The sequence below is a fragment of the Gossypium arboreum genome, chromosome 2 (assembly GCF_025698485.1).
Source record: "Gossypium arboreum isolate Shixiya-1 chromosome 2, ASM2569848v2, whole genome shotgun sequence".
Classification (NCBI taxonomy): domain Eukaryota; kingdom Viridiplantae; phylum Streptophyta; class Magnoliopsida; order Malvales; family Malvaceae; genus Gossypium; species Gossypium arboreum.
This window is the reverse complement of record NC_069071.1, coordinates 5,045,410-5,117,498: the sequence shown is the minus strand read 5'-3', so window position 1 is coordinate 5,117,498 and position 72,089 is coordinate 5,045,410. Positions and strand designations below refer to the sequence as shown.

The following is a 72,089-nucleotide window of genomic DNA, read 5'->3' as shown; positions in this document are numbered from 1 at the left end:
CCTCTATCTTTTTCGAATCAACTCTAATTCCATCTGTTAAGATAACGTGATCCACAAATACAACCTCTGATAACCAGAATTCACACTTACTAAGCTTTCTATATAACTGTTTCTCTCATAACACTTGCAAAATAATTTTGAGGTGATGTTCATGCTCGTATTCGGATTTTGAATAAGCCAAAATATCATCAATAAAAACTACCACAAATGATCCAAATACGGTTGGAAAATACGGTTCATGAGATCCATACATGCTGCCGGAGCATTCGTCAATCCAAAAGGCATCACTAAAAAATTCATAATGACCATATCATGTACAAAATGCCGTCTTCGGTACATTACTTTTTTTCACTTTCAACTGATAGTAACTCAACCTCAAATCGATCTTTGAAAAGACAGAAGCTTCCTTTAGTTGATCAAATAAGTCACCAATACGGGGTAGAGGATATCGATTCTTAATCGTCAACTTATTCAATTGCCGATAGTCAATACAAACCAGGATTGAACCATCTTTTTTTTTTAACAAAAAAGTACTGGAGCTACCCAAGGCAATATACTAGGACGTATAAAACTACGATCCAATAAGACTTGCAACTGTACTTTTAATTCTTTTAACCTCTATAGGTGACATACGATAGGGGGCATTGACATCGAAGCCGTACCAAGAAACACTTCAATTGCAAACTTAACCTCTCGATCTGGTAGTAATCCTGTTAATTCATCGAGAAACACATCAGGGAATTCACAAACAGTTCAAATTTTACTGCATTGGATATTAACAAAATTCGAATTGATAATATAGGTTAAAAAATCTTCACAACCTTGATTAAGAAGTTTATTAGCTTGAATTGCTGAAATGATACAAGTTGAACCACTTGTTCAAATACCATTCACCTTAATCATATCATCACTTTCACTCTGAACAATAAACCATTTTTTACAGTAATCCAGAATGAGCTCATACTCCGTAAGCCAATCTATTCCCAAAATCATATCAAAATCACCAAACGACATTATCAACAAATCAACAGGGAAGGTTATATTCTGTATCACTAAAGAACATCTCCTACACACTTGATCTACTAACACAAATTGTCCCAACGGACTAGACACCACTATCGATACTCTAGACGTCTCAGATTTTAAACTTCCTGACTCAACCAATTTAGTATTAACATATGAATACGAAAACCTCAGATCTATCAAAGCATAAACAAGTTCTGAATGTAATAAAAATATACTTGTCACAACATCATTAGCATCACCATCCTCATGAGTCCGCACAACATAAGCTTGAGCTCTTGTTTTGGCTTTCGACTGTTGAGTGACAGGATCATTTCCCTTTCTAACACCACATCTCGAAAATGAACCACTTCGATTCGACTCGCGACCCCTAGAAGTAGGCATAGATCTCTAAGAAGTAATAAGTATAGCATTTTCATTTTTTGGACACTCTCTAACAAAATGTTCTGTAGATCCACAGCGAAAACAACATTGAGTTAACTTCCACCATTTATCAAGGTGTTTTTTCCCACAATACTCACAATTCAGAATATCAGTATCCCTGGATGGACCTCGCACACTACCGTAGACACAGTCGATTGTCTATCACGATTTCTATTAGTTGTATCTGTCTTAAAATTTGATCTCCAACTACCAAAAAATTCTTTTGATCTATTCGGTTGTAGATTTGAACTTGTAGCTCTAGGACATTTTTTGACAGTACGAGTATTCTCAGTCTTTTTATCAAAACCCAAGACTTGCTTTACCATTCTTGCTCGTTCAACTAAATCTGTAAACTCAATAATTCTGTGTGATACCAATTGTACTCGCAACTCATCGCGTAAACCACGTAGAAATTGCTTGCAACTGTCAATTTCAGTCGGCAAAATTCAACAGCATACTTACTATGTCGCAAAAAATCTCGTTCATAATCAACGACAAACATTTCACCTTGTTTCAGCATAAAAAACTCTTATTATTTTGTCTTCAATATACAATTCACCCACATATTTCTTTTCAAATTCCTTTTGGAAGAATTCCCAATTTACCTGATTTACGGATGCATGACGCATCACTGATTGCCACTACGTATATGCTTCTCATTACAGTAAAGAAACATCACATATTACACTTTTCATGCAGGTTGCATTCAAGTTGTTGCAAGATTCTCTTAATGGATTCAATCCAAATTTCAGCTGCAGAAGGATCAACTCTTTTCAATCCTAGGAATTCAGTCGCACCGTATTTACGCAATTCTTTGATCAAAGCTTGACGAACAATAGGTGCAGATGTCGTAGCGGATATGGTTCCCTCCACTCACTGAAGAGCATTAGCGACAACTCTGAGTAACTGTGAATCATCTCTTTCCTCAATATTACCTCGTTCAATGTTAGATTGTTGAGTACTAATTGGATTAACACTTGGTGTTGCCGATTGGTTCCATCTAACTCATTAGAGACATCATCTCCAGTATACATCTCTTGATCAACATCATCATTATAATTATCCGACATTTTCAACTATAAAACAAAAATAAATATATATCAACATCCTAATCCCGACTCAATTCTACTCAATTATGGCATGACCTCTAAACTCAATTCTGAGCTTGATTTAGTTTGAGAATCAGCTAAACTTGCAAAGCTCTGATACTACTAAATGTAACACCCTCAAATCATATTCGTTGCCAAAATAGGGTTTTAAAACATTACCGAAGTTTATCGATAAAACATGTAGAATTCTTAAACATTTCATATCATCAAAACAAGTCATCAAAGCATCATTTTAATCCAAATTATAAACATACCAAATCCAAACCAATTTGCCTAGTTCATGAGCACTTAAACATAGAATTAAATTCATATGCTTCTATCTAGATTTAGTTCAATTTACCATGCCATAATATGGCTTCAAAAACAAACACATATTTATATGTATAAAACAAACCAATATTAAACTTATAATCTCATTTACATTCAATCCACAAAATAACTATTATTTAGACACCTTAGGTAAATGCCAACACAAAAGAGTAATCATCACCACGTTTGAGTTTGAGAGCGTTGTTGGATGCTGAATCGGCGATCAAAATTGAAGTACCTAATCTGCATACGGAAAACAAAACCATACACTGAGTAAAACTCAGTGGTATTTCTATAATCCGAATATTTAAAGACAAGTTAATATAATATGCATATTTTAATTATAAGCACATTTGAATATTTAAGACCACATTTATTCATACAATGGCATTAGCCATTCAATATTCAATTTATAAATACATAATTTTATGCCATTCTCAAATCTCATCTATTGCTATATAATAGCTTTTCACAATTTAATATATATATATATATATATATATATATATATATATATATGACATTTAAACAATAATATTATTCAATCTATATCCAATTCATGAATATGTAATTCATGTGTCTTATTTTCATGTTTCGATTCACTATCCCGTTTTCATTCACATACAATATCATCCAATATCAATTATAGTACTATTTTATTTAATTACCCCTATTGATAAACGCCAAATTATACATATCTATACCCCAAATACTTAGCATATTTATGGATGTTTATTACTAGATCTATGGAATTTGGTGCTCTTAATCCGGTTATTTCATGTTTTGTACTCAGGAGAGCACCAAGAGTCGAAAGGAGCCACAAACGAGCTAAAAAGGGACACAACGGACCAAATCGAGAAGATGACACAGCCTAAGCCTTGCCACACGGGCATCTTACACGCCCATGTCCTTTGGGGGTGTCGACCAAGGTTTTCACGATTCACACGGCCTGGCCAGTGAGCCCACACGGTCGTGTCTAATTCAACGGATTGAACACGGCCTGGTAATTACGTCACATGGCCATGGCACACAGGCGTGTCATTTTTTTCAAAGAGTTGTATTTTACACCGAAAAGAGAAAGCCAATCCAAAGCCTATATAAACACCCTAAGTGTGACCTAGAAGGGGGCCACTCTTTCCAGACTTTTCTAGAATACAGTCGTCTTTATCAATTACTTTTCTTCAAGTCTTTTTCCAAATTTTCTCTTTGCTTTAATTAAATCAGTTAATTAGTTTAAACAATTAGTTAATTAAAACAAACCCTTTTATTCTTAGGCTAGATAATAAAAAGATAGTTATTACTAGTACTTTTGGTTCCCTTGGGTACGATATCTCAGTCTTGCCATTTCTATACTATTGTTCGATAGGTGCGCTTGCCTTTTCGTCGTGATAATAGTTAGTCTAGGTTTGATCTTCATTATAAATATTTATTACTTGTTACGAATCATGCGATCACCTATTAACATGACTCAGACTCGAACGAATACACGGATTTAACCAACATACTAGTTTGGCACCCAGTGCTTCATCGGATAAATCCAAAGTAATAACTATGCCCAGTGCTATATAAATTTGACACCCAGTGCCTCATCGACTCGTAGTTGAGGAAATCCCTGAACTCTTCCAATCCTATGGCATGCCATCTATATCTGACTCAACTCGATACAGTTAATAGGGTTTAATTTCACTTTCCAAATACAACGAATATTCAATTATCATATTTGCACATATATATTCATTTCAGTTCAAATAATCAATATATTTGTAATATATATATCAATTCAATCCATTCAATCAACTTTTAATTCAATTCAATGTCGAAGTGCCAAATACTCATCTCAACACTTACCATATGTATTAAATAAGATTATATAAATACAAACTAGGAATTCGGAGCTATTCCACATTAACTTTATCTTTCCCATTTTTAGTTGAGGATTCTGGTACGACGTTAGCTACGGAATTAAAACAATTAAAATTCATTAATACAACACAATTCAATTTCATATTGAATATTTTAATTTTTATTCAATATTTGCTTAAATTTTAATTTAGTCCCTAAACCGAGACTAATTTTTATTCTTCACAATTAATTCTATATTTTCATACAATTTCCACTTTAAACTAAATTTAACTCCTTATTTTCACTTAAATCCTAAATTTTGAATTTTTCACAATTTAGTCCCTATTACTCAAAATTTACAATTCATTCTACAATTTAATCCTTTTTCATTTCTAACTTAAAATCTATCAATTTAATCCCTAATATTAAAATTATTCAAAATTAACAACACTTAAAAACTCAATAATTGCTAAAATTTCGACATGGGTCGGGTAATACTTAACATCAGGATTCCAAAAATATAAAGATTACAAGAAAATGAGACGAAATTGACTAACCAATTGAACTTGGAACTTTGAAACCCTTAAGCCGTGAGTTCTTTCTTTCTGTTTCTTTTTGCTTTTGTCTTTCTTTTATTACTATAATATATATTTACTTAAATATTAAGTAAAACATATTATAATATATATTTTAACTTTAATTTATTAATAATATATATAATAAATTTACACCTTATGCCGTCTTATTAAAGAACAATGGCATAATTGCTTCTTTGTCCCTTTAATTTTTTAATCTATAATTCAACTTTCACACTATATGCAATTTAGTTCTTATACTTAATTACTCTTAATTCATACAATTTCACTTAATCAAAACCTAATTAACTACACAACTAGCTTGGTAAATATAACGAGTCCCAAAAATACACTTTCGACACCCTTGACTATCTGGTCGTTACATTTCTATAAAAGAATTTAATTTTTTATTTATCTCTTTATTAACAAATATTAACTTAATTAAAGAAAAATAATAATGATAGATGATGAATCTTGGTGGTATAAAATTTTCTCCTTATACATTTTGGTATAATCAATTAGGCGATTCCATTGTTAGAAAAATTGTAATTTTTTAAAAATTTTGAGGCATATTCTTGATTGGTAAAGGTGGAGAGTTCAATTATAAAATTATGGTTTTATATTCTACTCCGTAAGACCTTTACAACGATATATCATATGCTCAAAATGGTTGAGTGATGAATGAGAAATTGATGCTCAAAGTAAGCTACTTGTGAATATTTGTTGAGGAAAAAAAAAGTTTAGATCCTATATTGGTTAAATACAAAGTGTGAGATGTATATATATATATGAGAACCCACTTAAAAAACAATTAAATGACTAAGTTTGAAACATTGCCTCGTGCATAGGAGGTGCAAATGCAAACCTATCAAGGTTGGAGGGCGCACCTACACGATGTGGGTGATGCAAAATGTTAAGCCTAAAATGGGTCTACGGATATTTTAGCCCAACATGAAATTTTTTTTCTCTCTCATCAAATATACAAAATTCGATTTAAAAGGATATATATCCTGATTTTATTTGATTTCAATCCATGTGATTTGATTTTAATCAAATTGATTTAATTGTTCCTTAATGCAGATTTTGTATCCTTATTCTTGAATATTTCCAAAATCCCTCTATATTGAATGCCTATAAAAGCCTAAGAATTCTTCAGAATTTTTTGGACAATCCCACTCTCTCACACCGAGTTTATTTTGCTCTCCAAAATTTTTCTATTTTCCTCTCTGTATTTTCCAATTTTTCGGTGATAGAAAAAAGCAATGTTTGTTCATTGATACACTGCAGAGGTGCTACTGCTTTGATCATCGTGTTGTTATATCCTGAGAGACAGTTGACCAATGTTTCTCCAAGTACCGTAGGAGCGGCAATCAGTCTTAAAGAAATTGTGTAAAACATGTCTCAACATCTAGTAAAACTCGATTCTTCTTTTCGATTTCTGGTTTTCGTTATGTTATTTATTAGTTTTTCGTATCTGATAATTTAAATATAAATGATTTAATTTAATTTAATTTATATATAAATATTTGTTTATTTATATTAAATATTTGTTCGCTAACGTGTTTTGTCTAACATCCATCAACTTAGTTGTCAATTTTGTGAGTTAAATGGTAGTTTAGATATGACAAGTTGCATATTTAAAACATATAGATCAAATCGTAAATATGTGTGTACATACTGCAGATATAATTTAAATTTGACATTTTTAAAAAAAGACAATGTGGAGGGTTAATTTTATTAACACGTTAGATTCAAACGGTCTAGTCAATAGGTGCACAAGTATTTACAATTCGATCCATATGTTTTGAATATACTATTTGAGCTTGTAATTAACAACCGAGCTGTAAATTCAAACCAGGAAAAGCCTCAGGGTTCTTCAACTACAAGATTGTTTAAATTCAATTACATCCCTTCAAAACTGTATATACATTTGTTTTGTACGGTCAACGAAGCTCCTATCACTAGAATAATGGCATACACATTACACTGCCAACTAAGTGTCCTCTCAAGAGAAAGAAATGGGCGACATTGTTATCACTTCCACTATCAATTAGAACATTAAAAAAATAATAATTAAAATATAAAAAATACAAGAAAATAACCAAAAAAAATAAAATAAAACATGATAAAGAAAACAGGACCAGACATTCAATTTTTGGGCATGCATGTTCCTCCAGAGTTTCAGTTTGTATTATTGACCAAGGATACAGGAGATAATTTTTAATTGGGTAAATGTGCTACAGAATATGATGAAGATCTATTTAAAATTTTTAAAGAGGAGAGACCAGTAGTTGAAATGGTTGACTTTAACTACCATGATCTGCATACATAAATTATTCTCATATTGGAAAATTAATTGAAAAAATAAACAAGTTGTAGGCTCGAGACAAATGCCAATCTCTAAGAAAAGAAAAAGGACCAAATATTGACAATTTTGTGAGGATACTGGGACATGAATAGGGTCCCATATAAGAAAATTGTGTCTAGTGCCATTTGCCTATCATAAAATACCAATATGGTTCTTGGGTCACCCAAAAAATAGGTGAAGGGAAGGACTAATACTTAAGTTTGATATTTTTTAGGGTAAAATATTAGAATAGTCACTTTTATTTACTTTATATTAAATTTTAGGCACTTATGTTTAAAATGTTATGTTTTAGTCACTTATGTTAACGTGTTGTAACATTTTAGCCACTGAGCTGTTGATTGCCGTTAATAGTGTAACGTTAAGCTAACGTGGCATGTTAAATCATCATTTCAAACAAAAATTTTAGATTAATTTATACAATTGGTCTCCATATTTTTTTTTCGTTTTGAGCAATTTAAATTTTTTTCTTTTATGTTCTTTTAATTTTTTTCTTTATTTTCCATTCTATTCTGCTTCTCCTTTTGTTTTCCTTCCTTCTTCATCTCTTTTAACGTAATTTTTCTATGTTTTCCATTTGTTAAAACTAGTCCCTATACTTTTATTTTTTTGAACAATTTAAGTTTTTCTTTTTATTTCTTTATTTTCCTTTTCTTCTTCTCCTTTAGTTTTAACAAATGGAAAACATAGAAAACTACATTAAAATAGATAGAGAAAGGAGGAATTAAGAGGAAAAAGCACAAGAGAATGAAAAATAGAAGTAGAAAAGTTAAAAGAACATAAAAGGAAAAAAATTAAAGTGCTCAAAACGAAAAAATATGGAGACAAATTGTATAATTTAACCTAAATTTTTTTTTTGAAATAATAATTTAACATGCCACGTCAGCTTACCGTTAACGGCTCAATGACTAAAATGTTACAACACGCTAACGTAAGTAACTAAAACGTAACATTTCAAACATAAGTAGCTAAAATACAACGTGAGGTAAACAAAAGTGACTATTTTGGTAGTTTACCCTTTTCTTTAATATGGTATATATATTTGATAAAAGTTATACATTTTAATAGTTAAAGGTAATATTATTAATTTTTAGTTTTTAATTGAATTTTAGAGTTAATTTGATGAAAATTCATAATTGGTTAATAACATTAGTGTTAACTCTCATTGAATCAACCCTAAAACCTAAATGAAATCAAATTAATTAGGCTGCATTTGACAAATTAAACACGGAAATAAATAATTTCACAATTAACACTAAATTTATTCTATTAACAATATAATGAAAAATTCTAACATGATAATATTAACAATAAATTTTCATCAAATCAACTCTAAAACTTCAATTAAACACTAAAAAGTTAACATTGTTACCTTTAACTAGACTTGTCCATGGGTAGGGTCGAGAGCCCGCCTGAAAAGTAGGAGGGTTTGAATAAAAATATAGGTTTGAAAAATGGGTTTGGATAAAAAATAAGGCTCGTTTAGAAAATGGGTCGGGCCTCAAGCAATGCTTTTGTGGCTTGAGCCAAACCCAGCCCAAATATGCAAAAAAAAATGCAGTTTTTTTTTATTATTTTGTTGTTATTTTCTTGTTGTTATTTCACTATTTTATTATCATTTCACAATTATGTTGCTACTAATTTGCTGTTATTATTTGAAAATTGTATAACTCTTGTTTTATGGTTAATTTTGTTACTATTTTAGAGGTATTTGCTTGTTAAGTTGCACATATCTTAGTGTTATTTAAGTATACATATTTTTTAAAAATTTATTTTCAATTTATTGGAAAATATTTATTCTAATGTTTTAGTATTTTGATGTATTATATATATTTAAAAATAATATGGGTCGGCCGGGTTTTAGCATCTTTATCCAAAATTTGGGCTTGTGCAAAATTTTAGGTCATTTTTCAGGGAGGGCCTAGCAAACGGGCCTAAAATTTTGGTTGGGCTTGGTTCAACCTATGGACAGCTCTACTTTTAACTATCAAAATATATAATTTTTGTTAAATATATGTATCAAATTAGACAAAAAATTACACAAGTATCATATTGGAAAGAAATATCAAACTTAGATACCAAAAGATATATTAAATCGAAGGAAAAAACCGTTTTGATTATTAAAGATAAAACATTTTTTTATCTTTAAGAGTTTAGTTAATTTGTTTTAAAAATTAGAATGAAAATTTTAGGAATCTAATTAAAATTTTAAAACTATGTTTGTTTTTCTGTATATCTTATAAAGGAAAGGGTAAATTCCTTTTTCCTCAAAATCTAGAGGTGACATGTCTCTGTCATATGAACAAAGGTGGAATTTTCAAACTTTATATAATCATTTGAGGATATGACATGGACATTAAGCTAGCTGTTAGTCACTATAAAATTTTCAGTCCAATGGAACTGTCTCATGGAGAAGTGTCGAGAGGTTATAACTTAGATATGAAAGGTAGAAAAACAAGATTAATGGAGATAGATAGATCAAACAACATGCAAAATTTATATTGTCCATCGTTCCTAATAATATTATAAATACTTAAAATATTTATGATTGTTGAGTATTTATTTTTGTCTCACTTGAATGTTGGTGTTTGTCTATTTATATTATATGGGTAGTAAATTTTATGCATATTAACATGTATCTTATCCTAAACTTAATACATGTTTATGCAATCTCAAGTACGATCTCATGTGTGATTCCGTAGGAGAACATAGGTAACATAGGTACCCATCCTACGAGCTCAATTTATGAGATCGATGTGTGAGCTCGATGAAAACTGACCTATCCAACCCAAACCCATTCAAGTCTTGGATCGGTGATAACAAGCATCAAAAAAATGATTATTATTTTTCTTAAAAAAATAATTTTATGAATGAATGGAATTGATGTAATTTTGGTTTACAAATAATAATGGATCACATGAAAGAAGCAAATGTGAATGGAGATTGAGAATTGTATGCGAAGTCCATGAAAGGGCAAAAAGAAAACTACTACTTTTTTGCTTGTCTTTATTAAAGTTATGTATTTGCTTCTTCATATCTCCACATGCTGTTGGATCCAATGTCTTTTGGTCCCATCAATCACCATGGGTTTACACTCCTTTGCTTTTAAATATTATATATATGATGTATTGGTGGTGGGATTTTTAAATATCAAAGCAAATAAAAATTAAAAAATTAAATATCAAGAAAGCAGTATGAATATGTAAATAAAAATTAGATCATATGGAGAAAAATGTTTAACTTAAGCCCATCGTTTCGAGGAAAGCGAGTCACTATGAACTTCAAAAAACTCGAAACCCTATTAATTCGACAGGATTTATTATTTCGAAACCACTCTTTTTTTTAAAAAAAAAGTTAATTAATACATCATTTATCATAATTAACAGTCGATGATAAATTTAAGGTAAAAAATTATTTTTAAGAAAGAATGAGTAAGCACTTATTAACAAAATTTGATATGAATACTTGTTTTTTAAGCTTACTCAACATTTTGATTAAATGATAATTAATACATAAACCCTTAATTAATTCATTGAAAGAAAATAATAAATTAAATCAGTGGTTAAAACATCGATAAAAGTAATTATGGACCGTCCTTAATAAGAAAAATGCTTGGCAGTTAATGGTCATTAATTACAACATCTTAATTAGTGTTTTCTTAATTAAGATAGAGAAACTAGAATTAGATGCATTCAATGAAGCAAAAGAAGTGGGGTTGAATTGATAAGAGTAGTAAATGTGGAGGGGTCAAAATCAATTATGGAAAATGATGATAATTCCAATTAAGCAAATAATGACAACCTATTTATTTATTTATTTTTCACATTACACTTCTCATTGGAAGTTAAAGAAAAAAACATAAAAACGTAGAAGGTCAGGCAAACATTAAATCAGGGAACAAAGTACTGGACAACCGTCAAAGATTATTTTGCTTATAAATCACCGCCAAGACGCCAACCGACATTGATTTTTTAGTTTTTCTCTTTTTTCCCTTTCTTTTTTTTTTGGTAAGAACTACCCTTATGGCTAAACTATTAAATAGTTTATGCTTATGGTTTGATTATTTAATTTTAAAAAGTTACAAAATAATTATTAATTATTAAGTTATTAAATTTATATTTTAAAGTTTAGTTAGTAAATTTTAAATTATGATTTGATAATTGGTATAGTGGATTTGTACCCGTCGACAAGTTAAAAAAATTAACTTAGATCTAAGTTGATCTGACGGTTAGTGTCTAAGATCAAAAAACAAAACTGTTTGAATTTTGATTCGCAAATTCTTAATTGTAGAAGAGAAGGAGAATGAGAGCTTCTGATTAGTATATGAGGTGGGAACAGTGAAGGCCATACAACAACGATTTCAACAACCTAGTGACTTAAATGAAAATTTTTGAATAGTTCAATTATCATTTTATAATTTTTTGAAATTGAGTGAGCAAAATGTAAACTTATTAATAGTTTAGTAACATTAGGTGTACTTTATCTTTTATAAGTGTTTAAAGTTTGAAAATGTTAAATATTTATGGAGTGAAAGAGGTTTCAGACTAGACATCAATGTAGATAGACTTGTTTATGTTTTATGCGTTAGGTTATTCACCCAAACACAAGTATTTGTTTAAAATTTAGAAGTATTTGGAAAAAAAATATTAAGTTCAATAAGAGAGCAAATAAAAAATAATGTTCATTTAAAATATGGGTTAGGCTCAACACAAGCATTCAAAGCATAAAACTTGGCTTGGCTCAGTATGTTTTTAAGTTTGTAATATATTATATTATGTTATTTTAATATTTTATGTGATTTATAACAAATAAAATGAAATCTATAGTAATATATAATACTATATTGTAAACATTAAAAAATGTTAAGTTATTTACCCATAAAATTTTAATAAATGAGAAATATATAATTTTAAATATTTAATTGAAAATAATATGAGTGGAATTAATATATGCTTGAATTAGCTCATATTTTAGGCGGAATTAAACTTTAACAAAAATAAAAGTGTATTCATATCATGTTTAAACCCAAGTCAACTCATGAACACTTCTAAATATAAATAAGTGATTCATAGTTTATTAGATTGAGTGGTAAAATTTTATTTAGAAGTAAATCCCCTCAATAAAAACAGTTTTGTCCTGCTAAAATGTTATAATTGATTTACACTCTTTTAATATAATTTTTTTTTTACTTTGACCTCTCAACAATGAACTATTTTGTCTCAATCCTTTAATAATAAATTTCTACTTCATCTTGAATTTAATGTCTCTTAAACAATGACTCGAATTTAAATTTTATGAATAAAACAATATTTGAAAAAAATTGCTCCTGTTAACTTCAAATTAATATAAATTCTTGGACCCTAAATAAGTAGTTAAACAACATTTTAGTGAAACTAAAGGGTTGTAAGAAATATTAGGTAGTTTTGCATGCATGTTCTGGAGTTGGGGTAATGCCACACAATTTGCTCTGCATCTGAATATGTCAGGTCTCTACATTCTTTTATTTCTTGATAAAATTGGTTTAGGATCAGAGGTGTTATCTTATCTCTAAGCTCAGAGCATGCTACAGGCTTATTATTGGGATTTTCAGACCCTTCGAGTGGTAAATTTAAAGGGTTTATCGATTTGTTTTCTATCAACAAAGGATGGTCATCAACAAGATTCGAGTTTAAGTGGTGTGCACACAACGCATTAATCATTTATGTAGGGGTCGGTAATAATAAGGGAATAATTTTTTAAAGATTAAATTAATTTTTTATTTTTTTAAGGTTAAAGTGTAATTTTATTATTATTAATTTAAAATTTTATAAATTATAAACAGTTTAAATAATAAAAAATTATTTTAAAAGGGATCAAGACTCTTACCAACTCTTATCTCCACACTTGCACTTATGCTAAACTCTATTGGCTAAAAAAATTTATATATGCAAGAATTGAATTTCATTCTTGACAAGGTAATGTCAACTTTAAAGGTGAATACCGATATTTCTATGTTGTTTTTATTTTTTTATGTAATTACAATCTAATTTTTAACTAGGATTTAGTAATAGGAGTGTTCAAAATTCGGCTAAAATTGAATTAACCGATCGAATAGATTTAATTTGGTTAACCAATACTGATCTAATTCGGTCGGAGATCAATTAATAATCTTTTATGTAGGGGTTGGTAAAAAGGGTGTAATTTTTAAAAGATTAAATTAAATTTTCATCTTTTTTACGGTCAAAGTGTAATTTTATCATTATTAATTATAAAGAGTTTAAATGAAAAAAAATATTTTAAAAGGGATCGAGACTCCTGCCCACCCTTGTCTCCGCACTTATAGTTATGCTAAACCCTGTTGGCTAAAAAAAATTATATATGCAAGAATTGAATTGCATTCTTGACGAGGAAATGTCAACTTTAAAGGTGAATACCGATATTTCTATGTTGTTGTTGTTGTTGTTTTTTTTTCTTTTTTTTTTTTATGTAAATACAATCCAATTTTTAACTAGGAGTTAGTAATAGGGGTGTTCAAAATTCGGTTAAAATTGAATTAACCGACCAAATAGATTTAATTTGGTTAACTGGTACCAATCTAATTCGGTCGGAGATCAATCAATAATCTTTTAGAAGTTCAGTTATCGGTTAATTCGGTTTGGAATCAGGTATTTAACGAATTAATTGAATTTAATAATTAATAATACAAATTATATGGAGTTTTAATTTAGTTAATTCAAATAATTAGGTCAAATGAAAATTATCAATTTTTTATATGTTTTATATATATAAATTTCGGTTCGATTAAATTTTTTGAAAAAATTTCTGTTCGATTAACTGTTAAAGGATTAAAAATTTGATTAATTCAATTATTACTAGTTCAGTTAATTAACTGTTTGGAGATCCCTAATTAGTAATGATCTTGATTGTCTTTGATAAAAGTGTGTAATTTTAAAAATAAATTCAATTAGACCATTTCACATAAAGTTTTTTATATTTTTATCTTCACAATATCATTCATGAAGAAAAAAAAAAAGACTTTGATTCCTAATCATTTATATTTTTATCTCAAAATTTTTTAATAAAAAATTTCTTATATTCGTGGCTGCCTCAACTGGAACAACTTTTGCATTGATCAGGAAAAAGAAGTTTTAATTAACCAGAGTATAGAAGGAAAAGTTGTTGGGCGGAGAATTAGGCCCAGCGAACCAATAAAAGAAGGCCAGGCAAACCCATAAACATAAAGCCCAGAGAAAAAAATTATGTCATTTAACATGAAATTATTTAGGGTAAACTCAAGAATAGTCATTAAATTATTTAGTTGGTTCTATTTTGGTTATTTAACCTTTTTTAAATTATTTAATTTTTGAAATTAAATATATTAGTCTCCCTTTTGTTAGTTCCCTAATGGATGTCCAACATGAGCTTTGTATTATTGGTCTAATAATAAATTTAGCCCTCTATTGTTTACAAATTCTATCAATTTGATCTTAAATCTAAAAACTAAAAAGAAAATTTACAGTGTTTACAAGATTTTCATTTTATCCTAATTATAAAATATATTTTAATAAATATATAGTCAATAATTTTAACTTTTACATAAAAATTTAATCAATTTTTAAAAAATAATCAATAATTTTCCAAGTACAAAATAATTTGTAACACCTCATACCCAATTCGGTCACTGAACACGAGCTATGGAACGCCACATGAACCACACAAGTGACTCTCCATTTAAATCCAACCTATCCTCCATCACACCATAAGTTAAAACATAAAATATGTATAGATTTAAGGAAAAACAAGCTTGAGAACTCACTTCGCTTGCTTTATAATATGTAGCGGAAATAACATGCAAGCCTACTTCGCTTGCAAGAACTTCACTTACTCTTTACCTGAAGTCATAAATACTTGAAGAAAGAAAGAAATAAAGAACATACGAACTTTAAGTTTTGCAAAACAATGTACCTTGCATAACACAACTACTCATTTATCTGCTATAGGGGTTCACACCACTACATAGCTCGCGCAATCTAAGACTTTCATGGGTAAGTTTATTTAAATAGGGTAAGTCTCACGAACTACCTTTATGTGTTTAGATACTGCGAACATAGTTTGCAGGGTTTCTGTTATAGCACATATCAAAATCCATTAAAGGTTCGCGGATAGCAATTCGCCAATCGTTGGGATTCGCACTTAGTACAGTTCGCAACCCTATTACTTCGCAACAATTTTGGCGAATTCTATAAAGTTTTGTCAGTTTTGAATACTTCATGTCCTTGCTGGTGACTAACACTATGTTATAAATTACTTACTTAAGAGTAGAGGTGAGGTGAGCATGGGTCGGGCCACCCGGCCTGGCCCAAAGGCCCGCCCGAGATGTAGGAGGGTTTGGGCAAAAATATAGGCCTGAAAAATGGGCTTGGACAAAAAAAAAGGCCCATTTAGAAAACAGCCTAGGCCTCGGGTAAAGCATTTTTGGCCCGGGCCCAGTCCGGCCCTGCCCGAATGCACTAAAGGACAAAAAAATCTAATTTTTTAATATTATTTTCTTGTTATTTTCTCCCTATTTTGCTACCGTTTTACTATTATATTGCTACTATTTTGTTGTTATTGTTTGAATATTGTAAAAACTTATTTTATTGTTAATTTTGTTATTATTTTAAAGACATTTGTTAATTTTGTTATTATTTTAGAGACATTTGCTTGTTAAGTTGCATTTATCTTAGTGTTATTTAAGTATACATATTTTTAAAATTTATTTTCAATTGGTTGAGAAATATTTATTTGATGTTTTTAGCATTTTGATGTATTATATATATTTTAAAATTATATAAAAATAACATAAAATTAATATGGTAGTAAAGTCAGGGCTAGGTTTTAGCATTTTTATCTGGTTCGAGTTTGGCAAAATTTTAGGCCCATTTTTCAGGCTAGGCCTACCCCGGGCCTAGCAAAGGGCCTGAATTTTTAGTCAAGCCTAGCCCGACCATGCTCACCTCTATTTAAGAGTGAACTTGTAAAATTAAGAGAACATCAATCAAATTTGGTATATATTTATATACTTAAAATTCAGATGTGTTTATAAAACATTACCGGATCGCAATTACAGACATAAAGGAAAACATAAGAAAGTATAAATTTTCAATTAGAATCTAGTGCAGTTTTCACACGGTCAAGCACATGCCCTTCAGCTATTGCTGTGTGCTTCACACGACTGAGACACACACCTGTGTCTGTACCCGTGTGATAAAACTTGGGTATTCTGTTTTACAAAATTTAGGTGCAGGGGACATACGACTTAACAACATGCCTGTGTACAAGCCGTGTGTCTCACACGGTCTGATCACACGCCCGTGTGAAAGGCCGTGTGACACAAAATGAACCTTATAGTTCAAGTTTACCAACCCTGCAAGCCTTGGATAACAAGCAATTTAAAATTCAATCTTTCAACCAATCCAGAACATGATAAAATACATCTAATACACATTAAAACCACCAGTACAACAATCTAACATAGGTATTCAATAACCATTAAACAAAGCAACTTCAAAATTTGTACTTAAGTACTATTCAAATTAATTCAAAATGGATTATATTATAACATACACTTTACATTATTTAACTATCCATTAACATTCTTCACTAACATCGCTTATAAACAAAATAACATCAAAGGCAACCTAGGTACATGCCATTCCTCAAGATAAGATACATCACCAAGTATTTGAATTCGGGAGTTGGCTTGGATGTTGAGACTTTAGTCACTATTGTACCTAACCTACGCACCGAAATAAACTGTACGCTGAGTATATACTCAGTGGTATTTCTATAAACCACTACTTAACATGCATTTAAAACATAACCATAAATACTAACAATAAGAACTTTATAAATTTTCATTCAATTATCTTTTTATCATAATAACATTTATCAATATAATCATATTCAGTAAGAAAATACAGTTTCAGTCAGTATCTTTCAGTGTTTAGTATAGTAGTTTACCCCTATTAACATAACTCGGACCTGGACAGATACGCGGATCCAACCCACACACTAGTAAAGCACATAGTGCTTCATCGGCTGAAGCCGGGAAATAACAATAACAGTAATTGTACGGTACAGAGTACCTCATCGAAATTTAATCCGGAACAGTAACAATAACAGCATGACACTTATAGTGCCTCATTGACTCAAGGTCGAAGTATCCCTGAACGTTTCCAATCCTATGGCATGCCAATTATATCCGACTAGCCTGACACTGTTAATAGGGTTTTTCAATTATTTATCAATTTAATATTCACATTTCAAACCAGTACAGTAGGATAACAATACTTACCTCATTTTCATTTTATATGCATCTTAATAATAAATACAGTAAATAATTATTAAGCTCAATTTATAGAAATACAAACCGTAATTCTGAAGTTACTCTTCGTCCACTTTCTCTTTTCCTTTCTTTATCGATGTTTCTGGTACTACGTTAGCTATGAAAAATTAAACAATTTAAAAATTATCAATATGCTATTTAACATTATACATTTCAATATCCACACAACTTTTACCTAAATTCCAATTTAGTCCTTAAAACATAGCTATTTCTTTTCTTCAAAACCAATCTCATATTTTCATTCTAATTCATCTTTTACAAGTCTTAACACTTAACTTCCTCTATAAAACATAAATTCTACAATCTTTTCAATTTAGTTCATGTTATAACAAAACTTATATCTCTTTTTACAATTCAATCATTCTCTCACTTCTAACTTGAATTTTTATCACTTTATCTCATAATTTACTCAATTGTTCAACTTAATCAACATATAAAAATTTACTAACTTTCTACATTTCAACATAATTCAAGTACAGCTTTGTTCTAATATTCCAAAAATATCAAAATTGCAAGAAAATGGACTAAATTGACTTACCAAATAAGTTTCAAACTTCAAAACCCTAATTTTTCCTTTTTTTTTTCTTTCCCTTCTATTTCGTTTTCACTCTCTGTTCTTTCGTTAAATTTTGTCTCTTTTATTTTCTTTGTTTACTTAATATATTATAATATTAATATAATATAATATAATATAATATTATTTACTTATTATTTAAGTAAATACTAATAATTATCAATATATGTTTTATATATACTCCACATGTATTTCACTATTACCACACACTTGTCACTCATGGTTTAATTTCTAATTTAGTCCTTTGACTTTTCTTTATTCTACGATTTAACTTTTACCCTATATTCAATCTAGTCCTTTCACTAACTTAGCCTTAATTCAAGCTAATTCACTTAGCCAAAATCTAATTAATCATACTACTAACTTCGTAAATATTTCTAATAAATATTTACGAAGTCATCTTACGAAAATGGTAACTCGAAAATATACTTTTTCGATACTCATAAACTTTGGGTCATTATAAGGACAACACAGTACACTCGATGGTGACAACTGATTTGCAGCAACCCTAGCACCTAGCTGACTTGCACAACCATGTAGGACAAAGTATTGTCACGTGGCATTACAAGATAAGGGGTAACCCCCTATATAAATTGAATGCACAAGGAACCAAGGATCGACTCTTTTCCTTAGCAACCCTAGAGCATCCTTCTCTTTCTCCTTCACCTACTTCTTCTTATTCTTGATACTGTAACGCCTTAAATTTTCGTAAATTACGGCTTTTGTAAATCAGTAGCACAAAAATATCTGTATATGTTTTTGGTAAATTATGACACAACTATATATCTATTTCAGTGGTTAAGTGTTAAGTTTGTAATAGAATGGGCCTGTTAGTCTAGTGGATAAGTGGAGTGTTGGTGTGAATGAGATCCTGTGTTCAAGTCTATACTTAGGTAAGGGATTTATTTTGCTGCCGGCGGGTGGTAGGAATCTAAATTAACCGGGTTTCTGAGTAGTTTGGTGATAGTGGGATTAATAGAGTGATTTGGGGGACTGGGCAGTATCTGAATATTTTCTTTTTGGAAAAAAACTCAATCTTTCTCTCTTCCCTAAACTCTCTGATGCCGTTTCTTTCTCTTTTCTACATTCTCCACTTTTATTTTCCCTATTGTTGTTGAAATCATTATTATTTCTCCCTTAATCCATCATTTTCTCGTGAATCTACATCTTTGTTGACACTTGTGTAAGTTCAGTAAGTTTTCTCTTTTCTTTTCTGTCGCGGAGTTCATAACAATTGATTAGTGATCTGGTTCTTTTATTAATAATGGCATAGGAGGAGGCCTTGATCAGTGATTTTCGTATCCCTTGTGTTAGCGACTCTAACTAAAGATTTTCGTCAGCAGTAAGTTGAGTCTCTGTTAGTCCCTAAATATCGAATTCGTATATTAATCGGCTAAATCAATGTTGGATTCATTGATTATAGGTACTGGAGTGCTCGGGAGTGTTTAGGCATAAAAAATGATATAGGTGTGTACCCGAAACATTTAAAATGAGTCTCAGTGAAAAGCCAAATAAGCCTACTGTCGGCGCCACACGGGTGTGTGGTAGCCTGTGTGGCAGGCCGTATGACTGAACACGGGCATGTGAGTGACAAGCTAGGCCGTGCGTGCATAACACAGGCACATAACAAGGCTGTGTGATGGCTGCCGAGGCCGTGTGCAAGACACGGGCTCGACCATTTGGGTCGTGTAGGCTACACTGACGTGTGGGCCCACACGGGCATGTGGGATTTTTGGGCCAGGCCGTGTGATCCTACTTTTCTAAAATAATCTGTAAGGTTTGCACGAGTCGCCCAAGTCGACTGTGGACCTACTGTAGGGTCGGTAAGAGTTACTTAGACCCCTATTTATATGATTTAATTAAATGGCGTCTGACTGAGCATGATATGTGTACTGAAGTGAATGTATGATCAGTTATTTGCATGTTGCATGTCATATTTGGTATGTTGCATTGCATCGGGGAGAGTTGATGATATTTCGAAGGAAGTCTCTGAAAGGTTTTAAGCCTGTTATCTGGTAGCTCAGCTGCTGTAATATCCTGATTTTGGGCCTAGTCGGAATAGTAGTTTCGTGACCACAAAATTCGAGATAAAAATAATTATTTTATGATTATTTTATGGTCTATGATATGATTGAATGATTGTGTGAAAATTTAGTGAAGAAATTTTATGCATAAAGTGCTTAAATTGAAATTAGGGACTAAATCGAATAATTTGTAAAACTTGCATTTTAGAAGTTTCTAGTATGAAATTGTTTTGAAATATTAATTAGGAGGTCTTAAATAGCAATTTTACCAATTTCTAAGTCTATGGACAAAAATTGGACATGGATGGAATTTTTGGAAAGTTTAGTAGTAAGGGCATTTTGGTCATTTAGGGGTAAAATGAATTAAAATACAAAATTAAAAGCCAATTTTGCTCATCTTCAACCCCATGGCTGAATGTAGCAAGGAGAAACCATGGCTAGGGTTTTTCAAGCTTCCAAGCTCGATTAGCAAGGAAAACTGAAATTCGAGCTAAAATGGGGAAAATACCAAGTTGTGGACGAAATGGTAAAATTAGCCATTTTCGCATACGAGGTAAGTTCATATGTAAATGTTGGTGACATAGTTATTATTTTAAATGTTTTAATGTTATTTAAATGATATGGTAATTATTATAAAATATTATACTGTGATAATTGTTTGTTAATATGTCAAATTATGTGATATACTTGGAAAATGTGAAATACTACCGAGTATCGGTAACGGCATTCCGTAGAAGATGGTTGAGACACATGATTGGGAAAAAGGTCCCGTTGAACCTTAGGAATGGATTAGGATACAAGTGACATATCACCGGGATATTTGGGCATCCGAACTCGTTGAGTTGAGTCCGAGTTCACTTATGGATGTGAATGTTCGAACTCGTTGAGTTGAGTCCGAGTTCGAGAGATGTAACTAGGCATCCGAGCTCGTTGAGTTGAGTCCGAGTTCACTTATGGATGCGAACGCCCGAGCTCGTTGAGTTGAGTCCGAGTTCACTTATGGGCGGGTTACATGGTAGCTTGGCTACATATGTGGCACTTATGTGCAAACTTTCCATGTATCCGAATTATATTCGATGTGTTCAACGGGTAAAGTTCTCTGAAATGGAGGAATACTCAAGATGAAAGGGACGTATTGGTAAGTGTTGTGAAATGGGTACTTTGAACAGGTATGTACTTAACCCTCGGGTTGAAAAATCGATATAACAACAATATGGTAAGATGATAAATGAAAATGTGATATGAATGTCTTGGTGATGATTATGCAAATGATGTTTTATGTTTGGTTATATGGTTATGTTACTTGCTATTTGCATGTGAACTTATTAAGCATTTATGCTTACTCCCTCCTTTTCATTCCTTGTAGTTTTGACAAGCTAGCTCGGAAATCGGGAACGGTCGGAGGCTCGCTCACACTATCCGTATACCATCTTGGCATAATGGCTTGTATATTTTGAGTATGGCATGTATAGCATTATAATCATTTTGTATATATGGTCTTATGATATGGTTATTGAGTGGTATGGAAATGCTTGGTAATGATTAGCCATTGGAATGGCTAATCATGATCATATTTGGTGTTATGTATGTCAAATTACTAGCTAATCCATGGAAAACCATGAAATAGATAAATTTACCATAAAATATATTCAGACAGCCGTAGTGATGTGAATTTGAAAAATCACTAAAAATAGTAGAAATGGAATTAAATAATGAATAAGTTATGGAATCGAAGCTTGATGAGTGTATTTTCATATGGAAGAAGCAAAACAGATATATGAGCTATATTTTATGAGATGTTTAAATTTTTGTGAAACAGGGCCAGAGCGATTTCTGGATCCCCTGTTCAAACTTTGGAAATTCACCATAAATTTTACAAAGATAATTAGAAGTCATGCTTTATATGTACAGATTCATTATTGAGTCTAGTTTTATTAGAGACAAACTGTATAGTTATTGAAGCTCTGTACAGGGAGATATCTGATTCGTAATACACAGAGGTCAGAGTAGTCGAACCCTGAAACAGGGGAGAATTTAACTAATAAACTGTACTAATTCGCCCAACCAAAAATTCTAGAAAAAAATTACTAGATAGATATATGAGTCTAGTTTCAGGAAAAATTTACGGAATTGGATTTCGAGTTTCGGAACTCGAGATATGATTTTTAAAGCGACTATGATGCAGTTAGTCAGCTTGTCTAGAAATTTTAAAATGAATTGTATGAGCTGTTTAAGTAATGAATTAAGTCCGTTAACATCTCATGTTCGACTCCGGCAATGGTCTCAAGTACGGGGCGTTACATTTAGTGGTATCAAAGTAGGTTTAGTCGGTTCTCGGACTAACCTAGCATGTGTAAAAGTTTAGCTATACATGCCACTGATCTGTGATAGTGTAATGTCTTCCGACGCGTATGAGTACCGTCTTATTTAGACAGGTACTCTCCAACCGAAATGCTACCGACCATGTTCAATGTTATGTGAAGGTATTTGAGTAAAATTATGATTATAATAAGTCTCGGTTCAGAAAAGTATGAATAAAAGTTTATGATACATATGTGATAAATATTCATATTTGCTTAATGCTCATATGATGTAGTGTATGTGGCTTACTTGATAAGATGAACGGAATAAATAGAAAGTAGTAGAGGTATGAATAAAGGTCATAATATTATGATACGAGTGAAAATGTCCTTGTCTTGATTTGGACGTCGAATGTTGATAAATGTTAATGATATATAATTTTTATGAGATAAAGGATTATAATGAAATGAACTCATCTATGTTAATTAAATTGTTGGATTGAATTATATGATTGTAATGATATGTACATGATGATGCATGAAATGAAAGTTGTGATTGTGATGCAAATATCTATGTTTGTTTGGCCTTATATAATGTCATGAGCATGAATTAATTTAATTAAATGAATGGATAAGTAAAGCTGTCTAGAAAACATAAAATGTATGCATAAGTATATTGTCTAAATGGGACAATAGGAAAATTGGTGTAAGCCAACATGAATGAATGACATGATTTTGATGATGTTACTATGATGATGGAAGTTGTGTCATATGTGTATGTATAAGAAAGTCGAGTCAGAGGTCCTACAACCCCTCCCCCTTACCGAAGTGGTACTTATAATGGAATTTCATGAGATTTGTATTGAATAAGTTTCCGGTTGAGAACCCAAAGAGTACAGTGATAGAATAATTATAAGTATGATTAGAGATTGAAAATGAGCTGATAAGTAAAGTCAGAGCCAGTAAAGTATCGGATTGACATAAAAATTATTGGAGTTATGCACTGTCCAAGTTAGAAAAGGAATTCTCCTTGGTAAACCGAATTACTCAGGTGCAAGGTCGAGAAAAGTGTAAATCGAAATTTATTCAGAACTGGCCTTCTTTAGTGAATGGTTTAATATGAAATTTGTGACGGCAGAACTAGTTGGGGAAATGATAATTGAAATGTGAACTATCCGAGTGTGATAGTTATGATCGACAGATTTAGCGATCTCTTTTGAGATGTTCTACGTGTTTACCCGTTCTCAAAAATATTTCTATGGCTATTGATCTTCGAAGAAATTCTTGTTATATGGGAATGTCTTCTAATTCGTGTTGGATGAAAGCATTGGTAGTCCTGATTGGTTTATAATTTATATTGCTCTATTTCATCGGGTATTCTATTTCATTTCGTCGATAAGAATTGATGAGGAATACGTGATATATTATGATTCTGCTTTCTTCTACTTGATGCTTCATCGATATATATGTATGGGAAGATATATTGATCTTGTTATATTTGATTTCATGGGATTAAATGATGTTTTCTTCTGGACTTTCTTTCTTTGAAGAAATATCGGGGTATTCCGTATTTTCTCTATGAGTTTGGTTTTCAATTCTCCGGCATAGTATTGTATCTTGGGTTTTTTTATCCTGGATCTCTTTATTCGGATTTCTTTATTCCGGTTTCTCTATCTTGGATTTCTTTATTCGGTTTTCTTATTATCTTTGTTCCATAATTTGTCAATTCGACTCATGTTCAAGTGGGTTCTTCAGCTCGTGATAATCATGTCAAATATGACTATACTTCTAATTTGATCTTGGTAATGTGGTGATTTTAGTATTGGGATTTTTTCTAATTTCTGTGTAAGGATTTGACATCAAGAAAGGCATAGGTGATAAAAGCGCGAGTTTCAATCGGTATGGTAAATTATTTATTTGAAAGATTTCATGTGACAATTATGTCGGATTATTTTCCCAAGTCGATAATAGAATTTCATTTTGTACGTATAAAAGAGTAAATAGTTTGAACGAGAAGTGTATATTTATTAGAAATAGTTGAATATTAGTTTAAGTCACTACGAATGATAAGGTTTCCATATTGTGAAAGCTGAAAAGTTTATTACATGTTGACAGAGTTCGGATAGATAAGAATATTGGTAACAAAGCGTCTGAACTAGACTAGTCTACATTGAGCAAAGACTTCGACTTTCAAGAATGTCTTGTTGTATGAATTGTGATGTGTTTCAAGACGGTGAGGTAATGTGATAGTTTACAGATTCGATGTTACATAAAATCGGAGTTGTTAAAGGGGTTAAAGCGAGCATTGGGATCTATCAAAATTATCCTTGTCGGTGTTGATATTGGGATGGAAATGAGAAGGATTATTCTTGAGGCCATATCAGAATTATTTCCATAGCGGAAAGAGGAAAATGTGATGTATCCTATTGTTAAATGTTTGGCGAGATCTATAAATCATATCTATATTGAATGAATTCCTACTTATCAGATTCATGGAATTTCAGGTCTCTTTGATTGTTGGATTTCTTGGAATTCCGGTCTCCATTAAATCAAGTTGAGATCCGGGTTTTATGTCATGATATCATGGGAAACTGAGAAGGGTTGAAAATTTAAGAACAGTTGAGAGTTGAGACTGTAAGCTTTTAGATCATATGAGAAATTGAAGAGATGTATTGGAGGTACAGTCTAAGTGCAAGTTCTTCGGCACTGAATATGAGATTAAAAGTGACGACCACTTTTCTGGTAAGATTTTTGGGGACGAAAATCCCTGAAGGGGGGGAGAGTTGTAATATCCTCATTTTGGGCCTAGTCGGAAGAGTAGTTTCGTGACCACAAAATTCGAGATAGAAATAATTATTTTATGATTATTTTAAGGTCTATGATATGATTGCATGATTGTGTGAAAATTCAGTGAAGAAATTTTATGCATAAAGTGCTTAAATTGAAATTAGGGACTAAATCGAATAATTTGTAAAACTTGCATTTTAGAAGTTTCTAGTATGAAATTTTTTTGAAATATTAATTAGGAGGTCTTAAATAGCAATTTTACCAATTTCTAAGTCTATGGACAAAAATTGGACATGGATGGAATTTTTGGAAAGTTTAGTAGTAAGGGCATTTTGGTCATTTAGGGGTAAAATGAATTAAAATACAAAATTAAAAGCCAATTTTGCTCATCTTCAACCCCATGGCCCAATGTAGCAAGGAGAAACCATGGCTAGGGTTTTTCAAGCTTCCAAGCTCGATTAGCAAGGAAAACTGAAATTCGAGCTAAAATGGAGAAAATACCAAGTTGTGGACGAAATGGTAAAAGTAGCCATTTTCGCATACGAGGTAAGTTCATATGTAAATGTTGGTGACATAGTTATTATTTTAAATGTTTTAATGTTATTTAAATGATATGATAATTATTATAAAATATTATACTGTGATAATTGTTTGTTAATATGTCAAATTATGTGATATACTTGGAAAATGTGAAATACTACCGAGTATCGGTAACGGCATTCCGTAGAAGATGGTTGAGACACATGATTGGGAAAAGGTCCGTTGAACCTTAGGAATGGATTAGGATACAAGTGACATATCACGGGATATTTGGGCATCCGAACTCGTTGAGTTGAGTCCGAGTTCACTTATGGATGCGAATGTTCGAACTCGTTGAGTTGAGTCCGAGTTCGAGAGATGTAACTAGGCATCCGAGCTCGTTGAGTTGAGTCCGAGTTCACTTATGGATGCGAACGCCCGAGCTCGTTGAGTTGAGTCCGAGTTCGCTTATGGGCGGGTTACATGGTAGCTTGGCTACATATGTGGCACTTATGTGCAAACTTTTCATGTATCCGAATTATATTCCGATGTGTTCAACGGGTAAAGTTCTACTGAAATAGAGGAATACTCAAGATGAAAGGGACGTATTGGTAAGTGTTGTGAAATGGGTACTTTGAACAGGTATGTACTTAACCCTCGGGTTGAAAAATCGATATAACAACAATATGGTAAGATGATAAATGAAAATGTGATATGAATGTCTTGGTAATGATTATGCAAATGATGTTTTATGTTTGCTTATATGGTTATGTTACTTGCTATTTGCATGTGAACTTATTAAGCATTTATGCTTACTCCCTCCTTTTCATTCCTTGTAGTTTTGACAAGCCATCTCAGAAATCGGGAACGGTCGGAGGCTCGCTCACACTATCCGTATACCATCTTGGCATAATGGCTTGTATATTTTGAGTATGGCATGTATAGCATTATAATCATTTTGTATATATGGTCTTATGATATGGTTATTGAGTGGTATGGAAATGCTTGGTAATGATTAGCCATTGGAATGGCTAATCATGATCATATTTGGTGTTATGTATGTCAAATTACTAGCTAATCCATGGAAAACCATGAAATAGGTAAAATTTACCATAAAATAGATTCAGACAGCAGTAGTGACGTAAATTTGAAAAATCACTAAAAATAGTAGAAATGGAATTAAATAATGAATAAGTTATGGAATCGAAGCTTGATGAGTGTATTTTCATATGGAAGAAGCAAAACAGGTATATGAGCTATATTTTATGAGATGTTTAAATTTTTGTGAAATATGGCCAGAGCGATTTCTGGATCCCCTGTTCAAACTTTGGAAATTCACCATAAATTTTACAAAGATAATTAGAAGTCATGCTTTATATGTACAGATTCATTATTGAGTATAGTTTTATTAGAGACAAAATGTATAGTTATTGAAGCTCTGTACAGGGAGATATCTGATTCGTAATACATAAAGGTCAGAGTAGTCAAACCCTGAAATAGGGGAGACTTTAACTAATAAACTGTACTAATTGGCCCAACCAAAAATTCTAGAAAAAAATTACTAGATAGATATATGAGTCTAGTTTCAGGAAAAATTTACAGAATTGGATTTCGAGTTTCGAAACTCGAGATATGATTTTTAAAGCGACTATGATGTAGTTAGTCAGCTTGTCTGGAAATTTTAAAATGAATTGTATGAGCTGTTTAAGTAATGAATTAAGTCCGTTAACACCTCGTGTTCGACTCCGACAACAGTCTCGGGTACGGGGCGTTACAACTGCATTATTCTGTTTATGTGCCGCATTTTGGTACAGTATGATGTGTAGGGATGGGTGGGTTAATTATATCCCCACATGGTTTGTAGGGCGGAACGGAGATGGTGTATAGAGGCTGGTGGGTAGGATTCTGATATTTTGATCTACATTCTGTATCTGATTGGGCTGAGGCCCTAATTTATATCTGATTCTGTATCTGAGTGGGCTAAGGCCGGTACTGATTCTGTAATGGGCTCAGGCCCAAACTGTATATACATGATTGATTTATGATATTATGCTCACGTATTCTGTGGGGATTACACACTGAGTTGTGAAACTCACCCCTTTTCTATTTAAATCTGTTTAGGTAATCCCCAGCATTAGACGGATCGGAGCAGTAGAAGATTTGGCGGTGACCACCACTGTTTTGTAATACATTTAATTTATTTCCTCGCTAATAATTTGGGTATTCATTTTTTTTGTAATTATGGCCATTACGAATTTTTACTTAAATATAGGGTTTTACATTGTTATGACTTATACCTGTTAGAAGTACGAAAATACGAGTTTTAAAATAAGGGAATGTTTTAACGAAATACTCACGGCTACGCAACTGTTTTGAAAGCTTCGGCATAAAATGACATTTTAAACTAGAAAACTTAAAGTTGACACGATTTGAAAACCAACTACAAGTTAGTTAAAGGTTTTAACGGGAAATGAGGTTTAGCGACGATTCATATTCAAAAGGCCCTATCATGTGACATCGCCAGATTCGGCCATAACGTCTAGAGCGAGTTTGGGGTGTTACAAATACCAACTCTCCATTTGACATAGGTGAACCGATACTCCCCTTTAGCATCCTTTCCTTATTGTTAGTAACTCGTATCAACAAACTTATAGTTCAAAATTTGTTCAAATACCACAGTTCAAGTTTATTTTCGATTTTTTGTTTTTTTTTTAGGCTTAAGTACAAACGTAATGGTAATATTTTTAGAAACTGGTCTCATTAGCAACAAGGAAATGGCTAATTTCATTGTACTTATTCAATTGTAATATAGATTTTAAGTTGGGTCTCAAACTTTAATATATTTGAATTGAATCATCAAAATATCCCTATTATATCAATTTAATTGTTTTGTTAGCCTTGTCGTTAGTTTGAGCATTGAATTATAGTTTGGATATGACATAAATCACGTTTAAAACAATTGGATCAAGTTTTAATTATGTTAACACTTACTACACAATCAATTTGTATCTAATGTCTGTTGAAAAAAGGGGTTTGGAATGTAACAAAAAATAAATTTAGGAAAAAACCAGAGTTTTAATTTTTTTTTCCAAAATAAGATCTTGGTTGTGATATCTAAAGAAATAAAAACTTAATCAAAATTGCACATTTTTATTCGTCTAGTATGAGTGTTTTGATCAACTAGTCTTTTCTGTTATTCTCAAGCTCACGTCTGTTAAGTGTGGGTAGAGCTGATCATGGGTGGGGCCACCCAGCCCAGCTCAAAGGCTCGCCCGAAAAATGGGAGGGTTCGAGTAAAAATATAAGCCCAAAAAATGGGCATAGACAAAAAATGTGGCCCGTTTAGAAAACGGGCCAGGGCTTGGGTAAGATTTTTTTGGCCTGGACCCGCTTTGGCCTGACCCAAATTATTTACTAAATATTTTATTTTGTTTATAATCATTTTTAATTTTTAACTTTACTTTTTTTTTTTAGTTGCACTTTCATTTCGTGCCTTCCTCCCCTTTATTCCCATTTCTAAAATCAAAATCCCTAACTCACCACCACATCCACTGATCCAACAGCGTTGTCTGTCAGCACTGCTCACCAGTCATCACATTCATCTCCACCTCCGACCTGTAGAGAAAACCTCTCCACGCTTCTTCATTTGCGGTCTCAGAGCTCCCCACAACACAATAAGCTTCTTTTTCTTTTTAAAATATTTTTAACCGTAGCTATTGGTTTTTTGCATTTCTATTATTTTGGTTAGTAATGCTGGTTGTTGGAATTACTAGAGCCTGGAGCTTAAGAATTTAAATTTTTTTATATATATGACAGAGCTTTTTTTTTCTATTCTTTTCGAATAATTTTTCTTTTTTTTTTTTCTGTTAACTTTATGAAAGTTTGGTTTTGTGTTTTATTTTAGTAATTAAGATTTATTCAAATTTCAAGGCCATTACATTATTCTTATGAAGCTTTAGTTCTTCTTGAGCAATTATAGTGGAGTCTTGGAGATTTGGACTTTTGGTCTTTCTTTATTATTATTTACTTACTTAAGCTGGGAATTCGGCCAGAGATTGAAGAATTTTTATTTTTATTTTTTAAGGAATAACATAAATGCTCAAATGTATCAAATTGCTATTTAAGTTTTAAAATCCTCTATTTGGCTTACTTAGAGAATACCGTAAAAAACAAAATCCAATTTCTTTTTTTAAACCACACGTTGAAAGAAAGTGAACTTTTAAATAGTACATCAATTTCTAATTTAGAGTTATAAGGTGATTCAATCTTAGTAATACTGTTAGTGTTGAATGTAACAGTTCGTTTTTCAGTAGTGTTAGAAACAGTGGTTTCGAGGCCACCAAATCCGACAAGTGAGTTTGTAAATATTATATTTAGTATTTACGAGTTAATTGTGATTAACAAGGTTTTTGATATTGTGATTTTTGTTGTATAAATGATTTATTAAGTTTAAGTGGTTTTAAAAAATGAAGTATCAGGACCTCGTTTCTATAAATTGAGCCGTAAATATTTTTATAAATATTTACGGAGTGTAATTAAGGTGGCATTAAAGTTTTGTTGGAAAATTTTATCATTTCGATAGTTAATTAAGCAAAAAAGACTAAATCGCGTAAAGTGAAAAAGTTGTGTTCTATAAGCTAAAGGTATTAAATAGCTATAGAAATTCAAAGTGGAAGTCCTTAGATGGTAAATATACCATTAAAGGTGATAGTGGATGTGCATGGCTTAGCATTAGTGTAATTTTTAAAGTTAGGTAGGGTAATTTGATAATTAAGTAATAAATGATAAATTAAATAAAACAAACAAAGTTGTCATCTTTCATTCTCTTTTTCAACCAAAAATTACAGAAAAAAGAAAGCTTTGGGAGCTTGAAATTTTCAGCCATGTTTATTCCTCGCATGTAAGCCCTTAAGCTATTAATTTCTTGTAATTTTTATGTTTTTAAGATTGTTACAACTAGGTCCAGCTAGCATGTACCTTTGATTTTGAAATTGTTAAAGATTTTGAATGTTTCCATTGATGAATCTTGTGATTTTTTATGTTAGATTATGAATTTGGAATGTTGATTTATATTTAAAAGTGTTTTGTTAAGTAATTTTGATGAATTTTTCAATTAAGGACTAATTTATTAAATTAATAAAATTACAAGGATTTAATATGAAATTTTTGCATAAATTGGATTTTTTGGATACCATGAACATTCAGTGAAGCTCAATTTTGGTTAAAAATGGTTAATTTGCATGTTTTAGGCGTAAGGACTAAATTGAATAAAAGTAAAAATTTAAGGGCAATTTTGTAAAATGTACAAATGACCAAATTGTATGAAATGAATTATTTTATTGTCTAAATTAATATAATGAATGAAATTATTGATTTAGAGCAAGATCATCGAGGAAAATGAAAAATTACCAAAATGCCCCTAAACTTTGGTATTTCTGCAATTTAGCTAGGTAAGTTCGTATGAACTATACTATGTATATTGTTGATTAAATTGAATGTTATTTTATGAATTTTATTGAAAACGAGTATATATATATATATATATATATATATGATATTATACAATTTAGCTTTTAATGAAACGAGGAAAATTCAACGATGTACGACGACTATCGAGTCCCGTTTGGACCTTAGGAATATTTATGATACAAATGACATGTCATTAGGGGTTACAGTGTTATGGGTGCTGATCTCGTACGTCCTACCGGTGGTTGAGTTTCCTGCATATGTTGTGGTTATTTGACAGCTTGTCTAAGCAGCACCGTGTAGCTACGTCTTGACTGACAGCTTGTGTGACCAGACCCAGTTATGGCTCGAGTGGGAGCATATGAGATAGTAGTGGCTTCGACCATGTGCTGGCACATAGTGTGCGAGACTCCCGCATATCCGATATTTTCTAAGTGGTTCAACGGGAAATGTGCTGTTACAAAATGATATGAGTTCGATACGAACTAATACAAGTATATACATGAAATACATGGAAATGGTACATGATATATTGATATATTTAAATGGATGATATATGTATATGATGAAACCGTAAGATAATGATATGTATCATGACATGTACATATATGAATATATTTGATATGTTGATACATGGTAATTATGTAAGTTGAGACGAGTAATGAACTCAAGTGTGACATATTGAGAAAATAAAGTTATCAACGTTGAATTTATATGAAATATGTTCAAGTATGCTAACATGTGTTGCTATTTGATGCTTAGGCAAGTGCCAAGATGTTGGTTGAATGGTATTATGTTTACTTATAAGTCGTATTGAAATGGTAAGTGCTCAAAGGAGAATATACTTGTACTCCTAAAAAAGTGGTAAGGTTTAAATTATGCAAATTCGTATGAAATGGTTTATCATGTGATTAACTCTAAAAGAGCTATGTTTAAATGCACTAGCTTATGGCTATGGTTGATGATATGCTTGTGTCTTGTGTCTTGTGTATTATGCATATGGAGTGAAATGATGAGTTAAATTAATGATGTTATTTAAGCTAAAGAAAGTAAATGTAATGGAAAGTAATGACATGTAAACGAAAGGAAGAAAATTGAAAGAGATTTAAAGTTTTATAAAATCCTACTTTGTTAGGGATGAGAGATACAAGTGATGCTGTGAAATTATTCAATTTGTAAGTTGTTGAATTTGGTTTCATGAATCGTGTGGTAGCGGTATATAGTTATTCTTCATATGTATAAATTTCATATTTGAAATGGATAGATATGATTAAAGTTTATATGAGCTTACTAAGCATTCATTGCTTACGTAGTTATTTTTCTTTACTTACAGGCTATCGGAAGCTTGATCAGGTTGGAAGCTCGTTGGAGATTTATCACACTATCCAGCGATTATATCGCGTAGATTTGATGTCTTGGTTAATGTTATAATGGCATGTATAGGTATTTTGGCTAATGTTAGCCTATGTGCTTTGGTTGTGGATTTGACCATTTAATTAGTTTGCAATTTGGCCTTATGTTGGTAAAATGATATATATTATAATGTGTATATAAGTAGCCTTGTAATGGTTGATATATGACTTGTTATGGTTGAATGATAGTAGATAGAAAAGTAATTGAATGTGCATATTAGACATGACATATAACTTTTTGTGAATTGGTGTTTTACCATAGTAAGCATATATGTATTTTGATGCTAATAATTATGTGGTACAGTTGGTACCAAATGGTATGTTTTGGTAAGTGATTTACATGTTGTATAATGATGCAAACTTAGTTAGAAGTTAATAAATTATTTTGGCCAAATTGAGTACATGGTTATACATGTTTTAATGTTGTCAATTGAGATGCCTTTGGGCATATTGGATGGATGTTATTATACCTTATGTGTTTAGCTTGATTATGCATGATTTTGGTGCCTTTTGAGGGCTTATGCATATGTGCAAAATGGATTATAGGTACATGTGGAAAAGGGTGAGAAAAGTGGCTCGTCAAATAACCTATTTTTATCCACACGGGCATGTGTCTCAGCCGTGTGTGACACATGGCCAGGTAGCACGACCGTGTGTCCCTTGTAGTTTTCAAAGGGTTGCAAGTCAGGTTTTACACGGCCTAGCACATGGCTTGGCACACGGGCGTGTGAGTTTATTTCAAAGGGTATACGACCTAACACACGGGTGTGTGTTTTGGCCGTGTGACCCAAGTCAGTGAATTACACGGGCACGGACACGGGCTGGGATAGGTCGTATGTTCTTATTCCGAATGCCTACGTGGCCTAAGACACGGGCGTGTCTGTTGGCCGCGTGAGTCACACAGCCTGGCCACACGGCCGCGTGTAAATTTTCATCTTTTCCCTAAAATTTATATATGTTTCTGATTTAGTCCCGATTTGTTTCTAATGTGTTTTTAGGGCCTCGAGGGCTTGTATAAGAGACAATATGTATGCTATTGATTGATTTTACTGTGATTGATGATATGAATTAAATGTACTAAATTTTTTTATAGTTCTAAAATGTAAACTCTGGTAATGCTTCGTACCCTATTCTGACGACGGATACGGGTTACGGGTGTTACACTGAAGCATCGCGGAGATGTTATAACTTAAAAATCCCGTGCCAAATTTCCCAAATACCCATTTCCACTGTTGGAACTTGAGAATTGAGTCTTTGGTTTTGGACTCTGAATGTCTCAGATTCCAATATTTGAAAATGGAAAAGTTGATCTTTAATTTATTTTTATACTATTCTTTTCTATGCAAACCAAATCTTAGGTACAGTTTCAATCATGCAAAATCTCAATGCCCAATATAAGTATTTAAATCTTTTACACACAAAAAAAAAATTAAATGAGAGAGAACAAGTTGAAAAGATTCTTGGAGCTTCTGTCAAAAGATAATCAAACTTTACTTGAAGCTTTATTGACATTATATAATCATTATTACAGTACTAGAAGAAGCTATCTTTATCTTTAACTCAAAGTGACTTGGGTTCATTAGTTTTACTTTTATCTTTTCTAACTTGTGTTTAATAGTTTCACTTCTCATTAATCTTTCTGGTTTTTCTCTTCTTTTAATTGCTGGAGACTACAACCAGCACTGTAAAAAAATCATGTTATACCATTATTTTACATTGAAAGTACAAATGTTTGTGCCATTTTTCCTGCTATGAAACTTAAATTTTGTATCTTCATTTTTTCCAAGAATAATTTGGGCTAATTTGGGCTAACATTTTATGATAGTAAATAATAATATGGAATAATTCATATATTATATACAATTGTTGAACAATTATATAAACTTTTGGTTTATTTGGATTTCAGGACTTGAGTTTTTATGACCATGGCTAGTTCAAACACTCCTATACCTATGGACGATAGGTTTATTGAGTATGAAAGTGCTCTCAAACATCAAAAGTCTACCACTTCAAAGGTGTGGGATGAAATGACAAAGCTTGAATGCGAGAACAAAAATGAATTGAAGGCACAATGTAATCACTGTAAGAGTATCTTCTCTGCTAAATCTTCTAGTGGAACCTCTCATTTAAGACGTCATCTAAATCACTGTTTGAAAAAAATTAATAATGATATCACTCAATACACCATAGCCACTCAACCATCATTAAGAGGTGGTCCATCTATAAAAAACTACAAGGTTAATGCTGATGAGTGTTGTCGAGCTATTTCTACTTTTCTTATGTGTGGCAAGCATTTATTTAGGATAGTTGAAGAATCGGGATTTAGATACATGATGAGAATTGCTAGTCCTAATTTTAAGAATATAAGTAGATTTATAGCTGCTATGGATGTTCTAATGCATTATGCAAAAGAGAGAGATCATGTTAAAGAAGAGTTGGCTAAAGCACCTTGTAATACCCCTACCCGTATTCATTGCCGGAATAGGGTACGAGGCATTACAGGAGTTTACGAATTAAATTTTTTTTTATATTCAATATAGCCCCTTTATAAATATCTAACCTTCCCTGCAATATTAAATCGAGACCAATCCACATCAACCAAATCAATTCAACATATTTTCAAGATAAATTCATGCATATTTATAAGATAACGTCATCACATATCTAAAACCAGGTTTGTTAACCATACTAATGGCTAACTTTACATTCATTTCACGTTAACATTTACTTTGTTAGCTTATACATGCCATTGATTTCCAAAATAAAGTTTCTTTATATACCGAAATCCTGAGGTTGACAGTGTGATGTGTCTCCGACCAAATCCAACCTCTGAGCTCTTAACACTACAAAACAGGGAAAAAGGAAACGGGGTAAGCACTTTGTGCTTAGTAAGCTCATGTAACAAGAATTATACATACCTAATATTTTCAATACAATATAATAAACATTCATATATCCATTCAATGCATTATTACCCTAACATGCACAAACTCAACATTCAAGTTAGTACAATAATTTTCATGTATCAATAATATATACCATGATTGATGAGCTCGTCAATACCATGATTTCCATTTCCTTGTTATTTTTCCATATTTATCCCGTTGAATTTATCGGAATTTCGATGGGTTTTCAGAGGTACACATTTATTGTACAATTCCGGGTCCGTCAATTCATATTCATGTGCGCACATATCCATTTCAGAGAGCACACTCATGAACCTCAACCTTGCGGCGGGATTACCATCGAGCTAAATCCTCAATATAAACTCATAGAGTATTGTCGGGATTACTAGTCCAGGCTAAATCCCCTGCAACGACAATTACTCTAATGAGCTTGGATCTGAATTACCAGTCCAGGCTAAATTCAGACCCTAATTCAGATTACCCATCCGGCTAAATCCATTTTACACATATTCTTCGGAGGGCTATATCAGTTAGGATCACCCGTCCGGCTAGATCCTTTTACCGTCAATTCCTTTTCAGAGATCCATCAATTTTCCTTTCATTCAAACGGGATTTCTTCCCATTTTATCAAATATATCAATGTTTCATAAATTTCCATATAATGAACATTCAAATCATATTCATATAAATAACATATAATCTCAAGCATTTAAGAATATAATTCAAGTTACATGAACTTACCTTGATACTTGTTTGTAAACAATAAAAATCTACCAATCCCGAACTTTTTCCTTTCCTCGATCTAGCTTTGTATTTGAATCTTTCGGATCTAAATAAATAAATTTAATTATCAATTTAATACATTTCATGTTCATATGCAACATTCTCTATAATTCAACTATTATTTATAGTTCATTCAAAGCTGTCTACTTGAGTCATAGTCACTAAATTATTTATAACTTGAGCTACGGAACTCCAAATTAAGATCTATTAATTTTTCCTGAAACTAGACTCATATATATTTTTATCATAAAATTTTAAGAATTTTTGGTTTAGCCAATAAGTACAGTTTATTCTTTAAAGTCACCCATGTTCTGCTGTCGACAGTTCTGATCCTTCTTCACTAAAAATTAATTATCTCTTCATACATAATTCAAATAATGTTCTCATTTGTTTTTCTTAAAAATAGACTCATTAAGGATTCTAGACATATAAATTTAAGCCCATAATTATTTTTATTAAATTTTTTATGATTTTTCAAAGTCAGAACAGGGGAACCCGAATTCATTCTGACCTTGTCTCGCAAAATTCATTATATCTCAAAATTTACAAATCCATTGCTTACATTATTTCTCTATGAGAAACTAGACTCAATAAGATTTAATTCCACGTTTTTTTCATCTTCTAATTCGATTTCTAAAATTTATGGTGATTTTTCAAAGTTAGTCTACTGCTGCTGTCCAAACTGTTTTTGTGCAAGCTGTTTATTACCATTTTTCCCCTAAGCTTTTAATAAATGATAATTTCATCCCTACTCAATTAGCCTCTAAATTGAGCTGATTTTTCTCAATTAACATTTTATTCTATCACCTTAAACTAGTTTACAACCTTTAGGAATCAGAATTTCAGCAATAGACTTTAATTCCAAGCATTTTCACAATTAGGTCCTAAAAATCAGTTTCTATTGAAATTACCTAATAAAATCATCTCATAAACAAATTAAAGCTGTAATTTAATTATATTTCATCATAAACTTACAGCCCTCAACCATGGTGACTTTCAATTTCATCCATGAAATCAAAAACTAATGAATTTAATAGTAGGACCTAGTTGTAAAAGTCTTAGAAACACAAAAATTACAAGAAAAAGGCAAGGATTAACTCACTTGGTGCAAACAATTATGAAATATCAGCTTATAGAACCTCCTATGGCGTTTTTAGCTGCTGGAATTGAAGAGAAATGAAGAGAAATCTAGATATTTCCTATTTAGTCCTAGCTTTATTTAGTTAATTTTGCAATATTCCAATTTTACCCTTAATTTATCAATTTTTCTGCTGATTTCATACCCTTGCCGTCCAGCCCAAATAAATTTTGGGTCTAATTCCTTTTAAATCCTTTCTCATTAGACTCTTAAGCTATTTAATCAATCTAGAAACTTTTACGCCTATTACAATTTAGTCCTTTTCATTTAATTGACTACCCAAACATTAAAATTTCCTAACGAAATTTTAATAACACATTAATAACATTTCATAAATATTTATAAAATTATTTTTGACTCGGTTTTACGAGATAGAGGTCTCAATACCTTGTTTTTACCCAATTTCTTCAATAATTTCTTTTTTTATCTAATCACTAAATTGGTAAAATTTTTCTATCAATATTTTCATACAATTTTCCTATCATATCAATTTTCAAGCAAAAATATTGAAATAAATTTCTCTTTAAATCGGATCTATGGTTACGAAACCATTATTCCGATAACCTTGAATTTAGGCCATTACACACCTGGTTTAAATTGTCTAACTTCCGATAATTGGAACTTGGAGCATACTAATGATGAATATATTTGCATTACTGCTCATTGGATTGACAAGGATTGGAAGCTACAAAAGAGAAGCATAAGGTTTAGAGCTTTATTTCCTCTGTATGATGGTTTGAACATAGTTGATGAACTTGTTTTATGTTTATATCAATGGAGTATAGACAAGAAAATTTCTAGTATCACTTTGGATAATGCTTCTTATAATGATGTTATGGTTTCTTGTCTTAAAAATCATCAAGTTAGATGTTGTGCACATATATTGAATCTTATAGTTAAAGCTGGTTTGGAACTTCTTGATGGTGTTGTTGGTAAGATTCAAAATGGAATTACGTACATAAAAAGTCGGAATTGTAGGAAAAGATTTTATGATGTGGCCGACAAAAGTTTTCATTTGAAGGTGACCAAAAGTTACGTCAAATGTGTGTGTGAGATGGAATTATACTTATTTGATGCTTGAATCTTTTCTTTACTATAAAGATGTGCTAGATTATTGGGGCCAACGGGATAAAGATTATCAAATATTTGCACTTTCTAACGAGGAGTGGAGAAATGTTGCTATTCTTTGCAAATTTTTGAAAGTCTTTTATGATATGACTTGTGTTTTTTCTGGTTCTAATTATCCAACGGCTAATCTTTATTTTAGAGGGGTTTAGAAAGTTCACAAGGCCTTGCTCGATACAATTAAAGGTCCTTATTCTTTTTTAACTCCAATGGGTTAAGCGAATGCAAGAGAAATTTAATAAATATTGGGCTGAGTATTCGTTGATATTGTCATGTGCTGCAATTTTAAATCCTCGTTACAAGTTGAATTATGTGCAGTACTACTTTACTTCAATCTATGGTATTCATGCTTCAGATTTTGTTGAAACCATTCTTAGCAATCTTAGACTCTTCTTTGACGAGTATGTTAAGAAATCCAAATCCAAATCCACGTCTTCCTCTTTGGCTGAGGGTTCTAATGTTTCATATAAAGATCCTGTTGATTCTAGTTTGCATCAACACAATGTTAATAGTGTTGATTTTGGGGGAGATTTTGATGAGAGTGATGATTATAAACGGTATTTAAATGAATCTAGCACTAAGAGTGAAAAGTCATAGTTGGACATTTATTTGGAAGAACTGGAGCTTGAGTTAAATAGTCAAATAGATATTTTGGATTATTGGAGCAAAAGTTCAGTTCAATATAATGAGTTTTCATTATTGGCTCGTGATATTTTGGCAATTCCACTATCAACTGCAGCTTCCGAATCAGCTTTCAGCATGGGTAAGAAAGTTATCACACATTTGAGGAGTTAACTTAAGCCAAAAATAGTTCAAGCCGTTGTTTGCTTTGATGATTGGTTGCGAGCTAAGGGATTTTCAACGAGTAATTTTTATTCTCGTTCTATTGTTGTAATTTTATATTATTTTTTATCAATGTGATTATCTAATTATTTATTCTTATTTCATGTTAGAAATTGGTTGCAAGAATGATGATGACGATGAGGACGATGTTTCTTCGATTACTTTTTAAGTTATCTTCCTTTCTAATTGTTGACAATTTAATTTAGCTTACAATTTATAGTTTGTTATAAAATTAAATATGTTGATTAGTTAATATATAGATATTCTGGTTGGTTGATTATATTTTGCAGTTTTTGGTCCTGTCTTAGTATTGTTGGTGATGCTGTTTTTTGTGCTGTACTACTGTTTGACGCTATTTTTTGTGCTGTTTTTATGTTGTTTGGCACTGTTTTGATGCTGTTTTGGTGCTACTTTTTGTGGTGTTTTATTGTTCTTTTGCAGCTATTTATTATGTTGTCTGTTGTAGTTTTTAATATTATTTCGATATTGTAGAACTTTTGTTTTATTATTAATTTGGTTATTATTTTAGTTCTAACTTGTTTCAATTTTAATATAACCACTTTTTATTATACTTTCAATTTGTGTATTGTTTTAAAAATTGTTTTAGTATCATTTTTTATTTGTTTCTTATTTTGATATTTGTTTTTATGTTTTTAAATGTATTCGATTTATTATATTTTAAAATTTTTATTTAACAAAATAAGCTAAAAAATTTTAATAAGGGATGGGCCGGGTCTAGCTCAGGCTTAGCAATTTTATTTTTGGTTGGGCTTGGACAATTTTTTAGGCCCATATTTTGGGTCGAGCCCAGGCCTAGAATTTTGCTTGGGCCCGACTCGAACTTAGCATGGCCAGGCCTATGACCAACTCTAAGTGTAGGCTCGTTTCGAATTAAAAAAAATCACAAAAATTACTAGTAGGGTAATTTCACAATATCTCTAAACTTTTGAGACAAGTTGTAAATCAGAAAAATATCTCTTAAAATTTTCTGAAATAATCTCTTCTGATAATTTTCTCTCTACAATTTTCTCTCTTGAATTCAAATATGTGTAAAATAATGACCCATTGTTTTTTTTATATATGGAGAGTTTAGAGAGTTCAACTATGATTAAACTGAATCACTTTAATATTAAATTTAATCTAATATTTATCAAGAGAAAATAATAAAATGTTTATCTACAAGATAAACATTAAATTAAATTTAATATTAAACTATTAAAATAATATTATTTTTAGAATAATTAATCTAAAATTAAATTCTTTGGTAGAGTCTTAGTAGGAGTGTAACTCTTTCACTGCGTAACCATCGAAGACCAACCATCGCCGGTTACCGAAACGTCAACATTGTAGCTGCCTGCACCGCCGTAGGTACGATACATTTACAACATCCCGAGCCGGTTTGGTTACTGTAACACCCCTAACTCTCCTCTGTAGTCGGATTAGGGTCACAGGTATTACTAACACTTCATACAATTAATCAATCATAATGACACATATATATACTAGCTATTAACAATATAATAACAGGGTCAGGTCACAAGCAATCAAATCAATCATAATAAAATATTATACAATCGAATAATGATTCATGTTATTGTCTACACTCTTGTCACTGTTTATACATTGCTAAACTTAGTATTCCACTGTCTACAATCTTATCACTATTTATCCCTTCTAGAATGTTAGAATTTGGATACATACAAGATTATTCCAATTATTAGCATCAGAATATTGGTCTATACTTCATTTACGATTATCTTTTTAATTTATCTTCGATAATGTTAGTAGAATGCACCTAATATAAGTTTGCTAATCCATTCTAATTTAAAGTAAAAGTTACTCTTACAACCCTTATTATGAGTCTACGGGACCTTAAAAGTAGTTTAAAAGTAGGGGGGACTAATTTGAAACAAATCTAGTAGTTTAGGAAATAATTACAAAATTTTTGAGTTCAAGGGTCACACGTCCTGTGGCCGTGCCGTAACTCTCGACTTGGGTCACACATCCATGTGTGTTGCCCGTGTGTGACACGTCACGCCTGTGTGGCCAAGCTATATGCACCCAAAAGTACCTTAAAACTCAAGTTTACCATTTCCTATTTACTTGGACACTAAGCAACTCAATTACCGATCGTTTAACCTATTCAAAACACAATTAAACCTGTCCAAAATACACCAAATTCATCACCTAATATGCCTAACCAATGTACCTTCATTGGTACCACATTTTATATGTTCAAATACATCAACAACACATCAAACATTCAAGACTTTCATTCATATCACACTCACCATATTTGAACTAACTTTCAAACTTCTAAAGTTACCAAATATGAAGCTAAGCACATACCAAGAATTATGCTAAGCTACCAAACTTTAAACTATCACATACTAAAATATAAACTAGGCTAGCATACTAACATAGCCTCAACCACAACCATATACACATTTAAACATCATTTCACTAGTAATTAAGTTAACATCATCTTATAAACGATATTAACAAAAGACTTCCTAGGTACATGCTATTACAAAATGAAATATCACCGCACTTGAGCTCGAGATTTGTGATTTGATGCTGAGTCGACAATAATTTGAATAGTACCTAGCCTGCGTACGGAAAACAAAACAGCATGCTGAGTAAAACTCAGTGGTATTTCTATAAGCATAATAACATAAACTTAATATAAGTATTTAAAATGTAAAATGCAACAAGTAAGCTATGTTTATCTTTTTCAATTCAATAGTATAGTTTTTGCTCATTCCTTATTTACATCTACTAATATTTTCACATGTTCAAATATATAAGTATATATCAATGGCATTTCATTCAACATTTGATTACATCATCTCATGCAATGGCATGATTTATATCTTTGTTCAATACTTGAATTCATTCAAGTTTTACATCTCAATTCATCATTTCATATTTCATTTCTCATTTCATAATCATTTCTCATATTTGCTATTTGAATATTTTCTCATCTCATATTCATTTCTCATCTTTGCCATTTCAATATCAATCACATAAATTATTATTTTACTTTCCCCTATTAACACGACATGGGCTCGGACGGATACACGAATCTAACCAACACACCAGTTTGGCACCCAATGCCTCATTGGATAAATCTGAAGTAATAACTAGGCCCAACGCTATCTAAATTGACACCCAGTGTCTCATCGGTTAAACCAAGTAAATTGGCATCCAAAGGCCTCATCGACTCGAGGTCAAGTAATCTCTAAACTCTTCCTATCCTATAGTATGCCATCTATATCCGACTCAACCCGATACTGCTTAGTAGGGTTTCATCTCACTTTTCAAATACAACCAATATCCAATTTCATGAATATATATCATCACATATAAGCATATATTCAATTTGGTAATAATCATATTTTCTCAATACACATATATTCATAACCAATATATTTCATAATATACAAAATCAATCCATTTCATTTCAATTATGAATTTAGTTCAATTCTCAAGTACCAAAATACTCACCTTAAATCATTTCCATATGCAAATAATAATATATGCAATAATCTACTATTTAGTTTGGATTATAGAAACACAAACCATGATTTTCGAGCTATTCGATGTCGATTTTATGCTCCCTTTTTACTTATGGATTCGGTATGACGTTAGCTACGAGATAAAATAATTAAATTACATTAATATTACGTATTTCAATTTCACATTAAATTTTAATTTTCACACTATATTTTGCTTATTCTTCAATTTAGTCCTTAAACCAAGACTAATTTTAATCATCACATTTAACTTCATATTTTAATACTAATTTCACTCTATACCACATTTAGTTTCCTTTTTTCCAATTTGACCCCTTAATTTTAAATTTTTCACAATTTAGTCCCTATTGCTCAAAATCAACAATTAATTCCACAATTTAGTCCTTTTCCATTTCTAACTTAAAAATCTATCTATTTAATCCCTAATACTTAAACTATTCAACAATGTCAACATCTAAAATCTTGAACAATACTAAAATTACAATATGGGTCAGGTAGCCATAAGTATCAAGATTCCAAAAACGTAAAAATTACAAGTGTAGGGACTAAACTACACTAACTAATTTGAGATTGAACTTCCAAACCCCTAGTGTCATGCGTTCTCTTCTCCTCTTTCTTCAATAATTTCTTTTTTTTTATCTTATCACTAAATTGGTAAAATTTTTCTATCAATATTTTCATACAATTTTCCTATCATATCAATTTTCAAGCAAAAATATTGAAATAAATTTCTCTTTAAATCGGATCTATGGTTACGAAACCATTATTCCGATAACCTTGAATTTAGGCCGTTACACACCTGGTTTAAATTGTCTAACTTCTGATAATTGGAACTTGGAGCATACTAATGATGAATATATTTGCATTACTGCTCATTGGATTGACAAGGATTGGAAGCTACAAAAGAGAAGCATAAGGTTTAGAGCTTTATTTCCTCTGTATGATGGTTTGAACATAGTTGATGAACTTGTTTTATGTTTATATCAATGGAGTATAGACAAGAAAATTTCTAGTATCACTTTGGATAATGCTTCTTATAATGATGTTATGGTTTCTTGTCTTAAAAATCATCAAGTTAGATGTTGTGCACATATATTGAATCTTATAGTTAAAGCTGGTTTGGAACTTACTGATGGTGTTGTTGGTAAGATTCAAAATGGAATTACGTACATAAAAAGTCGGGAATTCGTAGGAAAAGATTTTATGATGTGGCCGACAAAAGTTTTCATTTGAAGGTGACCAAAAAGTTGCGTCAAATGTGTGTGTGAGATGGAATTATACTTATTTGATGCTTGAATCTTTTCTTTACTATAAAGATGTGCTAGATTATTGGGGCCAACGGGATAAAGATTATCAAATATTTGCACTTTCTAACGAGGAGTGGAGAAATGTTGCTATTCTTTGCAAATTTTTGAAAGTCTTTTATGATATGACTTGTGTTTTTTCTGGTTCTAATTATCCAACGGCTAATCTTTATTTTAGAGGGGTTTAGAAAGTTCACAAGGCCTTGCTCGATACAATTAAAGGTCCTTATTCTTTTTTAACTCCAATGGGTTAAGCGAATGCAAGAGAAATTTAATAAATATTGGGCTGAGTATTCGTTGATATTGTCATGTGCTGCAATTTTAAATCCTCGTTACAAGTTGAATTATGTGCAGTACTACTTTACTTCAATCTATGGTATTCATGCTTCAGATTTTGTTGAAACCATTCTTAGCAATCTTAGACTCTTCTTTGACGAGTATGTTAAGAAATCCAAATCCAAATCCACGTCTTCCTCTTTGGCTGAGGGTTCTAATGTTTCATATAAAGATCCTGTTGATTCTAGTTTGCATCAACACAATGTTAATAGTGTTGATTTTGGGGGAGATTTTGATGAGAGTGATGATTATAAACGGTATTTAAATGAATCTAGCACTAAGAGTGAAAAGTCATAGTTGGACATTTATTTGGAAGAACTGAGCTTGAGTTAAATAGTCAAATAGATATTTTGGATTATTGGAGCAAAAGTTCAGTTCAATATAATGAGTTTTCATTATTGGCTCGTGATATTTTGGCAATTCCACTATCAACTGCAGCTTCCGAATCAGCTTTCAGCATGGGTAAGAAAGTTATCACACATTTGAGGAGTTAACTTAAGCCAAAAATAGTTCAAGCCGTTGTTTGCTTTGATGATTGGTTGCGAGCTAAGGGATTTTCAACGAGTAATTTTTATTCTCGTTCTATTGTTGTAATTTTATATTATTTTTTATCAATGTGATTATCTAATTATTTATTCTTATTTCATGTTAGAAATTGGTTGCAAGAATGATGATGACGATGAGGACGATGTTTCTTCGATTACTTTTTAAGTTATCTTCCTTTCTAATTGTTGACAATTTAATTTAGCTTACAATTTATAGTTTGTTATAAAATTAAATATGTTGATTAGTTAATATATAGATATTCGGTTGGTTGATTATATTTTGCGCTTTTGGTCCTGTCTTAGTATTGTTGGTGATGCTGTTTTTTGTCTTTGTACTCTTGTTTGACGCTATTTTTGTGCTGTTTTTATGTTGTTTGGCACTGTTTTGATGCTGTTTTGGTGCTACTTTTTGTGGTGTTTTATTGTTCTTTTGCAGCTATTTATTATGTTGTCTGTTGTAGTTTTTAATATTATTTCGATATTGTAGAACTTTTGTTTTATTATTAATTTGGTTATTATTTTAGTTCTAACTTGTTTCAATTTTAATATAACCACTTTTTATTATACTTTCAATTTGTGTATTGTTTTAAAAATTGTTTTAGTATCATTTTTATTTGTTTCTTATTTTGATATTTGTTTTATGTTTTAAATGTATTCGATTTATTATATTTTAAAATTTTTATTTAACAAAATAAGCTAAAAAATTTTAATAAGGGATGGGCCGGGTCTAGCTCAGGCTTAGCAATTTTATTTTTGGTTGGGCTTGGACAATTTTTTAGGCCCATATTTTGAGTCGAGCCCAGGCCTAGAATTTTGCTTGGGCCCGACTCGAACTTAGCATGGCCAGGCCCATGACCAACTCTAAGTGTAGGCTCGTTTCGAATTAAAAAATCACAAAATTACTAGTAGGGTAATTTCACAATATCTCTAAACTTTTGAGACAAGTTGTAAATCGAAAAATATCTCTTAAAATTTTCAAATAATCTCTTCGATAATTTTCTCTACAATTTTCTCTTGAATTCAAATATGTGTAAAATAATGACCCATTGTTTTTTTATATATGGAGAGTTTAGAGAGTTCAACTATGATTAAACTGAATCACTTTAATATTAAATTTAATCTAATATTTATCAAGAGAAAATAATAAAATGTTTATCTACAAGATAAACATTAAATTAAATTTAATATTAAACTATTAAAATAATATTATTTTTAGAATAATTAATCTAAAATTAAATTCTTTGGTAGAGTCTTAGTAGGAGTGTAACTCTTCCACCGCTAACCATCGAAGACCAACCATCATGGTTTCAAACGTCAACATTGTAGCTGCCTGCACCGCCGTAGGTACGATACATTTACAACATCCCGAGCCGGTTTGGTTACTGTAACACCCCTAACTCTCCTCTGTAGTCGGATTAGGGTCACAGGTATTACTAACACTTCATACAATTAATCAATCATAATGACACATATATATACTAGCTATTAACAATATAATATACAGGGTCAGGTCACAAGCAATCAAATCAATCATAATAAAATATTATACAATCGAATAATGATTCATGTTATTGTCTACACTCTTGTCACTGTTTATACATTGCTAAACTTAGTATTCCACTGTCTACAATCTTATCACTATTTATCCCTTCTAGAATGTTAGAATTTGGATACATACAAGATTATTCCAATTATTAGCATCAGAATATTGGTCTATACTTCATTTACGATTATCTTTTTAATTTATCTTCGATAATGTTAGTAGAATGCACCTAATATAAGTTTGCTAATCCATTCTAATTTAAAGTAAAAGTTACTCTTACAACCCTTATTATGAGTCTACGGGACCTTAAAAGTAGTTTAAAAGTAGGCAGGGACTAATTTGAAACAAATCTAGTAGTTTAGGAAATAATTACAAAATTTTTGAGTTCAAGGGTCACACGTCCTGTGTGGCCAGGCCGTGTAACTCTCTGACTTGGGTCACACATCCATGTGTGTTGCCCGTGTGTGACACGTCACGCCCGTGTGGCCAAGCTATATGCACCCAAAAGTACCTTAAAACTCAAGTTTACCATTTCCTATTTACTTGGACACTAAGCAACTCAATTACCGATCGTTTAACCTATTCAAAACACAATTAAACCTGTCCAAAATACACCAAATTCATCACCTAATATGCCTAACCAATGTACCTTCATTGGTACCACATTTTATATGTTCAAATACATCAACAACACATCAAACATTCAAGACTTTCATTCATATCACACTCACCATATTTGAACTAACTTTCAAACTTCTAAAGTTACCAAATATGAAGCTAAGCACATACCAAGAATTATGCTAAGCTACCAAACTTTAAACTATCACATACTAAAATATAAACTAGGCTAGCATACTAACATAGCCTCAACCACAACCATATACACATTTAAACATCATTTCACTAGTAATTAAGTTAACATCATCTTATAAACGATATTAACAAAAGACTTCCTAGGTACATGCTATTACAAAATGAAATATCACCGCACTTGAGCTCGAGATTTGTGATTTGATGCTGAGTCGACAATAATTTGAATAGTACCTAGCCTGCGTACGGAAAACAAAATAACATCTTGAGTAAAACTCATGGTATTTCTATAAGCATAATAACATAAACTTAATATAAGTATTTAAAATGTAAAATGCAACAAGTAAGCTATGTTTATCTTTTTCAATTCAATAGTATAGTTTTTGCTCATTCCTTATTTACATCTACTAATATTTTCACATGTTCAAATATATAAGTATATATCAATGGCATTTCATTCAACATTTGATTACATCATCTCATGCAATGGCATGATTTATATCTTTGTTCAATACTTGAATTCATTCAAGTTTTACATCTCAATTCATCATTTCATATTTCATTTCTCATTTCATAATCATTTCTCATATTTGCTATTTGAATATTTTCTCATCTCATATTCATTTCTCATCTTTGCCATTTCAATATCAATCACATAAATTATTATTTTACTTTCCCCTATTAACACGACATGGGCTCGGACGGATACACGAATCTAACCAACACACCAGTTTGGCACCCAATGCCTCATCGGATAAATCTGAAGTAATAACTAGGCCCAACGCTATCTAAATTGACACCCAGTGTCTCATCGGTTAAACCGAAGTAAATTGGCATCCAGTGCCTCATCGACTCGAGGTCGAAGTAATCTCTAAACTCTTCCTATCCTATAGCATGCCATCTATATCCGACTCAACCCGATACAGTTAGTAGGGTTTCATCTCACTTTTCAAATACAACCAATATCCAATTTCATGAATATATATCATCACATATAAGCATATATTCAATTTGGTAATAATCATATTTTTCTCAATACACATATATTCATAACCAATATATTTCATAATATACAAAATCAATCCATTTCATTTCAATTATGAATTTAGTTCAATTCTCAAGTACCAAAATACTCACCTTAAATCATTTCCATATGCAAATAATAATATATGCAATAATCTACTATTTAGTTTGGATTATAGAAACACAAACCATGATTTTCGAGCTATTCGATGTCGATTTTATGCTCCCCTTTTTACTTATGGATTCCGGTATGACGTTAGCTACGAGATAAAACAATTAAATTACATTAATATTACGTATTTCAATTTCACATTAAATTTTAATTTTCACACTATATTTTGCTTATTCTTCAATTTAGTCCTTAAACCAAGACTAATTTTAATCATCACATTTAACTTCATATTTTAATACTAATTTCACTCTATACCACATTTAGTTTCCTTTTTTCCAATTTGACCCCTTAATTTTAAATTTTTCACAATTTAGTCCCTATTGCTCAAAATCAACAATTAATTCCACAATTTAGTCCTTTTCCATTTCTAACTTAAAAATCTATCTATTTAATCCCTAATACTTAAACTATTCAACAATGTCAACATCTAAAATCTTGAACAATACTAAAATTACAATATGGGTCAGGTAGCCATAAGTATCAAGATTCCAAAAACGTAAAAATTACAAGTGTAGGGACTAAACTACACTAACTAATTTGAGATTGAACTTCCAAACCCCTAGTGTCATGCGTTCTCTTCTCCTCTTTCTTTCTTTCTTTCTTTTGTTTAATTTGCATGTCTCCACTTTCTTTTTCTTTTATTATAACTTTAATTTTAATTATTATTATAATATATATACATTAATGTTAACACATATATATAATATATATACAAGCATTTAAATGGTTTAATTCTATTTTAGCCCCTTTAGTTTATTTCAATTAATAATTCAACTTTTATCACTTACGCGATTTAGTCCATGTACCTTAATAACTTCTAATATCACAAAATTTACTAATCCAAAAAATTAATTAGCTACCCAACTAACTTCGTAAATATTTAATTAAATATTTACAAGTCCGGCTTATGAAAACAAAGTCCCGAAAATACATTTTTCGACACCCCTGACTATCTGGTCATTACAGTTTCTATCGATTCAGTCCGAGTCAGTAACAACCCAATCGGTCCGGTCTAGCCACTGGTTAGATCGTCGGCTCGACCAATTTTTGGGTCTTGGTATTTGTTTTGGGTTCCTAAGCCCAATTTACTATTTTAGGTCCAATTTTCAAGTTCAATTACATATTGGGCCAATTGTTAGACTTGAAAATTAATTTTCAAAATATCATATTAATTTTAATTAATTTGATTGATTTGATTTTACTTGATCAAAATTAATTTTCTCAAAATCACTTAGATTTTCTAAATTAATTTTTGAAGAAAATTCTTTAATCAAATTCTCTAGTTGAACAATTCTCATAACCACCTAATTTAATTCAACATTGAATAAATTAAGTCAATTAAATTATTTTCAAAATCGTAGAATTTTCTTTTGATTCAAATGCAGTCCGATCAAGCTTTTGTTGAGCTAGCGGAGGGACCAATCGGACATATACAATTAGGCTTTAGTAGTTGCAATTATGTCCAGAAGCATCGTTTTGATATTCGCAATTACTTAATCATGGAGTCAGTCCACAAGAAGTACCATGATTAAAAACTCCTTATTGTATACTTTTTATGAAAACAATTCATCCAAATATTTTGTCCAATGACCTCGTCATATGTGTGTTACTCTCATATGATATTGTTGATTCCTTTGAATTAAATTCGTTCACTCAATACAATCCTATTTTATCTCATTGTCACCATTGTGTCTTTTTAATTATTAATATGATCACTATCAACAAATGACTATGATAAATTACTCGTTCGAGAACGAGCAACCTGTGGCCACGTTCCATATTTATCAATCCACACAATGCCAATGAGAGGATATTATTAACTCTTTAATTGAACTATGAATTCTACTGTTACTAGTAAAGCCATACCATACACAAGTCATGTACCCAACATACAGGCTATGAGCTCGATCATCTTTAGAGTATAAGCCTTCATTTATATCAAAGCACATTAGTTGCATATGCATGGTCAGTGACTAACTCAGGATTTAGGTAAATCACACCATGAACGTCATAAGTGAATTAATTCACAAATAGATTCAGAATTAATTCATCTTGGGTCCAGTCTAATGTATCATTCTACCAATGAATACATCTATGTCTCTACTCGTGGAGTCAACTGCTCCGGTAACCAAGACTAGCCGTCTCCTCAATTAAAATTGTAGACGACATAATAATCCTTCTCAGTATTTAAATCAAATGCTCACTTCGATTCTTTTATGGGATTACAAACTTATTTAGATTGTCTAGTGAAGTAAGTTGTCTTTCTCGTAATATAAACGTTCTTACAATACCACTTATCTTCAATTTGAACTTAGGGTCCGTTTGTTTACCAGGAAAACATTTTTTGGAAAATGTTTTCCTGGTTTTAAGGTGTTTGGAAGCTTGAAAAGATTTTACATTTGGAAAATATTTTCCAAGAGATGGGTAAAATCAACGCGTTTTATGGAAAATGTCTTACAGATTTTTTTCTGTAAGACATTTTCCTAGAGACGGGTAAAAGTCCTTTTCCCTTCCTTCTGTTATTCATCTTCTTTCTCTCTTTCTGCAAATCTCATTCCTCTCTTTCTCTCTTTCTCAGGCAAAGGCAAATCTCATTCCTCTTCTCAAGGTATTGGCTTAATGTATGGCATCTTCTTTTTAAAGCTATTTTTTTTTCTTCTTGTTCTTTACTTGTCCACATTTTTACCAATGTTCTGGTAGTACCGCTGTCGCCACCATTTGTAGGTTTCATTTCAAGCTCAGCTCTTGCTTTTCTGTTTTGCCTAATTTCGGGATATAGTAAGCTTGATTCTTCATTACTTCTTCATTCCATTGTTAATGGTAGAAGGAACCTTTCTAGTTTCCACTATTCTTTTACTCGTTATTTTAACACTGTTTCTAATCACATAGAAACTTTAAGTGAGAATTCAATGTCTTTTAGGCAAAACCCAAAGACTTATCATCGTTTGGATAATGTTGATGATGCTTTGACTTTGTTTAATGAGATGATTGAGTAGCACCCAAAGCGTTTGTTGAATTCACTAAATTATTAGTAGCCCTGGTTAGAATGAGATGTTATGACACTGTTGTTTCTCTGTGTAGCCAAATGGAATTGTTGGGAGTTTCCCATAACGATTATTCTTTCAACATCTTGATTAATTGCTTTTGTCAACTTGGTGGAATTGATTTTGGGTTTTCTGTTTTGGTCAAAATACTGAAGCTAAGTGTTAAACCTGATGTTGTAACTTTTTACACTTTGATTAAAGGACTTTGCAAACGAAGTAAGATTTCTCAGGCAGTGAGTTTGTTTGATGTTGAAAAAGGATATCGACCTGATTTAATTATTTACACTACAATACTAATGGGTTGTTTTATACCAGGAATATTGATTGAGCTGTTAGGTTTCTAAGGAAAGAGGTTTTGAACCAGATTTGTAGCAGATAGCACTTTCCTTAACTATCTTTGTAAGAAGTGTTTGCTAAAGGAGGCTAATGATCTCTTCTTCGAAATGAGAAAGCAAGGCATTAAGCCCAATGTCATCACATATACTACATTGATCGATGCACTTTACAAGAAGGGAGTGGTTTCTAAAGCCAAAGATATCCTTGGCACAATGAAAAAACTAGGCATTGAGTCTAATGTTGCTAAAGGTATGGTTGTTTGCCTAATAGATGTTGTTATAATGTAATGATCCAGGGATTTCTTCGAAACAATTATACCTCAAAGGCAACAAATTTTTTTTACAGAAATGGTCGGTAAGGGCTTTTCTAGAGGTTTGTGCACTACCACCTTATTTTTGGGTCTCGTCTTATATGGTAAATTAAATCTTGACATGAGTCTCACTTGTAAATTTGAATCAATTTTCTTATAAACAACTATACTGCTGTGACAAGAATTTTTGGAAATTAGAGTGAATCATAATGTCTATTTTCAGTTTAGTTGATGATGTACTTCAAAGATTAAGGATGAATAAAACAAATTTTATACACCGTTTTTCACTTCTCAGACCCATAAAAAGCTATTCTGGAACATAATCTTTTTCATGTGAAGTTAAGCTTCGAATTTCATACAAATTTAGTCTAAGTTTTGCTCATTTATTGCAGAAAACTACATATTGTTGTTGGTAATGACTGATTAATATATATATCTCTTAATTTGTAATGCTCATCTACGTTAAAACACACTATTTTGACTTACATATCTATCTACTGTGAGCAAATTCGGTAACACCCTGGGCTCTACGTCAAAGGTTTAACTTTGCAGGCTGCCTTAATTTGATGTATCAGACAGATAAACAACAAGAACAACAAATATATCAAACTTTGCAGCTTCTTAATTACTATTCTTGCTTGATATCTGTTCCAAATCGATCTTTTCTTGCCATGACCGCTTCATGGTATTTAAGTTTGATATTAGTATTTAAGTTTGGAAGTAGACATGATTGTCTAGTCTTGATTGTTGTCATTCTGAGATTGATGCCTTGCACCATACCAGACAATCACTTTTGAAATAAATGAAATCAGTAATCACCCTTATTAGGAGTGTAACTATGTGCAGCGCTAATATTAGAGTATAAGGCTCCTGAAAAACATCATCGACTGTCATTTTTTGCTAGCAGATTCGTATGTGGCTTAACGAAGTCCACCTATGTTCGCTACTAGTCATACAATAAATACAACAATGGTTGTTATTATGTTTTTATTTCTCAGGTTGGAGTTGGACCTATGTTTTACTTAAGAATTACTCTGAAACACAAATGGATGGTTGCTTTGATGCAGGGATCTCTTTCATCAACCTTTCCTATTGAGAACCAGAACAACCTCGTGACAATGAGGACACTGAAGAATCATCTAGATAGGACAAAGAGCCTTTCATTCGTGAAGCGTATCACGGATTTCCATTTGCTGCTATTTCTAGCCATGTCTCATGGCCTTGGTTCCGATGTTCTAGCACTAGCAGCGTGTGTTAGTGCAGAGACAGCAGTACCAGAAGGTTACCAGCTCCTAATTGAGTCCATGGCCAACACGTCCTGATTCACTTATTATTCTTGGTCGTCTATTGGAAAATACTATATATTTATGATCATAACAACTTACTCTTTGCCATTGTTTACTAGCATCATTACAAATCTTAGTTATTCCTAGAATCTTAACATTATGCTTTACATTCAAAGCTGAAAATTGGTGAGCTATCTTTGATACGAAATTTATGATAAAAAAATGTTTTCAAGTAAGAAGCACAGAAAAAATTGGCTTCAAAAATTTTCTGAAGGTTGAAGATATTGATACTTTTAATGTGGTGTAATATTAGTTATTCACCTAAACAATATTATTGTTATTATTTGGTGTACTACTAATTGTGCATTTGGATAATATTATTAATTTCTAGTATTAATTGTGGTTTGGAAGCTAATTTATAATTATTCAATCCTTGTTTTTTTATAACACAATTAAAAATAATTTATTTGATTTTGGTTGTTTTTAATTTATGATGCTTAATATTCTAGCTTAATAATTGAGTATCATTATATATTTAATTTAATTTATTTATTTATAAATAAATCATTGCAATATATGTAAAAATAATTTAAAATATAATTTTATTAATATATATAAATTTATTAATATATGTAAAAATAGTTTTTCCGAAAAATATTTTCAAGAAATCTGTCAAACAACGGAAAATATTTTACACAGATTCATCCAAACACCAGAAAAATAAATCATTTCCAGAAAAGTAAATCATTTTCCAGAAATCATTTTCCAGAAAACATTTTACTGACAAACAGACAGAGCCTTAGATAACCAATGAGCTAATATTTGCTTATCACAATTTCGCTATGCATGCAAATTATAAAAGACATAAATACAAAAGACATAATAGTGAAATGTGAAATTAACTTTATTTATTTATTCATCATTCAAATAAATAGAAAATAATTATATGTTTACTACTATTAGGATAGACTCGATTAAGAAATAAGAAAAAAAATAGCGGAATAAATTGAGAAATTGAACACACAAATTTAACGTAGAAAAACCCCTCCAAAGAGAATAAAAAACCACGGGCAAAATAATTTTACTATAATGGAAAAAGAATGAAGAGTACAAAAGATGAAGATAAAAACTAAACCCCGAAAATCCGAAAACAAAGAACCTTCAAAATGTAAACACAAAATTCTCTAAATGTGTTATGAGTTCTAATATTTAATGTGTGTTTTTCTAATGTTGTAAAAGAGCCTATTATAGGCTAAATTTATAGGTCAAATAATAATAAAATAATCTAAATTAATCATGTTTGATTGAAACAAATAAATATAGTTTAACTGAAAGATTATTTCTTAAATTTGACTTAAAATAAGAGTCATACTCAACAACTACAATATAGACACATTTCCCAACAATGTCATATTTTTGTTAATATTTAAAGCTCAATATGACATCTAAAATGATGAAAAAAACTTGATTAATAATTTAATTCTCTAAAAGAAAAATTATAAAAGTGAACAATTACAATACAAAAGTGTAAGGGGAAATTGTTTACAAACACAGAGATCTAACCCTAAACCTTATGTCAATTAACTTGAAACCTCACAAATTTGTCACAAGCTAGTGACATGATTTTAGCAATTAGAATATTTTGAAATTTAGGATGAATTTAAAACATATTAATTAAAACAATAACAATCTAAAATATATGTTTCTTTTAAAGGTCTTTTTAGTAAGATTGTTTGAACCAAGATCAAACCGACTTGTTGAATTGGGAATTGGATTGGTACTACTTTGAAGAAAGGGTATTGAACTAATTGATCCAGAAATTGGTATGAATATATTGAATTGAATTTTTAATATTTTTATTTTATGAAAATTTAATAATTTATTTAATTGAACTAGACGAACTGATTGAACCAATTAACTGACGGCCTAACCAATTCGATCACTAATTGCTTTTTAGTTACACATACCGTATCACTGGCTTGAAATTAATTAGTGAAATGGTTAAAGCTTTGAATTGAACTTGATTACTACCATATTTCATCATTTAATATCATTGTTCTTAGAATTGGATCGGATTAGTCAGTCATATCGAGAATAAGTTGGGATATTAGTCCATAATAAACATTGTTTTTAGAATCAAATTAAATCGATTGATTAGATCTATAATCAATTTGGATACCAATCCGAAATAAGAAATTGAATCAATTGACTCTTGAACGGATTGAATCGAAATAAAAAAATCTATTAAATCCAATGCTGAACCAATTTTCTCTATTCATTGCTAGGTCTTAATTAATGATTCAATTAATTGTAATTTTCGATTAAAAATTTAATTAATTGTTTAATTATTTTACTAGGATTTTAATTTAAGTGTAATGATAAAGAATTCTAATTTAAAAGAGCTGAGTAAATAGTAAATGCTTTTATTTTATTAAAATATAAGCTTGGTCTCTAGCATGTTTCAACTAGAGAAGAAGCTGCTGCCCTGCCTTCCTTCTATTGTGCTTCTTCATATTTTGCCTGCACAAGCATAAATACAAAAGAATCACAAATGGGTTTTTGCTCCGAATAGTAATTTCTCTTAAATACTTGCCTAAAATTCATTAACATGCCCATTTACCGCTTCATTTTCTTTTCCGCCAAGCACCGCTTCGCCCATGCTTCCAATCTTCTTCCAAGGTCACACTCTAATTTCTTTTCTTTTTCTTTCTTCCTTTTTGATGTTAGAATACAAATGGGTTTTCATTTTCGACATTGTATATGCAAAAATAAAAGAAAAAAAAGAAAAAAGGAGAGGAGAAAGTTATGATCTTAATGCTCTTGAGTTTTCTTTTTTAAGTGACATTCTAGAATCTCGTTCAATCCATGATATGCGATATTGTTTTTTAGTCGAATGTTAGTTTAAATTGGTATTAGTCCCGAGTGTGTGAGTTCCTTTTTAATGGTTTTAATGCTAGAATTGTTCTTCAATGAATATTTTTGTATATATTTCATGTATTTTGACCATGAATGGTGATTTGGGTTTTTGCTGTAATTATCATTTTGGGTTTTTGCTGTAATTATCATTTGAACTTTTTTCGTTATATGTGAAGCATTCTGTTTATAGGTTTAGTCTTTTAGGCAGTATGAAACAATGCTTAGTATAATTGTTGAAGCTATAGGTTCTAATGTTTATATGGATATGTAGGTTTGGTTCATCGAAGAGAATTCAATCTTGTGGCTATACCAAATCAGCAAAGAACAATTATTACAAAAAGCCAACTGGTCATCCTGTTGTGAATGTTGAAACACAGGCTTCTCGCTCCTCGGGTGCTTATTTTATTGTATGCTGCATTAGCCTATTTGCGATTGCTTGTTTGTATATGAACTTTTTTGTTGGATAATAGACAGTAGGAACATGTAGCTAACGGTTATGTGGATCCTTATTTTTTGCAGCCACCTATTTTACTAGGATTTGGTGGATTGCTAGCTTTTCTGCATTATAATGACGAGCGAAGAGCAGTTAAAATAGGTACTTGTTTATCTTCTATTGTTATTATTGACCAGGAGATGGGAACTAGGTTGTTCGGATATGTACAAACTCCACATTTTCTGTTCTTTCATGTAATGAAGTTTCATTATTTGTTTATGGTTGGTATTTTTTCAAAGCAAAACTATGAGATTTGATGAGACAGGCAATGATTTGCTTGAGCTAATGGTTGGTTGATCATGAGTTTCATATGTATGGTTCAGATGACTTCCTCTGCAATTGTGCTTAAATACATGTGCTCGAAATTGTGGGAAGCTTCTACCAACCAGTCTTGATTAAACTTACTTATTTTTGTTATCATGCTTCTTTGTTTATGCTCGTGCTAAAATGTAACAAGTTTTTTTTTCCTGTTTGTGTAGCATCGTGTTACTAGTTTTCTAAGAAAGGCCCCAATAGGAGGTCTTAAACAGCCTTATGGCATTTTTTTTGTTTACGATACTTTCTTAAATGGTTAGTAGGTAATGGAGGTTGACTAAAAGAGAGGCTAATTGAACCAAAATGCTGTCATCGTAGGTCCATTTGACGCTTTCGGAAGTTTCTTTTGCATTACTATGTTTGTCCCATGACTTTGGAATTTCGTGGTAAGGAAATTCTTGAGTGTAGCTCTTCCATTTTATCAGTCTCATGGACGAGTCCGTGACATATCACTACCATGAGAAATTGGGCATTAGAATTTGTCTCTATGTATTTATATTGTTTGTGGCCATATGTGATGAATAGTACGGAATAAGTGTCCAGTTGTGGGATACCTTAAATCTGTCTATAAGAATGAACTTGAGGTCAAAGGTTGCAAAAACCTTTGGAGTCGATAAATCAACAATTGACACAGTGTGCGTTACTAAATTTGTTCATAGATAGTCTATTGTTTGGTTCTTATTAGGGTGTGTTGCAAAATACATGCATGTATATCTTCATTTACTTGAAGTGATTTGTCTTTACATAATTCAAAAATACTCTTTTGCTTGCATCAATTTGTGTTTTAAAGACCCATCCAAAATTTGTATGTAATTTTTGGTGTTTAGTCCAATTGCCGATGTAGAAAGGATTTTCTATAAACATGACTAGTATCTTTAACATGCTTCTTTGTTTATGTTCGGCAGGCAAGGACAGCTATACCGGTAGTGATACTGCAGCAGCTCCAATTATTGGCGGCCCATTCACTTTGGTTAATTCGGAAAATCAGATTGTTAATGAACAGGACTTTCTTGGAAACTGGGTTCTCCTGTACTTTGGCTATACATCGTCTCCTGATATCGGACCTGATCAAGTTCGGATAATGGCAAAGGTTATAGATACATTAGGTATAACCCTTCGACAAAGATTTAGTTATATATATCTGTTAGACTCATAATATTAGTCTTTAACATTCTGCGTTTTATTTGGTTCAAGAAGCGAAAGAGAATTTGAAGGTTTTACCCGTATTTGTGACAATTGATCCTCAGCGTGATACTCCAGCGCAACTCCGGGCTTACCTCAAAGGTTCGTACAACTTGTAACTGAATGCGTGATGATAATAATCTACTTGTGCTTAAATTACATGTATTTTTGAGCAATTTTACATTCAAAGTGCAGAGTTTGATCCAAGAATAGTGGGATTGGGAGGACCTGTTAGTGCTGTAAGGCAAATGGCACAAGAATATCGTGTTTATTTCAAGAAGGTCGAAGAAGAAGGAGATGATTACCTTGTCGAGTCTTCTCACAGCATGTATGTACCGAACATTAACACTTAGAAATCCCTTTCCTCATTTTATTTTAAATATATATTTAACTCAAGAACCCGATGCAACTTGGTTTTAAATACTTCAGGTATTTGATAGACCCGAAAATGAAGGTAGTAAGATGCTTTGGAGTAGAGTACAATGCTGAACAACTATCAAAGGAAATATTGAAGGAATTGAAGAAACACCAAGTTAATGCTTGAGTAGCACAAAAACTATTGGCACCAACCCTTACCCTACGATTTTCTCATAGGAAAATTCGATTTTCGAATATGAATAGTTCATGAACTTGATTGGCGGAATTGAATTCGAAATCATAAGAAGATTTAAAGATGTTGAGAATTTGGCTGACAAGCTGGTGATCCTTGGTTTAATTTCCTTTTCCTGAGTTTTGCTATTGTGTGAGGCTAAGTGTCTGTTTAGCAAGAGAAAAACTGATGTAAAGAACAAAAGAATGACGTCTCTGTTTCCAGTTTCCAACAAGAACAAATTTTAACTCACAGACACATATGTAAGTCATGTCATGTGAACCTTAATTTAATCTAAATTTAAAAAAAATTCCCATCAAATGACGAAACTGTAGCTGATGATATGATTAAGAGACCATAATCCCCACTAATCAACAGCCCTCATCAGGTGCTTGATCTGCTAGGCACCTCCTGAGAATGTTGTTGATTGGTGCGAAGCTCAGCCGAACAATAGTTCCTAATGGCGGTGAGGTTGAAAGGTAAAGTATCGAATGCCAACCATTGCTCCACTGCGAACATCTGTTGGCTACAAGGGGTATGGATGCCTGTCATGGTGACTTCCACATAATTACAGTACCATCCGTGCTGAGGACCCGTACCGTCTGATGTTAAGTTCATGGCACATACAGGCGAGGCCAAACAACGTCCTCTGCCTGCGAAAATATCCAAGTTTCCACGTTCGTAATAGTCGTGCCCCTCCCCCATTAACCCTCCCCACGCTTCTAGGTTTTCAATCTCGACGTATTCACCTTTGGCATCATAGAGTTTCAAGCCGATGATGGAGTTGGTTCCACCTTTGATGATGGTTCCGGTTCTTATATAGATCGTGTAAACGCAATCTTCGCCTTCCTACATGCATAAAAAAGAGAAGTTAGAGATGTAGATGCGACGGAGATAACGGAGTAACAGTAGCAATGGTGCAGGCGTTGAGGGTTACTTACGGAAAGAGCAATGCAGGAGAAGGAGAGGAGGAAGAAGAAAGGCAATATCAGCTGCTTTGGGGTCGCCATTGGTACTTTTGAAAGCTCTTATTTTGTGTATAAATATGCTTTTAACTTTTGAAAGTTCTTACAAATATGCAATTTATGCTGATATATAGCATAAATTAGATTGTCATTTAAGAATAGTGACATAGATCCTAATAATTAGGATTCAACTTTAAATTTGTCAAATGTTATTTTTATATGTGATTATAAAAAATTAAATTAAATATTTTGTATTTTTTTTCTATTTTGCATGTAAATGCTATGAAGACAAAAAGAAAAAAAGTGTAATTTATATTCTATTAAAAGTAAATAAAAAAATTTAAAACATGAATATGTGATATAGAGTGTCCTTAGGGAGAGAAGGGGGTCTTTGATAACATTAAAAGGAGGATTGTGCAAAATTGGAGGTTTAGGGAGCAAAAAGATAATAGATTTTATTAACTTTCTTTTTAAATATTTTAAAATATATTTCTTATTAATAAATAATTAATTAAATATCAATTTTTATATCTTGTAATTTTAATTAATTTTATGAAATGATAAATCATCAATAAAAAAAATAATAATATTTTGAAAACTTTTATAGGTAACTAATTCACTAATGGTTGGTGCCCCTTCTTAGAGTATGCTAAGGGCTATAGACATTGTTACTAATGACAAGGGTATATGTAATTCTCTTTTAGTGAATATTGTTGGGATCTGTAATAATATTCGTATTATTGCGCTTCGAGATTATAAGGGATAGGTTGAGGTATTTTAGAGACTTCTAGCAATAGTTAATTGGTTAATCGGTGTTTGTCGTTAGGTTGGTTTGATAATGGTGGGATATGATGTAATTATAGCTACTTCTTCTTTTTTTTCTTTTTTTTATCTATGTGGTGCATCTTTTTTCAGTGTTTTAATTATTGTTAGTTTGTCTTTCTCTTCTATTGGGCTCTTTTTGCAAATAATGTCATTTGTGAATTAATTTGTATAGTTTTATTTATTGTTTGTGTTATTATGTGTGATTGTTGTTTATGGTTCCCGTTAATTTAAGTATTTTTCTTAAAAAAAATAGCTTCTTAAATTAAACACCCATTATTATAGACCTATAAATTATAAATCTAATTTGAAGATCCAATCCGATCAATTCCAACTCAAATATGATAAAATTTAATATTTAACTATAAAACGTCAACAACTCGAATCTATTTCACTCAAAATCGAATTGACCCAAACTCAAACTAACTTGAACATGAAATGATCAAACCTAAAATGGTTTGAACATGAAAACTTTAAGCCTTAATCTCAAATCATCCAAGTTTGAAATGATTTGAACTCAAGATGACTTAATCCAAAAAATTCAACCCTCTAAACTAACTAAACCTCAAAAATATTAATTAAAATAATTAAAATTCAAAATTATCCAAACCAAAATAACAAAAAAAAAAACTATCTCAAATTTACTTAACTCAAAACCAAGTTGAATTATTCAATTGATAAGGTGAACATTATATAATCTCATCCCTAAATATATATAATATAAGTTGAGGTATAGATAAAAGGGATCGAGAAAATTTAGTATAAAAAATGCAATGTGTAACCCAAAGATGACCAACACCAAAAACAGAACCCTGTTTTTTAGGACCTAAATGGAAAACTAAATTGAATAGAATTTGGTAATTTGATATTTGAAAAAAATACCAAAAAAAGAAAGAAAAAAATAATGAGTTGTCTTTACCAAATACAAACCTCCGTTCAATCTCAACGCAAAACCAACCACTCAACTTCATAGAAACAAGCAAACCTCCCATGCAAGCCCTAAAAATTACTCCTCTTTTCCCTTTTATTTTTTTCGACCTTTGTCACCCTCCCATTTCTTTCGCACCCCATCTCTCCCATGGAGGATGAGCGGGTCGTCGCGTCTTCCGCCGGGGACCCTCGGTTGCTGTCGTCGACACCCCATGCCCCCACCACCCCCTACAACAATCGCCTCATGAATTTACCTCCCCCTCCAGGCCATCCTTTAGCTACCTACGTTGTTCAAGTCCCTAAGGACCAAATTTACCGAGTACCGCCACCTGAAAACGCTGGTATAGTCGAACGTCACCGTGAAGCTGCTAAGAATAAAGGCAAAAAATCCAAACGGAAATACTCTAGGTACTTGATTTGCATCGCCATTGTGTTGCTTGTCATTGGTGTTCTCGTCAGCGGTGCTATAGCGGCTGTTTACTTCATTTTCACCCCTAAAGCTCCTAATTTCACCGTTTCTAAACTCCATGTTAAACAACAAAAACAAGGCAGTCCACCTACGTATGATGTCACGTTGAAAGCTAAGAACCCTAATGAAAAAATGGGTATCCATTGTAAATCTGATGAAGACAGTGCCACCCTAACTTTTTGGACTAAAAACCTAGGCTTCGGCGATTTTCCCGGTCTCGAACAAAAACCTGGGGACGATTCGAGCATTTTCGCCATCAAAATCCATGCCTTGAAAACCAAAGTTGTTCCCCCTAATGTCCAGAAAAGCATCAGCGACAAGAAAACAAAACGTCAAATCTCTTTGAAACTCAAATTCGAATCACCATTGGTGTTTAACGTTTGGTTCTTAAAGCTTTGGAAAAAAGACATGACAGTCAACTGTGCGTTTAGGGTGAGCACGATGGCGCAAGGAACCAAAATTCTGTCCCAAAATTGTAAGACCAAATTGTCTTAAAAACAAAAAACATCGATACCAAAAAGGTAAACTAATTAATGTTACTGTAATGAAAAATTTTATAAATTTCATACCATAAGTGGGTTGAACACATTTCATTTTTGTGTTTATATACTAACTTTGTTATAATATTTTGCATTTAGGTACGGCCAATGACCAGATCGCTCCATGCAAAAAAAAAAACCCTCTTTTTTTCCCTTTATATACTATATATTTTAAATGTCATAAAAGGATTTGTACTTTCAAACTTTTTTTTTGGGGCAAGAAAAAAAAAGGTTGTGACAACAAATTCGGCTATGCATTATTTTATATTTTGTTTATAAAGGAGGTCGCAACCCGAGATATGACAACGGAGTAGATTTGGATATTCGAATCCCAAATTGATCGGATATTATTTTTTAAAGGATAATTATATGATCTTACTCGAATTCATACCTCGTTGATTCTTCCTTTTTCTTCTTTAATCTTTAAGCATGTAATGGTTTTTATTTTTCTTTTTTTTTTTCCTTGTAATTAGTACATTGGTATTGATTATATTTGGGATATTTGAGGTGTTTGATACCATGCCATGCTTTGGCTTTTTTTTTTTTTTTATTTGTTAGTCTTATTACCATGCAATAGGATGAGATATCCAATATGAACATCAAGTTTTGCTGGGTTGAATACAAAAGAACTAATCGATATCTTTTAAATAAGTTATCGAGTTTGCGTTTTTTAAAAGAAAAAAATAGTGCTAGAAAATTTATTTTAACCTAAAATAAAGTTTGACTCGACTCAACTCAACTTCAAATTTAAAAATTTATTTTGAGACCCGTTTGACTTTCAGTATCCATGGATAGAAAATATCGAACAAAAATAAATATGGTCTCAAGAAAAAAAGTTAACAATAATTTATTTTTAATTTTTTTCTGAAGAAAATTACACAAGATATTAATTTGGAAAATGTGATTCACATTAAAGACCTCATGAAAAGCTAAATAAAAGAAGTAAATTTGCTTGTCTAAGTTCAATTTAAAATCATTTTCTTTATTTAGCATATATTAAAATATTTTACATTAAAACTAAATAAATAATTACGAACAATCCACTACAATTATTGTAGGAGATAATGTAGCACTAATTTCATTTAAGAGCCCATCGCACTTTGGGCTTGACCATCATGGGTTTGGTTTTAGATTTTGTAAATGGATAACATAAGCATATTGAGGTTAATTTATATTTTTTAAAAAAAATAAAAGGCATTATTTTTAATATTTATTAATTTTTAATATTTATTAATTTTTAAAATTTATATTATATATTTTAGTGTTTTCAAATATTATTATATACGCTCTTTCTTATATAAGTATTATGTAATTAAAATGGGTTGGACTAGCTTTTTGTTTTACCCAAATTAATTTTGGGTAAAACTACATTTAATGTTGTTAAACTATTAGTAAATTTATGTTTTGGTAACTCAACTTACCAAACTATTCAATAGTTTTCATTTATTGTTAAAATCATAGTTGTATGGCTGCCTTTTTTGACACCGACTACATCAATTGAAAGCTCCCTTTCCCTTTCTCTGCTATAGTTTAGTTTAGTTTTTTTTTATGAAGCAATTTTGAACATCATAAATCTACGAAGCAACATCCAAGCAACTTTCTTTTTTAATATTTAACATTGTCCATTAGGTCAACTTGGATCTAAGGTATGTTCTACTTGTCGATGGGTACTAATTCACTATAACAATCTTCGAATCGTGCTTGGAGCTTACTACCTGGACTTTTTTAAAAAAAAGCTTAACAAACCAGTTACTTAAATAAAAATTTCAAATAGTGTAATGATTTAAATGAAAACTTTAGAATAGTTCAGTGACCATTTTGTAACTTTGTTGAAGTTGAATGACCAAAACGTAAACTTACTAATAATTTAATGACCTTGTATGTAGTTCACCTATTCAACCTTATATTTTTATTATCGATAAAAAAAAAGCTTATATTTTTCCAAATTGGTACCTGAGTTTGGCTTCAATGTTCACTTTGGTACCTGAATTTTTTTTTCAATTTGATACTTGAGTTTTTTTTTCCTAATTACATACCTATATTTTTTTACTAAAGCACACATGTTGTACTTTCATTGGGCCACATGATAATCTTCTATCAAATTGAACATTGAAGCCAAATTCAAGTACCAAATTGGGACAAGAAAAATCAAGTACCAAATTGGACAATAAAACTAAGGTCAGATACCAAATTATGTATTAACCCAATTTTTCATAACATAGAAAAGGGGTCCTCCTTTTCTTGCAACTGCCAATAATTGAGGGCTTACCAAACAAGATTTCAATCACAGTGAATAGGGTCTACATATTTTGAACATTAAATCAAAATAAAATATTTACTTAGAATTCATGCATGATTTACGCATAATAAAAATCATATCGTTAAATAATTTTAGGGTTAATATATTATTTGATATTTAAATTTAATTTTAATGTTTAATTTGGTATGTAATTTTAGTTTTAATGTTCACTTTAGTATTTAAGTTTTTTAATTTGATACTAAAATTATTTTGTCCTAGTTAAATACTTAAATTTTACTTTGATGTTTAATTTGATACTTGAATTTTGTTTTGTTTTTTTTTATCTCACTTAAGCACCTATGTTTTTAATTTTACTAAAGCAACGTATCATACTTTTATTGGGTCACATGATGACATTTTATCTGAATATCAAATTGAATATTGAAATTAAATTCAAATACCAAATTAAACATTAAAACCAAATTTAATCCAAATTTTCATATAACATAGGAAAGGTGTCCTCCTTTTCCTGCAACTGCCAATAATTGAGGGTTTACCAAGACTTGGTTTGAATTCAGTTAAGGCAACACTAATGTGAATGGACTCCACCTTTCCACGTACGAAAGAGCCGAAGTTGCCAAAGAAACCTTTTGGAACCCATGTTAATGTCCCACAGCTAGCTAGCCGTGCCAAAATATCAGTATGTGTGCAGTGAAGTGCATGCATGCATGTATGTGTGTTCTATTATTATTATTTTCATATGAAAACAAAGGCCTCTTAAGTGGATTCCAACTCCTCTTTCAACCAAAGATTCCCCCTTCAACTTTAGTGTGTGGGGTTTGTTTCCTTTTCAAAATCTTAAACCAATATCATATAAAGGATTTATTCTACCCTTCATCTTTGAAAACCAAGGCAAGAGGCTCTATAACACATTGTAGAACATTGGGGGCAACTGTCCTTTCAATTAATTCCTTTTGGTGGTATAGTGAAGGGGAATGTTTAAATTGAAAGAGATACAATAAAGCTTACGAGAGAAATATTAGTAAAATGCGTAACATTAATCATGTAAATTATCGAGATTTGAATCGGGAAGTAGGTCTAGTATCACTTGAGCTAATTATTATTATTTGATTTAAAATGTAAATTAAAAAGAACAAAGAAAATTGTGCTTTTGGTAAGGTGTGAAGCATGCACATGTTGTTAAAGGAGGAAAGCTTTTATTTTATTTTTTCTATTTTTTTCAATATTTATCTGATAACTTATCCAGTTATCCTTTTGACTCAGCAGATATACAATTTTAAGTAAAAAAAAATAAAAAAATAAAAAATAAAAACAGTTATCTGACCCAAAAATGGGGCCAAATCTTCCTTCATCCAATCATAAATGCCTTGATCCATCATCTTATCTCCAATATTACTGTTCCATTTCTAAGGTGCAAACCAATTTTCTTTTATTAATTTTACTTTATTTTTAAAACTACATGATCATAAATTTAGCCTTAATGTTTGTATTTTGTCAGCTTAATCTGTATTTTTTAGTCAAATTCAATCATTAAATTTTAAAAGAGTCAAATTGTTTTTCTTTAAAAGAAATATTGACTAAAATATTATTTTTAACAATATTGCCGTAATAACCATTATGATCGTATTTCAAGTTGACATGACGCTAATTTATCTTCTATGTTACATAAACAAATAATTTAAAAATGATAAAAATATTAAAAAACAGAAACAAAAGCAAAAAATTAAAATGTAAATAAAAATTCAAAAGAAAAGAAAAAGAAATACATATGAATTGCCATACAGCAATCATGTTTAAAAATTTAATATTGTAGTTAATATTTCTATTAAAAAACTAATTTAACTTTTTTAAAGGTTGATTGTCAAATTTACTCTTTTTAAAACTAAAATTAAATTTAACTAAAAAAGGATCGATTGATAAAATTTATAAAATTAAAGATTAAAGATTAAATTTATTATTTTATAATTTTATATTCTTTGCTAGCATCATATAATGGGAGGGCATTGAAGCATCTTTACCTACATGTTGGAATTTGAGTATGAAGATTTTATTCAGTTAAAATTAGTGATAATTTTGGGTTAAAAAAGAGAATGCAAAATTCTTGAAAAACTTATGGGAAACAAATTTACATATCCATTTATATCTGATTTTATAAAGTGGATTCGGTCTGTGGATAAGTAAATTTACTAAAATTCGGTCATAAAATCTTCAAAAAGAAAAAAAAAAGCATAAAAAAGTAAATTTTCGATTTTGATACTTAAGTTTTAATCTTTCATCAAAAAGTGGTAACTAAGACTCAGATTTCATTTTACCCCCTTTAGTAAAAAAATAGACGAATTAGTCCCTATATGTTAAATTAAAGAGTAAACTACTCATTTCTATTAAAAAAATTATCCATTTCGACTGTTAAAAATTGGTGTGTCTGATGAAATAACTAGACAATTACATGTGACGTGCCACATGTACCTCATGCTAACATACATGAACCAATTTTTAATAGTAGATTTGGATGAATTTTTAACAAATGACCGGTTTGCTCTTTGATCTAATGTACATGAACTATGTACAGGCCAATTTTGGACCCAATACAACAAAACATTAACCCAACCTCAACCCATTTACATCAGACCCAATAACCCCCCAAACCTTAACCCAAATCAAACCCATTCCCAATACATTACCCTAATCATTAAGCCCAAATTGCCCGGGCCCGATGTTAAACCTTTACAAATCATCACACAAAGCCCAAATACAAAATAACCCACCTAAATACCAACTAACCCATAACCCAATTAAACCCACAAACCCAATACAAATTAAACCCAAATTTACCCATCAACCCAATACCCATTAGCCCAACTAAACCCAACACCCAACAGAAGCCCAAGACCCCAAACCCTAGCCTCTATTTACCTAACCCCATGTTCGGCGCCGCACCAACCTTCTGCCATCTGACCAGCGCCGCACCAACCCTTGTCACCTCCACCATCCCTCTGCACCTGCAAGAAAGCAGAAAAGAAACAGCAGACAACACGAAATAGTAAAAAAGGGTTCTTTTTTTTCTATTGGCAGTTTCCAAAACACAAAATAAGACAAGATTCAATCTCATAACAACAGTCTAATCAGTATTCAAACACAAGCATAACATACAAGCAAATCGAATACCAAGATCAAAGAATCAGAAGCTAAGAAAAACTAAAGGTTATTTCTTTTTTATTATTTCATTTTCGTTTTAAAACCCATTTTATCGCACATACATATAAGAATATAACAAAATTAATAAGATAAACAAGTGGAATAAAAAAAAAGAAAAAAATTTGAAATTTTACCTTTTCGCCACTGTGGTACGGTGGTGGTTTGCCAACGACAGACGGTGGTCCATGTTGATCGACCTGGCCAAGCCTTTTTGCTTAAATCGCTCCTCCCTCTCTCCCTCCTTTTTTTTTCTTCTTACCAGCACAAATGAAATTTTTTTTAAGGACTTGGGCCTTTTATAGCCCCCCAAAACAACGTCGTTTTGGGGGCTGCCATTTAACCCCAAAACGACGTCGTTTCACCATAGTCCGACCCGATCCAACCCGACCCAACCTAGGATCCGCGTGTTTTTAACTCAATGGGATATTTGTGCAATCGATCCTTCCGCATTTTTGTTGTTTTAAATCAAGTTTATATTTATTTATAAATCGGCCCTAAAATTTAATCTGATTTGCGATCTAGTCCCTCCGTGCTGCACAGCGTTTTGGTGAAAGGGAATATTTGCTATTTTAACCCTCCTAAGTTATGCGCGCGTGGCATTTTGGTCCTTCCCTGCTATTTTATTTCTAATTTCGCCCCAAAATGTTGTTTTAAGTTCAATTTAGTCCTTTGGTTAATTTACTGCTTTATTTTTAATTTACTTGTTTTCATTTTCTGTATTTTATTTGTTATAATATTTATATTTGTTATATTAAATGTATTTATTATATGTCTTTTAAATATTATGTTATATATATATATATATATATATATATATATGTATTTTCAATATTGTTGTTATATTTATTATTATTATTATATATATTTGTTCTAGTATATATGTATATATTACACGTATAGGTTTATTTTATTTCAATATCTTTATTATATTTGTTTTGGTATTTTAATAATATTGTTATATTATTATAATAGTGTATACTTTTATTTATGTACATAGATTTATATATATGATGTATTTTTGTTATATTATATTGTATTTTAATATCGTTACTATTATAATTGTTAACATAGTGAATGCCTTGTTATATATGTATATGTTTTATGTCATCATTGTTGATTATCATTAACTTTAATATGTGTCTCATTATATGTCCTTAAATATACATATAGATATATATACATGCAATATTATAATAGTTTTCTTTGACATCATTATCTCCAATATATGTATATGTTATGTAAATATTTTAATGTCGTATTATATATACATTTTTACACTATGCATACATACTTTTAACATTATATTTTATATGTATACTCTTAACATCATATTATATATATATCTTGCACAAAATTTTAATACTTTACTATATATATACCTTTATATATTATATGTATATTTTAGTATTATGTTTTTATATCTATGTTTTAATACCATACTATATATATTATTATATTTTATTACATAATTAGTACCCATGTTTTATTATATATATATATATATATATATATACTTTTATTTGTGTTATTTTCGTATGTCATATTATTCATTTTATACTCATTATTTTTATTATTGCCACTTATATATTATTATTTGGTGTACATACATCTTTTATTATTATTAGTATATAAATGTATTTTCCTTGTCTATATTGTTCCTAATATATATTGCACATGTTCATTTATACTATGTGTACATGTATCTAGTATATATATATTTAGTATTATTACATATATATCTTTTAGGCATTATACTTTCATGCTTCATGTATATATGTCATGTATTATATTTTGCATATTATCTTATGTACATATTATCTTATATTATTATTACTAAGTGTATTTTATATTTGTTCATGACTTGTTTTTTATTATTATTTCTTTTGTAAATATCATTGTTATTGTTTTTCTAATGCTCTAGTGTTCATGTTAATATTTTCATTAATAATGTCATTATTTGCATCGTTGATTTACTTAAAATTCTCACTTTATAAATATCTTTCTCATGTTTTAATTAATTTCAATAATCAAGGCAATATACCGATTCAACATTAAGCCATCGAATTCCATCGCTATGTTGGATGGAATTTGACGGCTCGTGTTAAAACGGTATATCCTTCTCAAAAAATCGAAAAAAAATAAAATTTTTCGTCTTTTCAATTGAATTACGACTAAATGTTACATTGAACTCGCATTTTTGAAAATCAAGACAACACGTGTTTATGAGATACCAATTTTGGGCGTCGCGAGGGTGCTAATACCTTCCTCATGCGTAACCGACTCCCGAACCTTAATTTTTCTCTGGCTTTTAACGTAGACCTAAATTCGGCCTTCTTTTTGTTTTAAAAATAAATGTGATAGGTGCCCGATCACACCTATAAAAAAGGGATCGGTGGCGACTCCCTTTTTTAATAAAATCAAAAATCAGTTTTCAAATGTCCAATAAATCGCCACAATTAGCGATCCCAAAGCTAAAAATTTCACGTCGCTACAGCTGGCGACTCCACTGGGGAACCGCATATTTGAGAGTCGAGTCGAATTAAACGTGTGTTGTCAAAATTTTCAAAATTCCTTGTTCAATTTAATATTTAGTCGTGATCCTAAAATTGTGTTTTTGAAAAATCATGCATTTGCATCGTGTTGTATATATTCTTCTAACTTGTTTTGTCCGGTTGTTTTAAAGCTGTAAATTCTTATGGTTTTAGTTTTAGTTTAGTTTTTAAATAAAACGTAAAGGTTTGTGAGTTTTTCCCCACACACTGTGCACGTGCATTCTTGCATAACATGAGCTCTATACCCGGGCTCCGTCCGTTTAAGTAAAAGTAAACGCTATGCCTTCGTGAGTTAACTCGTCCCTCCGCACAGGCTAGTGAATACTTTCGGGTTACATATGACTTATGCTTTCGTGAGTTAACTTGTCCCTCCGCATAGGCATAAGTAAATGTAATCCCTCGAATTGAACTCGTGAGCCTGTGATGGGCTACGATCGAGGCTTTGTACTAATCTTAGTAGATGACAGTACGGACAATTCGAGTACCTATCTAGAACTGAAACCGCATATAGTGAACCGTACGAGCCACCCAATTAGAGCTATGCTGAACCTCTATCCATTAATAGTCACCCAAATAAGTACACGGGGAAAGTGCCTCTTGCCTTTCATTTTCTCTGTTTATGCAAGAAAATTGAATCGGGTAGCTTAATTTGTTTCTAAAATTATATTTGTTGTGGTTACTAACCAAGTCTGTTTGTTTTTATTTTATTGTTCACCATGCATCATAGG

The 72,089-nt window shown here is 31.2% G+C and overlaps 3 protein-coding genes across 5 annotated transcripts; 2 read left to right on the top strand and 1 right to left on the bottom strand.

The window, feature by feature from the left end:
* Positions 1-56,547: 56,547 nt before the first annotated feature.
* Positions 56,548-59,950, top strand: LOC108464647 (protein SCO1 homolog 2, mitochondrial). 3 transcript variants are annotated; one of them, XM_017765000.2, is made up of 7 exons: positions 56,548-56,813; positions 57,322-57,457; positions 57,570-57,645; positions 58,764-58,964; positions 59,053-59,142; positions 59,236-59,368; positions 59,470-59,950. In XM_017765000.2, the coding sequence occupies exons 1-7, from the start codon at positions 56,743-56,745 to the stop codon at positions 59,582-59,584; spliced, it is 822 nt and encodes a 273-aa protein (XP_017620489.1). In that variant the 5' UTR covers positions 56,548-56,742; the 3' UTR covers positions 59,585-59,950. The 3 variants fall into 3 exon arrangements, with proteins under 3 accessions (XP_017620489.1, XP_017620491.1, XP_017620490.1); XM_017765002.2 differs by having other exon boundaries at positions 56,565-56,813; positions 57,322-57,443; XM_017765001.2 differs by having other exon boundaries at positions 56,565-56,813; positions 59,056-59,142.
* LOC108466380 (PLAT domain-containing protein 3) lies at positions 59,489-60,716 on the bottom strand. The gene is made up of 2 exons (XM_017766704.2): positions 60,571-60,716; positions 59,489-60,478 (listed from the first exon to the last, which is right to left on the bottom strand). Exons 1-2 carry the CDS (start codon positions 60,637-60,639, stop codon positions 60,014-60,016), a joined length of 534 nt encoding a protein of 177 aa, XP_017622193.1. The 5' UTR covers positions 60,640-60,716; the 3' UTR covers positions 59,489-60,013.
* A 1,480-nt stretch (positions 60,717-62,196) lies between these two features.
* On the top strand, positions 62,197-63,872 carry LOC108466381 (NDR1/HIN1-like protein 13). Its single transcript, XM_017766705.2, has 2 exons — positions 62,197-63,336; positions 63,454-63,872. The coding sequence occupies exon 1, from the start codon at positions 62,495-62,497 to the stop codon at positions 63,308-63,310; it is 816 nt and encodes a 271-aa protein (XP_017622194.1). The 5' UTR covers positions 62,197-62,494; the 3' UTR covers positions 63,311-63,336; positions 63,454-63,872.
* Positions 63,873-72,089: the final 8,217 nt, after the last annotated feature.

Excerpts from the sequence above, each read along its gene's own strand:
- LOC108464647 (XM_017765000.2), top strand. The coding sequence starts at position 56,743 with ATGCCCATTTACCGCTTCATTTTCTTTTCCGCCAAGCACCGCTTCGCC. Across the intron at positions 58,965-59,052 it reads AAAGGTTATAGATACATTAG|AAGCGAAAGAGAATTTGAAG; the intron begins GTATAACCCTTC and ends ATTTGGTTCAAG. Across the intron at positions 59,369-59,469 it reads GTCGAGTCTTCTCACAGCAT|GTATTTGATAGACCCGAAAA; the intron begins GTATGTACCGAA and ends TAAATACTTCAG.
- LOC108466380 (XM_017766704.2), bottom strand. The coding sequence starts at position 60,639 with ATGGCGACCCCAAAGCAGCTGATATTGCCTTTCTTCTTCCTCCTCTCC. Across the intron at positions 60,479-60,570 it reads TCTCCTGCATTGCTCTTTCC|GAAGGCGAAGATTGCGTTTA; the intron begins GTAAGTAACCCT and ends TTATGCATGTAG.
- LOC108466381 (XM_017766705.2), top strand. The coding sequence starts at position 62,495 with ATGGAGGATGAGCGGGTCGTCGCGTCTTCCGCCGGGGACCCTCGGTTG.